The 60,948-nt window shown below is 36.0% G+C and overlaps 2 protein-coding genes across 4 annotated transcripts; both read right to left on the bottom strand.

The window, feature by feature from the left end:
* Window positions 1–429: 429 nt before the first annotated feature.
* On the bottom strand, window positions 430–32,645 carry rasgef1ba (RasGEF domain family, member 1Ba). Of its 3 annotated transcripts, none has more exons than XM_088910388.1 (14): window positions 32,350–32,645; window positions 27,381–27,563; window positions 26,199–26,321; window positions 25,142–25,279; window positions 17,008–17,220; window positions 16,539–16,613; window positions 14,815–14,910; window positions 14,587–14,689; window positions 11,108–11,187; window positions 9,551–9,646; window positions 5,292–5,387; window positions 4,602–4,725; window positions 3,580–3,652; window positions 430–2,729 (listed from the first exon to the last, which is right to left on the bottom strand). In XM_088910388.1, the coding sequence occupies exons 1-14, from the start codon at window positions 32,365–32,367 to the stop codon at window positions 2,705–2,707; spliced, it is 1,443 nt and encodes a 480-aa protein (XP_088766514.1). In that variant the 5' UTR covers window positions 32,368–32,645; the 3' UTR covers window positions 430–2,704. The 3 variants fall into 3 exon arrangements, with proteins under 3 accessions (XP_088766514.1, XP_088766516.1, XP_088766515.1); XM_088910390.1 differs by lacking the exon at window positions 32,350–32,645 and adding an exon at window positions 29,725–29,765; XM_088910389.1 differs by lacking the exon at window positions 32,350–32,645 and adding an exon at window positions 29,729–29,737.
* Window positions 32,646–39,977: 7,332 nt separating this feature from the next.
* Window positions 39,978–43,173, bottom strand: LOC148837771 (uncharacterized). Its single transcript, XM_088910391.1, has 3 exons — window positions 43,084–43,173; window positions 40,852–41,322; window positions 39,978–40,468 (listed from the first exon to the last, which is right to left on the bottom strand). Exons 1-3 carry the CDS (start codon window positions 43,133–43,135, stop codon window positions 40,074–40,076), a joined length of 918 nt encoding a protein of 305 aa, XP_088766517.1. The 5' UTR covers window positions 43,136–43,173; the 3' UTR covers window positions 39,978–40,073.
* Window positions 43,174–60,948: the final 17,775 nt, after the last annotated feature.

Below are 60,948 nucleotides of genomic sequence, written 5' to 3'. Positions count from 1 at the left end.
TCATTTCAAATATATCGACAATTACAGGGCTGGAGCCCTGGGTTCACTTCCTGGGGTGCTAACTGCGCAGGTTATATTCTCCCATATCCCTATGTTCACATGGGTTTGCTCCGGATACTGCTTCATTAAGTTAATTGGCTTTTGACACTTTTTAATTTGTGTTTAATACTTGTATGTCATAAACAAATTATCCACACCTGAAACAAACCTCACACCCAAAGAAGGCTCCATAGCTGAAACATTTTGTTTCCTTTCTTCCCTTTTCAGAAATGGCTGCCGTGTGTCACAAATTTGGTACTGCACTTCAGTTGAGGTCGAAGTGGATTCTAAATGAAAAGTACTTCGTTAATGATTATTGTTGTATTCAGCAGCTAATGTGTGCCAAAGTTAAAGACAAAAAATAAGACAAAAATAGATCAGATTAAATCATCATTAAACTTCATATTCAACATCCTTTATTTTTATTTACAAAGTTTCTGCAGCTACATAAATTATAAACACTTGTTTTATGCCATATACTAGCATGGACAGAAAAAAAGGATAAATTATTTACACATTAAGCCACAATTTATCATTTGACCTGTTGTAAGAAAAAGGTAAGGGCATTGTAAACTTGACAAGAGTAAAAAATTAGCAATTGCAAGTACCCTAAAATGATAATCACTTACTAAGTTTTATTTTTTTAAATAAGTTGAACAAAAAAGTCATTATTATCTAAGAATGTTGTGTACCTCTTACAAATTCAAAAGATTAAAATAAATGTAATAGGTAATACAGGGGACTTCTACATAGGGAATAATAATATAAATAACATTGTCCATAAAAAAGCAACCAAAGAGATCTCATTAAAATCCCAAAACCTTAGCAACGCCATCTCTGAATATAAATACAAACGCTGAAGAGTCATTATGTAAGACCTACAAAGATGCATCATATCATAAATTAATATTTTGTGTATCTCAACAACATAAAAATGGATAGACCTCATACAGGTAACCACTTGTCATGAACTTTTGAAACCAGTGAGCTACACTACCTCATTCTTAAAGGGGAACCACAATGCTATTTTTAGATTTTGGGGTTTGAACGATTTAGCATTGATATGTGCATTTGAAACCACAATAAAAGTCAAATGTAAAACCTCCAGTTTACTTAACAAAAGAGATCACATTTCCAGATATGCGCAGCACCACATTCTGCCATTCAGAATGAGGCAACAAAACTTCTAGTGACATGAAGCAGCCCTATTACATTGTGAATACATGTCTTTTAATACAATAGAAATATTACTCTCGATTTGGAGACGGTTTAGCTTATAAATGGATCTTACTTGTTAACTCTGCATGCAGATCACATTGGAAACTTTCTGCAGTGAAATATCTGCTGCACAACCTGTACTTAATATGCTCGTAGATGGCATTATATTAGTTATTATAGTGACTAGTGAGAAGGAAGGGCCACTTCACGTCACAATTCGTGGGAACAATCGCCTATGGCAAGACCAAGAGTTTTCAACAAAATGTTGACTTGCAGTACTTTTACAAAACTCATGATTTTGTGCTCAATTCAAAATTTGTCATATTTTTCCATACTTTAAATGAATTGTTTTTTTTTACTGAGATTCAATAACTGGTCTGAGAAATTGAGACTGACATTCCCCTTTAAGCAGACTGAAACTGGGATTAAATGAGATTTTTTGTGATTCCTAAAGGTTTTCAATCACACATAGTGGACAATTATAAGTGCCCGAAGCTAAATGAACTTCAATGCCCTTGTAATACATTTAAAATGACGGAACACAAAACTAATCACAAACAGTATCTTCACATGTACAGGTGGGTCATCTTCGTGATCACATGCCAAAGTGATACTTGAAATGCTTTACTGTATCGTAAAGGAATATATTAGTCACAAAAAATGACATCTTTTTTTTTTTAAAAATGCACTTTGTGCAGTTAACAGAGAACATTTAATCCAGAAAACGTGATCAGAATGTGCTTAACCACTATGGGTAAGAATAACATAATAATTAATTATATTTACAAGTACAAAAGTATATATACATTTAAAACAAACTCACAAATAACATTATTAACCTTAATTTAATTAGTTGTATTCCAGTTAAGGTATTCAAACACTTCTTCTTTATCCCATATATTCAACACCAGTCCCAAAACAATAGTTTTCAAATAACTGAGTTAGCCAGCCAGCAGCAAACTCATAAGTAATTCAAAACAAAAATAAAATTTGAAATTGTATCGATGGTATCTGTAAAGAATCCATGTCCCTTAATGCTGTATGGAATGACCTCATCTTAACGTAATGGTTGATTCCTGAAGATGTTTCAGCCAATGCTGTCACCTTGCAGACCATTATTTAAATGAAAAAGGAAGGTAAGCATCTTCTTCAGTATTATCCTTGGTAGTTCATTGTTTAGAAAAAGGTTACAAATTCATAAAAAAAGAAATGTTTCCTGAAATATCACGATCAATAGAGCAAAAAGTTACCTGTCTTTTACAGTTTCTCTGTTATAGCTGCTGGTGAACAATGTGGTCCATGTCAACAAAGCACAGATTGTCATTCCCTTCACATGAGAATACTTTTATCATCATGACCCAATGCCTCATTCAAACATTGGATTCCGTCATTTAATGGCAACCATAAAACCTGTTACTCCATAGTCCACTATCTTGTTCTTCAGTACTTATACTCTATTAAGTAGAGAAGACCTATAAATAAAAAAAATACAATTAGATCTGAACCTATTTGTTTTCTTTATATGGTTCATCATCAAATTTATGCAATTTTGTAAAGCAGCAATTACTATGATTAGAGGTCTAAAGAAATATGCCGGGGAACTGAAACAATAAGTTATGAAAAATTCTCATTTCTCGTTTGGTAAGCAGAACATTTCATTTGATCTCAAACAACTTTGAACTGATATACACATCCAAAAGTGCCCCAGAGTATGTTTACAGACACATTTAGCCAACACAAAGTGAACCCTCAGAAAAGGGACACCTTAAAACCAAATTACTATGGAAGAGTAAAGCTGCCCATTGCCACAATTAATTTTGATGAGGAGGCATGACTTTCTGTAAGACAAATACTTATCTCCTCTGTCACAGAAAATAACAATGCCATATACACATTTGGGATTCTTCAGGCAATGTATACATTGATATATTAAAACTTTACCACATGTGACTTTCCATTCCCAGATAAAACAATCAGCATTATACTGCACCAGTCACAGCTTCTATAAATCTAAAAACATCCCATAGGTCTGATCTTAGAATTTCAAACTAAATACATAGGGTATTTGTCTGTCCTGGCATTTTTCATTTCAAATTTTCATAGTGAGATTGTAAAAGATTGCCACTCTTAATATTACCTTTTGACCAAATTAACACGAGTCCCCATTTACTCCTCGACACATAAATATGAAAATGACACTGTGAATAAGAAACTGATTAACTATTAACTATTGAACTAAATACAATTAAATTTTGGGGATATCTGGTTATGTTATTGAACATGCCTCATAAATGAAGATGACCTCTGAGCTGTTATACACACCTCAGAGACTTCCATCTTTCCTTTTCAATGTGGTTCTCAGGACCCTCACTCTCGTATGAGGCCAAGTAGAGTGCTGTATAAAGAAGAGGTAATGTGCATTAATCTTGCCATGTATAAACCTCTTACAAACTTAAATTGCAGATTATCTTTTCAAAACACCAACTCAGTGGGAGCAGACATTTTCATTAACATAGGCTGGCACTGATAAGAATCTCCAAAATTATTTGGTACTTGTACTGAATTGGAATAGTTTTAAAGGTATGCCATTAACAAAAAAATACTCAGGTAAAAATAATGCTTTATATTGGCAAAATTACTTAACAAGAATGAAAACAAACTGTAGGAAATTTAAAACTATAAATTATGAAAGCAAAGCAAAGGCCTTAAATGTACACATTTTAAAGGAATGTGTTCTGAAATGCGGAAGGTTTGTTTAAAAAAAATCCTTTTGGCACGGTTAAATCATCCTTAAGAAGTTTAATAGATGCAAAGATTCTCATTTCCCATACAACAACCAAAAACATCCCTACTGTGGTCTATAATGTTATCTTTGTTTTATTTTTTTACAGCGTGTAGTGTAGTGGATACACATTTTCTACTTGTGCAATAACACAACAAAATCTATATCTAGTCTCTGCGTATGAGTGCAAATGATAGATTCAGAGCAGATTTTAAAATAAGGGTGGAGATATTCTAAACTCCTGCAGTTTGAAATAAAGGGGTTAAGTACTGTAGGTGTAACTTTATTAGGGTTAAGAATCCTATAAATCCATTTTTTTGTAATAAGAATTCATATACCTACCTGAACTTTATTGAGAACAACTACAGAGTAGTAATACAGAAAATAGTGTCTTCAATTCTAGTTCAATAAAAAGAGAAGCACCCTGCTCTAATTAGGTTGAATTTTGTAACTGAAAATCATCGGGCCTAAATTCTTTAAACTGAAATTTTTAGAATTCTAAATCATAATGATCCTGTGGCTGATTTTAGCAGTTATATTTGCGAGCAGGTCAAATACTTACCATCTTCACTGAACACTGGTGCTGTAAGGAGATACTGAAGGATCTTGCGATCTCTCTCAAAGGGACACTCCACTTGCTTCCATGTCATAAACTCACTCACTTGCTTAGCGAGCTCCCAGAATTTCTAAAATTAATGTGTAATAGAATTATTTTCTGTTGCTCATGTTTATTCTTTCCTGTCTCTAAAGATGAATGTTCTATATGTCTTAAATTAAATTAACTACTTCAAAAGACTAAACAAAACCCATTATGTTCTGATGCACAGATGTACTGTATGTACAGTATTTCAGGATGTGAAGTTTGCAATACTAAAGTCATATACCTTATACATATAAAGATACCCAGTCTGAAAAAAGTGCTTTCAAGCAAGTAAGAAAGAAAAAGTAAGAAAACTAGCTCCTCATGCAGAATTGAGAAAACCTATTTTGGCTTTGGCTAGCCAGTCTGTACTGAGTCATGGATATTTCAATACTTTCCAGTTATATGGACTATGCCTATTCCCAACATGCTAAGTTATATGTTAGTTGTACATTTTACTTTTGAATAATTATTTTTTAAGCTGAATATGTTAGAACATCAAAATAAAAATAATTAGAACATTTTCACTTCCTAGTGAAAGCATAATCGATACATCACTAATTCAAGAATTGAGATTAATCATCTAAAATGGAAAAAAGAAAAAATACTTACTTCAAAATTGATGTGTCCATTGGGGAGTCGGTTAGCACAACCTTCATTTAAAAAGTAGATGTCCTTGATTAATAAGCTGAAGAATGGAATAACAATCTGCACACAAGAAAAAAAACAACTTGAATAAACAACTCCTACTATTAATTTGGCTGATGCACTGATGCTTTTATCCAAAGTGATTTTCATTTGCAGCTATTTATGAAGCTAGGTATTCTACTGGATCAATACAGGTGAAGTACCTTACTCAGGGATACACCTTAAACCTACAACCTTTCATTTACAAGTTCAGAACCCTAACCATTGCTCCACACAGCTGTGTAAGATTTTTTATTTAGAGAACCAGAAGAATCAGATATGTTATCTTACCTAAAGTCCAGTTATGCCACAGATCTTTAGTTAAAAACAGTATGTGGGTTTGAAAACTGTCAGTTAGGTAGACAGTCATATAAGCATTTTAAATAAGCTGCCTTCAAATGGACTTATGTTAGTAAAGAATTTGACTTGAATTAGAATTAGAAACTGCTTTTCAGAATGGAAGAAAGGGATAGTAGCCTCTGATGTACTTAATGACAGTAACTACTTCCTTCTTGAAAATGCATCACCTCAGATAGCATATGGATTGTTAGGCATAGTTTAAATGAGGTATTTTACACCAACAGATGTAAGCACATGTTAATTTCTGTTTTTTCTCACTGGCATCCCATAACCTGCCCAAAGGAGAGGGAATTCATGTTTATTGCAGTAGCACAGTAAAATGAACAGAAGTACTTGCCCATGCAAATGTATACATCTTGGAAAGAAAAGTTCAAATTAAAAAAAAAAACAGTCCCTAATAGCCTTGAAGTAGCAATGCAAAGAAAATTGTATACAGAAAAGGACTGGAACACAACCAAGGCTCACAAGCATGCTGTTAGGTTCTACAACAAATGACAGTATAATAAGTACAGAGTGGACTTCATCCTCACCTTAGATGCTATCTCTTTCATTACATGGGGAACACAATGTATTCTCAGCAAATGTTTTACACAGGTGACGTATACAGCCTGATCCCACAAGTCTTTTCATAGGATTTCATTACGGTTGTGCCTGTATGTCAAGATTCTAAATCTGATTTCTAGTCCAGAATTTCTTTCCTCTTGGCCTTTTTATTCAGGTTTTCCAATTCTAATGGGTTTTAAGTCCACTAAGGCTTTACTCCAAGAACATAATCACATATTTAGCTCAACTGTAAACAAGGGGAATACTGATTAATATTTCAAAAGTTTCTCATACTTTAAAGGTAGAACAGACAGAGCAGGGTCCACAATTTGCAGTATTGAAATCTGTGTCTTAAATTGGGGTGGGAAACCATAAATAACCTCTATCAATTCAATACAAATCATTTATACATCTACTTGTGTTATGTTATTATCAGGAAAACTTCCCTCTTTAAAAATTAAATATTGAAAACACTTTTTTCTTACTTCATCTACAGTAAGCAACGTGAACAAAATGTTCAAAACAAACTCAGCTGACTTTGGGAACACAAGAGCTCTGTACAGTAAAAACAGAGCATTGTTTGGAAAGATATGACCTACATAAAATTCCCTAGAAGTCAAAAGAGGGAACATTCCAAAGGCCTGGGAAAATTCCTTCACGTGACTTCTAATTCTCACGGTCACAGTCTAACCCTTTAAGATCCAAAATACACTGACCAGGTATCAGTCCCCTCACCTTCCTGAATACAATCTGTAGTATTAAAAGTATCAAAATTAAACAAAATAAATGCCTGCAGTAAATATGCAGATTATATCAGAAAAGTGTATATATTGTGACACAGAAGTGTAAAAATGCAGTGTACTGTTAGCTGGTAATTTATAGTCCAGAATACCCAGTTGAACAAAATGTAAGTGGGCTTTCTGCCTCATTTCCAAAAAGGAACACAATATCTTTAGAAAGAAAACATCTATTTTTACATCAGTTTCTGTGAACTAAAATATTGTCTTCCATGCTGCATAACATTACAGTAATAAAAATTACATCTGTTTTATTTTTCATATAATTAGGAGAGTAATGCTAATAGTGATTTTTAACAAAGTTTATACAAAACACTAGGTTTTACTGATATGTTTGTAAGCCACAGATCTTTAATGTCTGTCAGGTTTTCCACCACTTTTTTCATTTGTTTGGAGGTGCAATGGCCTAATATAAATAGACGACTATATCAGATTTTCTGTAATAATTACTCATCGTGATCAGACTTTTTTTTATCATGAAGGCATTTATTTTCACTCTGTACATAATAATGTGATTAACAAATAAATCATTAGTTACATGTATCTTGGCACTTGTTCAATTGTTAATATTACCTAATATTTGGCATATTTGTGTGGGAATTTAAGTAGAGCAGTGTGAATTATCATTGTTTTTAGGTATTAATAAATGAACAAGTATATAAACAGGCTTTAAAAGGCACTCTGTGCATCAGTTTGAAAATTAAATAAAATGATAGTGTCCCATTAGAAATTGGACACATTTCTTAGATCTAGAATCCTCAGACCGATGCACCCTGGCAGAAACAGTGTGTGCAGGAATGAGCACATGTGTTTAGATTTGCCAGACAATGATATGAAATATTTATTAAGCCTGGAGAGCATTATCTCTTGTTGACTACAGGAGGATCTCTTCAAAAAGTGCTAGTGAATAACCCCCACACCTGAATTCTGTATCATTTATAAGGGTCAAAAGTAGCTTTATGGCACTCTCCCATCTCTTTCACTTTTTCTATCTGTCATGTCATGGCTGCATTGACAAAACAGTTTAACCATTCTATCCCACTTTACTGCAGGACACATAACAATCGAGTTACACTACATATGGATTATGAAGAATAACTGGAGACATCACCTGCAAACTTCTATGGCTCCAGTAATGATTCTATTATTTTGTCACATTATGATATAATAATTCGGGGCCTGAATACTCCAAATGGAGTATTAACAGTTGAAATAATACCATAACTATATAATCCAGTGCTTGCAGTTGAAACATGGTGGAAATATATCACTTGTTCTATAGTTCTTGTTGTAGATGTCATTATGTACTAAAAATTTGAAGAGATCTATTTGCTTGTAAAATGTTGAATTATAGAGACATTTATCACATGTCTGATACATGGAACAAGTAATAGGCTTATTCCATGCTGAAAAGAGAAGAAAGAAAACACAATGTTTTGGCCATAGAGCCTTCTTCAGGTGCGAGAAAGACAGGGTGGTAAGCAAAGGTAATGTAGCGGGAGAACAAAAGTTGGGAGAGAGGAGGAGCGAGGGGCGGGAGCAGGGGACAGAAAGAGAGGCCAGTTAGGAGGTGTGAAGTCAGGATAGGTGTAGAAAAGTGTGAAATGAAACCTGCAATGAATAGAGAGAATTTAGAAGAAAAGTAGTCTGTCGTTAAGAGAAGGGAGAAGGTGTGATCCTAGCTGCAGGATAATTTTGGTTTCTGTAGTCTTTCTGATGTATGAGTTCGGAAAACCGTCTTTGAGAACACAGATGGAGAGATTAGAGTGGTCATAGCCGTCAGAGGTGAAATGAGAAACAATGGGCTTGGAGAGATATTTAATCTTCACAGCCCTAACATGTTCTCTGAAGCGGTCTCCGAGTCTCCTTCCTGTGATACAGGAGAACCATGAGTCTCTGTGTTGGCCCACCAGGTAGATACATCTGTTCTGACCAAACTATCCTGTTCTCCTCCCCACATGTCCGGATGGCGCCCGGGCTAGGCACCATCTGAGTTGGATGCTGCATCACTGCCATGGATCCAAGAGGGACATCGAGGATAAAGCTATTGTTTAGGAGGATTTTGCTGGTCTACAGAGATCTGCATGGAGTACTGACATATAGAAAACTTGATGAATGGATTAATACCTTTATTCATTTTTTCCTTTTTTTTAATTGTATGATGTTAGCATGCCCAAAGGGATTAGGCAGCCAGTTGACCTTGGACCCCTAGAGCTTTTTTTCACCTTACTAAGTTTTTGGTTCCTCTCCTCTGTTGTCTTCTGGTCTTTTCTGTTCTGTATTCACAACTTGATAGTCATTTGCTTTGTTAAGCGCCTTGGGGCAACCTTTTTGTGAAAGGCGCTTTATAAAAATATATTAAATTGAACTGAATTGTAACTATATATAAATTCCAGAGCATTTCAAATTTGTTAACAGCCCTACTCATTCCAGTCAAAAGTCCTGGGGAGCAACTGAGTTCCTTGATCTGAGTGCTGTATTTACCTTTTCTCTGCTGCTGTGTGCTGTTAAGGATCTCTGGGTTGCCCCACGCAGTGCAGTTCTGTAATTGTAGAAATTACTCGATGGATCCATTTGATGCTGCAGAATCAAAATCAAAAGGTCAGCTGCCATAAAAGCTAAGACTAGTAATAAAAGCTAGCCATATGATTTACATCCCTTAATATCTATAACATTTATCAATGTTTAATGATATCTAATCTTTTCAGTATTCTTGGTCAGACAGCATGTGACCTGTGATTCAGTTATTTTCCTACACTCAGTGTAGGGCCTAAAACCTTGGGTCTTAGGTTCGCTTATTCTCCATTTGCACAGCTGGGACAGCTGGGCTAAAATAGGTACTTCTCTCGGCTGCCCCCCAATTTTATTTTTTGTTGTTTATATGTTAAAGTAACCATATGTACCAAACTGATTAATAATAAATTGTACATGAAACACTTTGTAATTAATTCTCCAATCAAATACTGTATATAACAAAGATATGTTCTTCATTCAGTAGAAGTTCTAAATAAGTCATCACTTTTTTTCCCTTTAAAAGACATTATCAAAATGCAGTCACTTCTCAAAATGTTGTGGTTACAATGTAGTCATATACCAACAGCTACCAAAATAGCAATAACTCAGCATACAGTATATTGCTAGAGGCACTTTTTCTGAACAGATCGACTATTATTTTCTTAAAAATGTACCATAATGAGGTACTTTGATCTCTACAAAAAGCTCTCTTATACAACTACAAGAGAAAGTCTGACTTCTGGCTGCTCTTGGAAAAAACTAAGGATCATGTTTTTTATTTACCTGGGACTGCCAAGCCAGCATGTCCAGGTTTAGTTGCATTGTCAATGGAAATAAAGCATAAAACCTAACTATGAAACCACGGTCAAACGTTTTAGCTACAATCTAGGGATGTGGTATCCTGATTAACATTTCAAAAGACTCTTTGACTTAAGGACATGATCTGTAGAGGACAGAATTCAAAGGTCTAAAGGGACATTTGAAATGACTGCTGATCGACTATCTGTTGATTTAAGTTCCCAGGAGGAACACTGAATAATCTCACTTGACAAGAATCATTTCAGAAAGAAAACATAGTGTGAAATATCTGAACTACTCAAGAGATCAAGATCACAAAAACAAACTCACATGTCCGTATATTTTAAATTTTCCACTGCATCTGCTCATTATTTAAGCAAAAACCTCCAGCAAGACAAACTTGCAGTTTCATGACAAAAAAGGGGAAAAACAGCCACCATGCTTGTTTTGAAAAAAACATGTTTATGGGCAACATCAGACTGGAACATGAAAGGATATGAGTTTTATTCTTAATCACTTAAACCAGTAAATCTTCCATACCCATGCACTGATTTGACTTTTTTCATAAAAAGCCAAATAGTTGTATTTAAGTGAATCAGATTTCTCAGTGTAAGCTCTCATAAACTCACGCATTCACCCACATTTTTTTCACCTGCCCACAAATGCTGTCATTATCCCATATCCCACACTTGATGAAAAAAAACACAACTCAAACTGGATTGCCCTTACCTCGAGAATATCAAATTTGGCTGTTTTAACTTTGCCCCAGGTCTTCTTGAGTCGAGAGACTGGGCTCATGTTCATGCCAGCTGCAGTCAGAGAGGAGTGGTATACCATGTCATTGCAGAGAAATAATGCCAATTGAAGTAGAAATGATCTAGTCTGTTAAGTTTTCTCATAAGATAGTGAAGCAAATTTAAAAAGAACAATGGAATTTGTGTGTGCATCACTTCATTTCAAATTAAATGTTTAACATATGGTACATTGTTCTGCCAGAGTAGCAATGCAATTTAAGTGCCTCACTATAGACAACATATCACCTCATTGTTTTCATTTAGCACACAGCACAGAGGAGCCATTTCAAAAAGAAACTGGCCATCTGCTGTGTCTAAGAGATAAACTTTGAATAAATGTACAATTAAAACGTCAGTGCTTTATAGTAAAGTATATTAAATTATAATATATGATCAAATTAAAATATTAAATAATATTAAAACTACTATGTAAAATACATTTTACATTCAGCAGTGGGAAAATGAAAAATAATATAAACATTATTATTAGTGTATATAGTATCTCATTTTTTTAATTTTGACAAAATATGCCCCATCTGGGGAAAAAAACAAACTTATGAGACAGCAGAAACTAGCACAAACAGGAGTGATATAATTCAGACAAACTGTACATACAAAATTACACCACCTTGCTTCTTCTAATTTTTAATTTGTGAATTATAAATTATTTCAACTAATTATAGCTACAATCCTCATCCAAAAATGTGAGGGTTATATACATACAGTAAATATACTGTAACTAGGTTTTAGATACATTTTAAAAAGTGATTCTTTCAATACAGAATATGTAATATAATATTACAGTTATACGGTATAGTACTTTCTGGACATTCCACTCAAAGCACTTAACTGGGGACTCCCCTACATCACTATCAATCTGTAGCACCCACCTGGATGATGCAATGGCAGCCAAAGTGCGCCTGTACCACACATCAGTTATCAGTGGGGAGGAGAACAGACTAATGAAGCCAATTCATAGATGGGGATTTTTAGGAGGCCATGACTGGAAAAGGCCAGGGAGAAATTTGGCTAGGATACTGGAGTTAACACTCCTACTCTTTTCGAGAAACACTCGATTTTTAATGACCACAGAAAGTGAGGACCTTGGTTTTACATCTAATCCGAAGGATGGTGCCCTTTTTATAATTTTCTGTCCCCATCGTTATACTGGAGCATTAGAACACAGTATTAGTATTAGCACAAAGATCACAGGATGAGCTGTCCCTACTAGTCCCACTAACACCTCTTCCATCAGCAACCTTAGCTTTCCCAGGAGGTCTACCATCCAGGCACTGGCCAGGCTCCCACCTACTTATGTTCAGTGGGTTGCCAGTTGTGAGTTGCTGGGTGATATAGCTGCTGGCAAATTTTTTGAACAACAACAAGCTGTTCAATTAAATATACAGCCCAGGTGAACTTTGAGAAGCTGGGGTATATACTATAAAATATTGTGAATGATAAAAGTAAATTGAATTCCAGTGAAGGACAGTGAAGGAGCGAAAAGACAAATTGATAGAATTCAGTGTGTGGAAACAGAGAGGATGATGCAAAGATATAGTTAGGAACTAGTGGAATTGTTCTTGTTAGAAACAATGAAAAAGGACATACAATTAGATTTAGAAGTGTTTTTTAGTAAGGTCAAAGGAGATTTTGTAAATAAGACAAGAGGGTTTAAAAAAAGTAATACAGTGGAAGCTGTTGGAATCGATTTCTTCAGAAAATGAGCTCCAAAGATTTAAAGCTTTCCAGCTTTTTTTAGACATATAAATTGTCAGAGGAATATATAGATGTTGTGCGTCAGGAGAGAAGATTACAGATTCACTGGAAAAGAAATATAGCTCCCCTTACTCCATTACAATATAGTAACTTTAGCTTTTTGAAAGACAGTTTTACTCTATAATATGTTTCACTAGAATAAAACAATAAATGTAGCTTTTGTGTGTGCTGCCGTTTTGCATTTTTAAATACAGTTGTATAAAAACATATGACCTTCAGTGTCACAGTTTATTAATACTCAAGTTACTCCCGATCCCTGCATATATTAAATTTGTTAGCGTTTTTAGGTCTAAACTGATGGCTAGGAGATGCAACCTCCTTTTATTGTGCAATGTCCCATAGCTGTGGATTAAAAATAAACACAAAAAGTATGCAAAAAAGGAAACCTTTCCCATGACTGATTTGTTCTTTTTCTTTTCTAATTTTCCTTCATTCTCCCTAGAGAGATGTTGTAAAAGCCATTGCCTTAGGCAAAGTCTCCTGGGAGAGGCCAGCACAGGGACAGCTGGCTTGCCTCTTCACACAGTGAGCCTGCCAATTGCCTGCTCTGTGGTCAGCACTGACCATCTGCTTACAGGACAGTATGCCAGCACATTCCCCTTCATCCTCTTTCACAATGAAGGCGAGATGCTTCACAACCACCTCTGCCTACAACACTTGTCACCACTAAGGACCAGATGGAACCTTGCCTTGCAATATAATTATTTAATTGCTTTGACTTGTATAGCACTTTTAAAAGATCCCACTAGATATATAGGAAAGGATCTTCTCAGATAATAATTTATTACTTAAATTAAGGGAAAACATTTTATAGATAGCACAAAAAGCAAAATAAAAACCTTGCCCATAGTGGAAATTAGGTTTTATTACCTGCTAATACAAATAGTGTTTTTTGTGTCTTTTTTAACAACCAAGTTGTCTGAACTACTTTTTTTCAACGAACCTTTGTTTTACATCTCATCTGAAAGACAGCTCATCCTCCAGCACATTACTCCCTGTCACAGTACTGGAGAAATGGTTTGGAAATTATGGTCAATAAATTATATTACTGCCTGCCATTTGTTCTTTGAGCTCTCCCATCTCAGAGCTGATCAAGTCCAACCATGCTTATTTTGAGACCTTATGAGATGAGACTACTAGGTGGTAATGCTGATGTCATATCAAATTGTAGAAAATGGCAACTCTACAATGTTTCTGAACAGAACTGGAGAATTATATTCCATTTTAAATAATATTTTCTCTAAAGTTTTAGAAAGTAAATAAGCAAATAGTGATGTATTCTTATTATTTCATATTTGATTTATGTAACTTATTAACAAATGGTCGCTATTTACCTATTGTTTTTGAAAATATATATACAGGCACATTTAAGTGCAAAGCCATCATTAAACTGTGAGACAATATTAAGCAAAGGAACCTTTATTATGTGACACAAACAGGTCAACTAAAATCCTTCATCCATATAAGATGAAATATTTATGCTGTTCTATAACTCTGTTGTCTTTGAAAGTAGACAGTAAAATGGATTCAAACCCTGACTAAGAGAACAACAAACTTTCCTGATTTTATTTTCTTCAGTGATAAAACTCCTTTCTGCTTTGACTAAGAAAATCATCCTGGCTTCAAAAGAGTACTTACATATAATGGCCATCAAAGAGTTAAAGTTGCCAATATTAAAACACTCCCGTGCAACATCAATAAAGTATTCAATGACTCTTGCTCTGTGTTTCTTCTTCACAGGCTGTAGTAAAAAAAAAAGGAAAATAAATACTCTGAAGCATATACAATGACACAATGAGACAGAATCAAGATGAATAGAGAAATGTCAACATCTGATACATTGGGAAGTTTTAAGGATAAATATACCATGCAAATTTCTGTAGCTACCAGATAGCTCAGTCTGTTAAACCACTCAACATATGCTTCCAGGTTTCTGGTCTTCTTGTGATCATTGAAGCAGCTCTGGAAAAAAATACATATTTTATTTAAAGAATTCTGCTTTTATTTTGTAGTTTTCATTGGTTCTCTGAAGGCTGAGTCTCTTCAATACTAAAAGCTCTCTTTTAATAAACTACAGAACCTTGCAATATTGAATTAAGTAAGTCTTCACAGAGAGTTAACATTCATATGCGTGAAAACTAAAAATAAAGCATGCATAAACCAGGCAGCAATCATCATCTGATTCGAGTAAAATAACGTGCTACATGCTGTATTGGATATTTTATTGTTAGAAACATTTGAAATCCTTCAATCAGCTGTTCATGTTTTCACTGTCCTTGTATACTTTCTTCTAATTTAAATGTTTAAATTAAAAAAATATATTTTCTAGCTTCATTGTCCATGTGATGGACACACAGATATGTAATTACATTACGTCATGCTTAAAGCAAGTCGAGAAATGCGAAACGTTCTAGAAAATGTGTTAAAAAAATGTTGTGTACCCTTGGAAACAACAGCATAACAAAGAGACTTATATAAAATATCACAAACGTTACTGTTGCCTAGCAGCAAAAAGTAATCAGAAGCTGGTCTGTAAATGCAGCCACATAAAAACATGTGCATGTCTGTCATACTGATTGGTTGCTACGCTTTTAGTAAGAAGTATCCTTTTCTGAAATCTAAAGGTTGCTAGTGATCTAGAAGTAGTATTTTACATTTAGTTTTTTTAATAACTAGACTCCATGATTTAATGCTGGAGACAGAGACCATGTAGATACATTATTTCACTGTTTGTTGAAAGAATTAAACCTTTCACAGGAGTTTTTGGTGTTTTTATATAAATTACATTCCAAAGGTTTTTGTCAGTATTAAGTTTGAATCAGGGTACAATATCTAGCATATATTACAGAATTGTTTATTTTTTCTTTAAACTTCATGTGCTGGAACTGTCACGATCGCTACTCTCCCTCTTAAGGGCGCTCCAGCCCTTCCTCGTTCTGTCCTATTCCCCACACCTGTTCCTTATTTCAGCCCCTCTTCAGTTCCACCTTAAAAGCCAGACGCAGACATCACTCGAGGCTCTTCATTGAATCCCGTTTCGTGAGAGCCCAGGTCCTGCTGCGTCTGGCTCCGTTATGATTTTAACTTTCTGTTCCTGATCCCCTCCCGCCAGTTCTGACCCGGTTCCTGTGTTTTATTCCCCGCATGGATCACCTGGCCATGGACTTTAGCTTCAGTCTTGGATTACCCGTTTGGATTTCTACATGGATTGTTCGCCCCGGACTCACTCCCTCTGGACACCTGCACCCCTTGGACACGCCCCCTGTCTCCATACCCTCTCCTGCATGACTGTTTCCCCAGTGTTTCCTCACTAATCCGGATTGTGTCGTCTGCACAGGGCCCGGAAAAAACTGTTTGTGACTGGAACATTTCCCTTTGGGAAACAATATTTACACTTTTTAATAATTCTGGGAAATGAATTTATAAATATTCCTAAATTAATAATAATTATACTGCCAAGATAAACTAGTGAGTACACTAGGTACCAGTTTTGGGTGAATTGATTAGAAAAATCTACTTCCCCTGTAACTAAAGAATAAATGCAAACAGCATCTATTCTGACAGAGTACAGGCAGTGTTGGGTACTGTACCTTCTCGTTGTCTAGGGGATCTTTATTCACGAATGCCTGCACAAATTCTTCAGGACCTATATAACTCAGTCTCTCCTAAAAAAAATCCACATTAACATTAACATTAACATTAATATTTTACAGTCAATATACATAATGTACTTATATATTTTAGCCACAGCAAAGAAGTAACAATTATTTGTGCAGTATCTAACATAAATCAAACTGATGTACTGATTTAATAGCACTGTAAGAGATATCTAAATGGAAGTTAAAATTAAAAATAATACTTTTTCTCTAATATTAAAGATCTTATAAAGTGTTATTAGCATTTCAAACTTTCCATTGCTATATATAATCTAACAAAGCTTTGTTACATTAAACAAATAAAAGAAAAAAATGACTTGCATGGTATAAACTTAAATTAAGTTGTACTTTCGTTACTTATTCTTCTCACAATACTCCACCAATTGGGAACATATTCACTTACCAGCTCTATGTGGGTAAGTTGCTGTGCTAACGTATAAGGGTCACTACATACTGTCACAATGTCTCTCTGTATAGACTGAGGTTTGGTTTTGAGCACAGTCAGCCTATCTGGAACAGTGGCATTTATTTTCATCAGCACCTCTTCGTATTGGCTTAGTGTAGTCAGTTTCCGAATGAGAGACTGTGTCATCTGCTGGACAGCCTTACGGTAAATCTGGACCAGAAAACAGAAAGAATAAGTAATTAGCCTAATTCCCAACAACAGTAGTATAGTTCTGCCAAAGCAAAAGAATAGCTAACCATTGCACAGGCACAAACCTAGAGGTAAAAAAGACCTACCTTAGTGAAGCTATGGCTATGGAATGTTGTAAGTGGAGAGCAGTAAGTAGATGGTCTAATGAATTCCTTCATTGTGAATGAAGTAGGTAAAGTTAGAATAGGTAAAGTTTTTTCTTGGTGTTTTCTAATTCTTTTTTTTATTTGATTTTTTTTAGTTAAGAATGAGATTAAGCTAATTTATAAAATGGTTTCCTTCCACAGTCCAAAGACTTACTGGTAGGTTGACCCTGGTGAGTGTGTGTGTCACGTAATGGGCAGGCATACAGGTCCAGGGTGTACCCTGCCTTGTGCCCACTGTTTGATGAGGCTCTGTCTCCCATGACCCTGAATTGGATGAAGCAGTTAGAAAATGGATGGATGGATGAGTTGCTGTCATTCTAGTCACACACTACTTATTATTCACTATCAGGAAAATTATTATTGTTATTCCATTTTTAAAGTTTACAATACTGACTGTTATTTCAGAGTATCTAGTATTTGCTGTGCTGGTAAGATGGATGTCTCATGCCACCACTCAAGAACCACTACTACTTTTTGAAACCATCTGTATGATAAGCAGTAGAAAAATATAAATGTCCATCGTCAATCAGCTGCACACTGTAAGGTTATTAGTGTAAAGTGTATCAGTGATGGTAAAGAAAATTAGGTTGTTGCTATAAGTGGTGCTAAAGAACCAGCATGAGTCACTCTTCCCCCAGGCCTCAATTTCCAAACTAATGCCCAAGTATGCCGACTATGACACTATGCCATAACTGGTACTGTTCTTCAGATGAGATATTAAATCCAGTTCTGACTACTGGGTCATAAAGTGGCTAAATTCCACCTTGGACAATCTACCCTATTTATACTTTCCCCTTAATTAAATTGGTCAAATATTTCTCACTTCACCACCTGTGTAGTGGGGCTGATGGTAAAAATTGTCTTCCATATCTCACTTAATAGAATGGTGTACTTCAGTCATGCATTAAATCTCTTCCTATATGTAAAGCATTTTGGTGAAAAGTGTCATGTTAATGCAAGGAATTATTATAGAACTAAAAAGCTTAAGAATCTCTTTGACTGACTGTTTTTCCTTTAAACATCAGTGAAGCAGAGGAGCTCCTGTTGATTCAGAAATTATTAATAGAGTTATGACAAGATATGAGTGGTGGTCAGATTGCATAATTAGTCATTCACTTCTGTATAAAAGTATGGTACCAAAAATACCAATTTGCTATTGCCTTTCACAATTCAATAAAGCCTAATATGTATCTATAAAAATGTCTGTTGGACAACAACAGTTTTCACTTTGCCATTTAAGTTACAAGATTACAATTCCTCCAAAAAAGAAAATGTTTTGATTTATAGTAACCTGGAAATTCCAGAATTCCATAAAATGATTGGTAGCTAAGTATCAGAAAGTGGTCTAGAGGAAATAAGTATTGGAATACAATGGTGGTCCTCATATTTTGTATTACCACAAAACAAGACATAAACATTACAATCTGTTGAAATGTATAAAGAAAAAAAAACAAATGTACAAAAAATGTACATGACAGTTTGACCAGAACTCAAGAAATTTGAGAAAACCTAAATATCATCTGTGAACTCAAAGTATTAACAAATTGAAAATGATCATTTCATTCAAAAACTTTATATAAATAAATTTTCCTTTTTACAGAAGTTGTTTATCTTTGCAAATGTATTTCCAGAAATGCTTTTTTCAAAGAGAAAATTCCTTTTAACATCTGTTCATGGCAGACTTCATTTTAAACAAAAACTAAATTAAAATATATTTAGGACCAAAATTTTAAGCAACTGACATTTTCAAACAGCATATTACTCTAGCACATGCTGTTAAACCTGCAGTTTGCCTTCTGTCCAAAGTTAACCCTGGCATTGAGCTAAAATCATGGGAAATTAAGACAGCCTGGCTCACTGCATGACCTCTGTTAGAGTACACTTTTAACTTTATCTCCTCCTTTCCTGGAGCTCATGGATCACGTAGTACCAAAACCACATGACCTACTCCAGAAGGCCCTCACTGTTATGTAAACAGTGTTGCTGATGGAAACGGTTCTTGACAGTACAGCACATGACAGAGTTCACACAGGAGCATACAATCCATAATTCAGCCCAAACCGGAAGACTTGTTTTTCTTGGCTGTAAAGCAGACCTCAATGTTCTCTATATAGCCTACCACTTTCATAATGATAGCCTCTGAAAATCAATGGGTAGCAATACAAATGTGGCCTGGAATACACTCCACTGCACCACAAACAGATGTTCAAAATTCTATTTTGGGATACTGCCACCCTGCCTGAGTTTGTGGTGCACCAGGTCAAAGGATTATACTGCAATTCATTACCACTAAAATCTGCATTTCATTTCAGCCTTTGCAAGTGCAATTCAGGGTTTGTTTTCTTTTTGAACCCCTAAAATCTGATGGCCTGAAAAGGCAAAAACAACAAAATCTGCTTTCTCAATGAATTGTTTTATTATGTGCTAAAAGTGCTTCATATTGCAAAAAAAATGACAACCTGGTAATGAGATGTCCAACGCAATCAAACAACAACAGAGCAATGGATTGATTTACTGGCAGGTAATCACTGATTTTATGTGATTGATTGACTTGTTTCTTAATACAAACTGGAGGAATTTTATATTGTTTTTTTTTTCAGTTTAAAGCATTTAGTACATAAAAACACATTCTAAATGAATTACTTTATTCTGTGGAATCACAACAGATGCATAAACAAATATAATAAATATCACTCCAACGCTATTAAATGAAAAAAATACATAGTTGACGCACTTCACTTTTAAAAACTCTGCAACTCCAATGAAGTAAGTTAATCCTCAATTTTAAAATAATAGGCCTTAAACAGTTTAAAGCATACAAGAAAGTGGCTGCCATTGTTCTCATAATGGTCTATAATTATATCTAAATGAGGACATTGTGCATTCAGCTGACTGATGCAAGAAGTGCAAGCCACCTACTACTCCGTTAGTACTAGCCTACTGTATCTGCACAACAGGAAAACAAAAATACACACTGTTTGCTATGCAAACAGAATATAAACACGCTTTGAAATCATACAGTGGAGCTTTCTGTATTTTGATGAATGAGGCCTCATTTTCAGAAATGGAAAAATGAAAAAGTTATTTGGTTTTTGAGGCAAAGCAAATTCACTGCCAATTCAATTGTTCCATAACAGATTAAAATGTTTAGGAATCAATTTTCATTTGGATTTATACATACTCTCACACAACAGTGCCCTGTCCTTAAATATTTGTTTGTACCAACTGTGAACTGTCAAGAGTTATTTTTTATTTGTATTTACATTTACACTTGGTATGGTGATTAAAAGGCCTAGTTGCTTCACAGATTTTAGATCCTAGTTTAGATTGTAGACTAGGGTGACTTCTGTGTTTTTCATATTGTTTATGTTGGTTTCCATTGAATGCTGACATTTCCTCCTACATTCCAGAATCATGCAGGCTAGGTTTACTGATGGCTCTAAATCTGCCCTGTGTTTGTGTGCCCTGCAATGACCTGGCATACAGTCCAGGGTGTAGAAACACCTCGTTCCCTGTGCTTTTTCCTTTTTACTGCCTGTGTGTTTATATATTATATTGTTTTTATGTTGTTTTTATATTATACAGAGGATTATAGAAACAATTCACAAAAAAATAATGTAAGCATAACTCCCCATTTACATGGTCATTAGGTTTTTAATGCCATATTTGCCTTTTTGTTTCAAGGAAACAAATATATATAAATAAATATATAGAAATATATTTTTTCATACACATAATAATGCAAAAGTCTACATCTGAACATTTGTCATAGTTATTATCACTTCATTTTCATTTCTGCCAAATAAGCACAAAAACAGATTTCACTATTTGCAGAAATTGATTATTTCTCAAATATACAGAAAAGTATAAGAAATAACAAAAAAGATAAGATGTGCTTTTATCTAAATATATTTTGTTTTTGCAAATAAAATATTTAATTGGTAGAATCAAATTTTAATATAGTACAATGATCTACTTTATGAAAGCAATGTTCATTTCTATGTGCAGATATGGAAGACACTGTTGCCATTTTTCTACCTATTTTTTAAAGGAAAAAAGAAACACCACAGACAAATATGGAGAGGGACATGCAGGTAAAGGTCCATAGCTTCACTTCAGAGAGGATTAAGGAAGATATCCACATGGCATAGAGTCACCAGCAGAATGGATGTGAAACAGTTCAGATTAGGTAGAATCAATAGCTGGTACTTTTACTGCAGAATTAATCATTTATAAAAGGAAAGATTATCTTTTTGCTACCTAAGTCTACTCCCCCTCTGTTCTCTGTTTCTGAAATTTCTCCCTAGATAGTACAGCATCTGCAAAATACACAGTCTCAAGAAATACCATAGTGAAAATATCAGGAAAGAAAATAAAACACAGATCAACACAAAAAACAAATTTCATATAGTTTTGATAATCTCTGTCAGGTATATTCATCACTAACCAAATTTCACAAACCTTCTCATCTGTCATCACTTCAGAAAGACAATTACTTAAAATCTTTTGATGTAATTTTGAATTGTCATAATTATCTTATCTACAAACTACTGTAGCCATATAATTAATCAGTTTGTAGATAAACTGTGTGACATACCAAGTTAGCAATAGTTTAACAATTCAAATACTGGCTAAGGAAGACCACCTCAAATGACAAAGCTGTTGAGTTCCAAACAATGATCCTTTTCTTTTTATGCACTCTGGCTCTTCAGAGTATTTTGTGGTTAAACTAGTGCAGTTTGCAGGCTTTGCAAATTCATGTTTTCATTATAGTGTCAGACAAATATCCTTTTGACTGTAAAACCAGGTAAAATCTGTTTTCACATTAGTACAGTAGCTTAATAGGAATGTATGGTTACAAACATCACATGCCAACATTTTTGCCTGACTACTTTAGCTACCATACACAGAAGAATGGGAGAGATTAGAGTTGTGAAAATGTGCTTTTAGCACCACATTATTTCTGTTAAACAATTGGAATTTAGCTTGTTTGTAGGTCTGTCAGCAATTAAAATAAACATTCATTATACATCCCTAATTCAAATCACTGCATATATGCATGCTGTAAACGTGTCCAATAAAAAGAATGTAAAAATAAAATGTCTCTTACTGGTACTGGAGACCTGTCTTCAAAAATCAAAAAGTCCAAAACATGTACAAAAGTGTATGTAGCACTCTTTGGCAGAGCATGAACAAATGACTAGATATCCTTTTCATATTGGAACAGCTGGGAATCATATAAACACTGTATAAGATTATCATTTTGATGGTTAAGGGCTTTGGACCCTCCCAGGATATTACTTTGTCTATAATATTAAAAAATCTTATATCAAAACATAATGAACTGCTAAAGGTTTATATGAAGTCTAAAAGACACACATAGAGAAAGCCAATCCTTTTATTTTGGCCCTAAAACTAGCCAGTACACCATAAAAGTCCTAACTAAAAAAAAATAGAGTCAGGCAGTTTGCATAGAGATTGTCAATCCTGAAATAAGCAAGGACCATTCTCATTAAGAATATCAGATACAATGTGTTCCCTTTTTTTACTCCTGTGTAAAAAATAAAAATAAAAAATACTTTTAGTTTTATTTTTATACAAAATAGGACAAAGGGAATGTCTGTAGCTGCGAGGATAAACACACCATATGTCAACAACATACCCATAAGAGTCAATTTCAAAGTACCATGGATGTGGTGACTGTATCCAACTGCTTCAACTTTGATATCTTCAGTATATGATTCATGACATCAAAACATTTGTTTTTAATTGTCAATCTCTCTGACTCATCACCTCCTGACCCTCATACAAAAAAATGAAAAATAATTTTGAATACAATTCAAAAAGCTGTTTGTTTAATTTTGTTCAAATACCTCAAAACAGAGATTTCCCATAGTAAAAACAGTATCAGATAAAATGTAAGGGGTTTCAGGTGTGTTATATATCTCTGGGGTGTAAATACTGTATATGTATATTTTGTGTAACACAGCAATGGATGTTTATTGTATAAAAGGTATTGGAAGAAAATAAGTGTGGACCATTTTAAATTAAGATTTTTGAAAAAAAAGAAGGATAGGATGTTGATCAAAATACAAAGGATAACGTTTTGGGAAGTTTGTGTTCCTAAAGGTCGTCTTGGCAGAACAATGTTATATGCTGCCCACCCTCATCGTTTTCTTGTGTATTCTTAGATTTGGGACATTGATCTTTTGTTTTAAGTGTTTCTTTTTTCCCTTGGTTATATTATATTTCCACTGTAAAACTTGCAGCCTTTTAGATTGGACAAAAGTAGGAAATATGAACAGGGCTGCTGCATGAAACAGGATTTACAACATTTTTCTCTTTCCCTTCATCATTCTCTCTAGTCTTTCTTGTATTATGAACTATACCTCATAATATTGTTATTCACATCATAACAATTGTCTCTGGGTTAACTCTTACTTGTCCTTAGCATTAGACTGCACCAAAATGTCACAATAATGTCTTGCAAAAGGCTTTGCGTTCATAGTTTGGGTTCTAACAGGTGTCACTTTGGATGAAAGAAGAAACATAGAAAGTTTAACACAGAAAGTTTATTATCCCAGTGATAATACAAAAAAATCGTCTGACAACACCCCATGCAATTAGTCAACGACAAAAAGGAGTGGACACCAACCTCTCTCAACAATTTCCTCGCCCCAGAAAGGGTATGTCTCATCTGGGAAATCACTGGGCTTTAATCCCATAGAATCTACTGCACAGATCTAGAGCAAATGAGGATGAATCCCCTGTTTTTATGCAGATGTCATCTTGTATCACATAAGTTTAAAAAATACACGAAACTGCCCTCCAGAAAAGTGGTCATCATAGATTCTTTGCAATGTCTTCACCTTCACCTTTCATCTGCTGTGCCAGGTTTGGGAACTATGCATTATTTTCTTAAAAACCTTACATGAACATCTTGTTCACTCTATAAGATCCACTGTGTGGATGTTATGATGGGAATGGTCTTCCAGCTTGGTAATTTTGTGTTATACATTATACAGTTTTGTTGACCTAAAACCAAGTTATGTTTTAAGATCACGTGCTGAGAGTCCTATTTTAGTAATCTGTATACTTATATCCACCTCAGTTGTAACAAGCAGTACCTGCTGCTCTGTTCACTGTGTGGGCAAAGCTACCATTTTAGCTAGTTCAGGAAGTTGAATTGCTTCAACTTCTTTTTATCTGGTAAAGAAGCAGGTGCAGAGTCTGCATTCTTCTGAGTTCCCAACATTTCAGATAGCATAACAACATAAAAATAAAAAAAGATGGCAAACAAGAGCAACAAGGCATGTTTAACTGCTTTGTAATGTTATAAACTTCTGGTCACATAATCTTCCATGTATTTTTATATAAATAAAAACAATCAAGTAAAATCTCCCACAAATCTGCTCATCTCAACATAAAAGAGTATTATGTGCCACAGGGTATGTCAATCAAAATAAATATTACTCCATAAGAATGCAATAAAGCTTACAAAAGAGATATATTATTACTAGTAGCTTTTCAATAAGATCTTGCCTAATCTAATCTAATATCTTCAATCTTAATCTTGCCTAATCTAAGCAATCGATTTTAAGCTTTCAGTACAGCCGTCAGTGGCAAGATTGAACTGGTGCATTCATGAACTTAAAAGAGAGTTACAATGTTCCATTAATAAGAAAATAAGCAGTAGAACCTATTAATTTAAGATTACAAGTATTCCAGCAACTGACCTCATCTCCAGTTAACAGTCTGTGGGTCAGTTCCTTCAGACTCCTCATTATCCTTTCATCTCTAAAGTCATAGGGAAATGTATCTGTCCATTCTGTCAGCAACTGGAGAATTTTAGGAGCAATTTTTCTTAATCTGATCTGTAGAGTTAAAAAAGAAAGAAAAACAATACATCAGAGAACTTCAGGGGATGCCACATTACTTAAGTCATTATGAAAGTAATAAATAAACACTGGATAATTTGATTTTGTGTGCTATTGTGAACACAGGAAGAAGTAGATACCATATATATACAATCACAAATTATTACTATAAAGGTAGAATCCCAGTATAAGGCATTTTAAGGTCTAAAGGGATAAAAGCTGAAACTTGAAACTGTGATGATGTAATTATAGTAGTTCCCCAGGAATCATTATGACTATTAGAACTAATGCTCTTCCTAATTTATATAAATGATTTAGATTCTATTTCTCAAATGATACCAAATAGGAGGATTAGCAAATACTTTACAAGTTTCAAAAGAAATTGAACAAGATGAAGAAAGAATTCAAGATTGGACAAGCACCTGGCAGATGACCCTTAGCACAGATAGGCACAGAGTATAATTTAAAGAGAACTAAATATATTGATATAAAATGGCAAACACTAAGATCTAAACAGCAGTGTATTCACCTAGGTGTTTATGTTGATTCATAATTTACATATTCCTGATAATGTGGCAAAGCAATGCAAATAGCAACCAAAATGCTTGTATATATACTGTATATTGTAGAATTTAAATGGATTCTAAATGATTTTATGTTAAAATTGTATAAAACGTTAGTAAGATCTCATGTAGATTATTCAGTACAGTTTTGGTCGGCAAGTTACAAAAATATTGGTGCTCTGACATATGTACAGAAAATTTGACATTTTCTGAATATTTTTAAACATAAACTATTAGTGGATTTGATTCAAGTATTTAGATTTAGAATTTGATTTTAAAAAGTGTAGCTTTTTTACCACTTTCTCCCAACACTGGGACTGACTATCAGAATGTTCTCTAACTGAACTCATTACCTTGTCAGCACCAGGATCACTCAGTCTCTGCTGCTCAATGCACAAGTGGCACACCTTGGCCATAAGCTCATAGGGATGAATGAAAAGCCGGGAGCTGAGCAGGAAAGTAAATATGTATGTTCTCTGTGAAAAAAAGAGTAAACATTAAAAGCTTCAAAGGCTCACTTTCTTTGTAAGAATTTTACACCCCCTCTCTCTCTCATCCTAGCGTTAATCCCACATCAGCGGGGTCTGCTTGTCGGCACGCCCGTCTCCATTTGGTGGTTTGTACCAAATCTTTGAGCTGACGTTGCCATTAAATGCGGCCGAGAATACTCCAACCGGCGCGTCGCTCCGCCTGCCGTCGGAGTGGGGGGGGGGAGGAGAACAAAGTAATGTAGCCAATTCATAATGGGGGATTATTAGGAGGCATGGGAAATTTGGCCAGGACTCTGGGGTTACACCCCTACTCTTTTCAAGAAACACCCTGAGAGTTCAGAGAGTTCATTTTAATGACCACCTCAGTTTTACATCTCATCCGAAAGACGGCGCTTGTTTACAGTATAGTGTCCCCGTCACTATACTGGGGCATTAGGACCCACATGGACCGCAGGGTGAGCACCACCACCTGCTGGCCTCACTAACACCTCTTCCAGCAGCAACCTTAGATTTTCCCAGGAGGTCTCCCATCCAGGTACTGACCAGGTACTGACCAGGCTCACACCTGCTTAGCTTCAGTGGGTTGCCAATTGTAAGTTGCAGGGTGACATGGCTGCTGGCAAGAATTTTACACCCCCCTAACTGTAAACAAAAGATCCGATACGTAAGACTCTGTGTTGGGCACTTCTTAATGTTCTGTAGTGTACACTGCCTGAAGCAGCAAGGATGCAAGTAAACATTATATTATATAAAATAAAATAATCACAGTAACTACCAAAACCAACAATTGTAATATGCATTTTATTCTTATTGCTTTGATGTGTCTTTTTCCACAAGTTCACCACTAAAGACTACTCATCATCAGCTCAAACATCTGATTTCCATTAAAGACTGTGGTAAACATTCATTCCTGATCTTTAAACAACTTGTTGTGAATAAGGACGTTTTGTTATTTATGTTATTTTTTAATTGTTTTCCAATAAGCATTGTTTATTCTTCTAAAACTTTTTTGGGCTTGATTGTAAATGAAACACAGGCACTTACATCAGGGTAGTAATCCACGTTAGGAACTAAAAGTTGAATTAGGGCCTCTACAGATCCTGACACAAGGTTGTTGTCATGGTAATATAGACCCCCATAGCTGTCCTCTTTTGTGTGGTATAGATTCCGGTTATAACCACTGGTGGAGAACATAGCCACAAATGGTGGCGTTTGTGGCATATTTTCCTACAAAACAAAAGGAAAAAGTAATCCCAGATGCACAACAAATATGTTGAAAAATGTTTATTCAGACGATTAAAAGTTATATTTCATTCGTGGGCTATCGAGGTGCTATATATATACTATACTACAGTCTAAGCATTCAGTTGGTCTATTATATTTTAATGTCTTTCTTAAGAGAATGTGTTCCTGGGATAGAAAATGTTTGAACACGGTTTATGGTCTTTAATCACACCCCGAGCTTCCAGGAACTTTCAGCAAATGTTTTGTAGTATAGCTCACACACAATATTATTTTAAAAACTTCTGATTCACATGGATACTTTATATAGAAAACCCATTTATAAAAAACTGATAACTGTGACCATTCTGACCTTGGAAAAAAGAAAAATAAACGGCAATTCGGGAGTGTGTTGTGAAAGGGGTATCCAGCTTGCCCTTCAGCATGTAAACAACTTGTGGTATCAATCAGATCCTCAGCACAGATTCCCACACCATTCTTATCCACCACCTCCTCCTAATGCTTACAGAACTCTGCTTTCAAAGGCAGGGTTCCAGAGTGTCCTGCTAATGAGCCACCTGATTCCATGAACAGCCCGTAGCAATGAGCCAGCACGAGCCACGGTACCATCTTGCCGGCTAGCTCTTTTTGACATCTTTACAAAAGACTTGAAAGATGCATTTGGGGGTGCTCAGCCATTGAGCAATTAGTCAGATTCCTTGAGTAAGTGCACGTAGCAGAGCGCCACTCCTTTTACCAACACCTCTGCACAATGGGGGCTTTCAGAGTCAAAACACAGGACACTAGGACTCCAAACAATAGAGAGTTCCATGACTGCTGCTGGCTATTGAAGGGGCCATTTGGGCACACACAAGGATTGAGGCCGGAAGGTGGGTTGCCTGCTGGAGCCAAAGAGACCCCATTAATCCTTCTTTTCAATAAGCCAAAAGAGATTTGCATCAAAATGAAGTATAGCTGGGTGTCTGGGAAGTCAGTTGAGTACCCTCAGCATCTGTTCCACCATGTGTTTGTGTCCCATTCCATTGTGGAAAATCAGCTCTTACTGGAATAATATCAAAATAACAACATGCCTCTGATGCAACTTGTATCACTAATGTATAATGTCTTATAATGTACCAGAGAACAAAACAAAATAAAAAAAGCAAATAACTAATCAGCAAGAATTCATATGAAATCTAAGAGCCCTCCCAAACAGACTTAAAGGAAACTAAGGAATAGTACTGTGCTCTGCATAAACATCCTAAATACCGACTGTAGACAGCCATATTTAAGACAACACACTGTCACAAAAAATCTTTTAAGTATGAAATGTGGACTACATTTTTACTATATATAGCATAATTCAGTCGTACACAATGTAACAAGCACCCTGTAAGTTATTACATCCCTGTAAGTAATGCAGGCTTAACCACAGAAAATGTTACTGACTGCTTTCTGATTGAAAACAAGTTACCCAGGGGACAGAATGAAAAAGTACTTTTAAAAGACACGCCCTTAATGCCTTTTTGTAGATTGAATGCCAGCTGCAACAGAACATAATCCTGTAAAACAAAGCTGCAGCAGATCATAAATAGCACATCTGAAACTATAAAGATTTTGTCTGCAGGTGTCTGGTCTGCAGGTCACATGTCAGTCCCAAGATGCAAACAAGTGAGCAATGAGAAAAAAATTAAACTGCTATTGACATCAGCTCATCAACATTTTCTGTACTGCTTGTGTGGAAACAACTCATTTTTAAGTTACTAAATTAGTACCACAAACATTCAGTCAAATAAAAGAAAACTATACCCTTATCAGCTGAGAAAAATCATATTTAACAATATATAATACAATCAAAAGAAAAAAAGTGAAAATATACATACAGACTTACAAAGCAAACCTTTTAGCATTATTTTAACACCTTAAGTGTTTAAAAAAATGATTTCATATGTAGAAGCAGAATTAGAAAAAAAGACATTTCACAGATTCAACTGTAACTTTATTAACAATATCATTTCAAAGATGAAAATACTTGTAAGCAGAAAAGTAGGAAAGAAGAAAACAAAAATACTTTTTCACACACCCGAAGAAGGTTCCATGGCTAAAACGTGGAAAGTAAAAATATGGTTTTTGTTTTGTACTTTTCAGTGTTCAATTAAATACTCACACACCATTGCAGCTACCCACTCTGACAATATCACATGAAGATGACAACTGTATTTATAATGGCATCTTGAGTCAAAGGCTGTTTATCAGTCAAGAGACTTTTTTCCCAGATTGGAAAGTTGATTCATGGCCATCATAGTCCTACAGGTCTTGTTTACACTGTTGAGATACTGGTGACAGATATTAAGGAATATGGACATTTCACCAAAAAAGGTAAAAGCATATTATTTCATCTTTCTTCTAAACAAGCTAAAATAGTTTTTTTTAGAATAAGTGGTTATTTTGACTTATGATTCCTTATCATATGCATGTATGAGACTTTTTGAAAAATAAGTCTAGTATCAGACAATAAAATAATAAAAACAGTAAAATTTCAGACTTAATCATGGTTGTATTTAATTTTGTGCTAAAATGTTGCTGTTTCATTTAATTTTGCCCAAAACTAACTTGACTGTTCTGTGAAGAGTCAAGAGCTTTAGGTAAATGTATAAATGTGACATTTATTAACACTAACAGGTACTATGTATGTGCTTTAGTTCATAGAGAAAGCAAAATAAGTAGAATAGCCAACTTTTCTATCAATGAGGTGAAAATTATAACAAAAAACTGACAGAACAAACTGTAAAATCAAAGACAGGAAAAGGGAAATTATTCTCACAAGTTACAAACATAATGAACCCTTGATTAGATGTACCTCATCGAATAAAATGGTAACTTGGTAACTAAAAATCTTGGTAACTATTATATATTACTGCTCACAGTTATATCACCAACACACAGGAGAAAAAACAAGATATTCTAGAAACAATTTATTCTCTGTATATGGTTGTTATATCTTCAGTGCAAAACAGATTTCAAAGCAATAGTTCACTGGCTAGCTTGTTCCTGACATTCTGTGAGGAAGGACCTCTTTTATTTCAGCACACCTAGAAACCTCACAAAGTAAACAGTTCAAAGTCCATTGAAAACTGCATACTTGGAAAGCAAAAAAACAATTCACTGATAAGATATTTTCTCGCCATAAAAGCATTAAAATGTAAAATACATTTCAAACATGTTAGGAATACGAGTGAGCTGTCATGAATGTATTAGATAAAACATAAACGATTGATGTACATAACCCTAATTAATTCAGTAACTGAATATCTCACACAGATGTTAATAAAGTAATATACTGAACAATGGTGCTGTCTCTGATCTCTGATACTAAAACATTCTATCATAACAGATAAACATATTTATATAAATTAATTCACACTCTTTTTGGTTACAAAAATCAGACAGAGTAAACATTATACCTTATTATACCCTTCTAAATATGTGTCAAAACTAATATAAATCTGTTATCATCAGTATGAATATGAGCAACCCAATTTATCTGACGGGAAACTTTTGTGACTCAAACAGCTGCTTTTCCCAAATATAGAAGCATGACATTTTGCACAACATCGGAGAAAACGATTTCACACTTACAATTCAGTTGACTACTGTAGTCACATGATTTGTGTATATGTGCTGTATCACAAAATGCAGCACATTTCATTTTTTACATTACCGCAAACTTTAACTAGGGAAATATCCAGCACCAAAAGCCCTTATTAGTCTATTAATCTAATATGACAAATGGTGGTATCCCTGATGCTTGCACAAGCAAAACAAAGAAAACAATAAATTTATGTTTTAATGACTGTCGTTTTATGCACCGCAATGTTCATATGTATTGTGTTAAACACTTTATTACTATATAGTACATTTTATAAACGCTTAATTTTGGATCAACACCGTAGCATGAAATAAACCTAAAAAAAGAAACGTACGAGAAAGCAACCAATCCACCACCAAAAACATCGTAGACTTTCCAATCACGCCGAATGCGGACGGATCATTTCCAGGGCTTAGTTCTTGTACTCGAGAGTGAGATGGCTTCTTGCATGGTCATCATAACTTCAGCTAACAGACCTCAGGTAACCTGTTAAGTGGTAGTATTTTTAAACACGACAGTCGGGTATTATAACTATCTGATAAACGTCAATACAGTTAAACAATACATATGCTATTATTAAGGGTAATGTAGCTATTATTCCTTGAAAATCTTTGATCTTTACGCAACACTATTTCATCCAAAGCACAGAATGGACGGCTTCCATGAAGTGTATCTGCTCTAGCCGCTTCTCATCATGTAAAGCACATTATACAGCAAACAAAACATTAAACACACCAAGAGAAATCTTACGTCTCTGTTGTCCACAACTGTTTCAAAGGGAGAAGCTTTCAACAGATTTAGCTTTAAATTGTATGACATACCATTTGAATCAGTTATCAAAATACAGGATTTTATGCCTGTGCTACTCATTTCAAGGTGCAGAATTCATATCTATAACCATGTAAAATAAAAAATATCCTGTGTGTAGCTGAAGTCGATGACCTGCAGTAGCTTTTGATGCAACGATCTTACAAAGACATCAGGTTGAAAGTACTGCATTTTATTAGCATTTTATACCCAGAAAGAAAATTCAAATTTTCATAAACATATTTTAAAATGTGTTGATGCCCATAATAAAAATAAAACACAAAACATAACTGCAATCAGTTAGTGAGAATAGATATAATTCCTCAACAAACTTACCTCAGACGATAACGGCATCAGAGATCACAGTACACTGACTCCTTTTTACTTAGCAGATAATGTAACAGAATTACTCAAAATGCATTTCCAGAACAGGCTTTTTAAAATCCAAAAGCCGACAGGGTCCAAAATATGTTTACAGTAATCGAAGTATCCTTTTGGTCCTTGGATGAGAAACAGTGTCTTTCACTGCACCCTGAACATTAACATTGGAGTTTCTGAGCTAAATCGCAACATTCACACTCGTCTACACAATGCATCCGCCCACTGAATGAAACCAAGACACAAACATCACTGGCTTATTCAAATCAGTCGGCCAGATAGCCACGAAACCCACCCCCGAACTCGTTCTGGCATTAAAACTACATCGCACCGGGGAGGGGCACATTTACCATACAATGCTTGTAATTCTTACTAATGAACTTCTTTTACTCAACTACAAAACGATCGTCTTCGCCTGAGGAAATTCAGTTTGAACAATTTTGTGCTTGTGACTGGATATATAAATACAAACAAGTTTTTATCTTGGCCAAATGCGAAATAAAAATAAAAAATTGCACATTTTTCAAACACCACGCGAGTAGAGGAAAAATATATTTTTAGACTACGATGAAAATTAGCTCTCTTAATATATTCAAGCATCATCGTAATGCTCCTTTGCACCTGCAATAAAATTTCGAAGTGGTTTTAGCTCGCTTCTGATATATGGCCGATTATCCTGCTACCCTCCCCTGAAATACTCAAGCAGTTCTGCGATACCAGTAGGATACAGCAAACAATTCAGTTTTTATAAGTTATTAAATTAAATTTTGCTGGCCATACTGTATATCATATGAAACAAAAAAAAACATTTCAAACACCATTGAAGATAGATTTCAATATTGTTACAGTTTGGTTTCTAAACTCTTGAATTGTTTTCGTCTTTAGCAGATGAGACACAGCTAAATTATTAAAATCTAAAATCATAACATTCGCATTCTGCTGAAAAAGAATATTAAAACAGTTATAGGCTAGGCTATAACTATAAAGAAAAAAAGCTCAAATTAAACCTCTTGTTACTGGAAAAACAAAACCAGTGCAACTCTCTAGCTCTAACAAGTGTTTGCAAGCTCTAGCAAGGAAAATTCAAGCACTTAAGGAATTTTCGAATCTGTAGTTAATCTAACTGACCTAAAAGTCAGAAGCGGAAAAGAAACTGTAACATACAGATGCCGCATCAAATTCGATACCTACAGTACCTGGGAATCTGGAGCACTGTTTTAAAATGTTCCTTGCTATTAACCGTTCTCACTTTGTTTTTATGTGCACATTAATTTAAATACTCATTCTCCTGAAGGCTGCATCTAAGACACATTGGATCAGAATCAGATTACTACTGCTTGTTAAAAATATTTTAACATAAACTTCGAACTATGTCGCGTCTGATTACTCTCTATCCACAATATGTGTAAAGTTTTGCCACAACAACGACTAAAAACACAATAGTAAATTAATTAACGTGTCACCCTTTAAGATGTTGAATTAAATCCTACAATGTATATTCTTTCCATCACGTATATGCTTTATGCTTAAAAAATGTATATTTATGAGATGTCAGTCTGATAACACAATTTCATTTCAATTGTAGTGTTTTTTAACATTTTCAACATGATTTAGCGGTACCCGGTGAGACTTGAAAAATCTCAAATTAGCTGATGATTCAGTAATGACTCGATGATAAATTGTGAATTACAAGCAGATTTCTGTATTATATAGCTGGTGAGTAGTTATTGCAATGCCTGTAAATGTATTAATACGTAACAGATATTCTTATATACTTCTAACGGTTAAATTAAATATATATATAGAACTTCATTTATATTAACGTGCGCCTTTTAAAGATCTTAAAATCTTGAAAGTGATTTGGAACATGAAGTATTCCACACTCAGAGGTTTTATGGTTTCGTTTTTTGCGTGTATGTTGATTGAAAGTTTGTATAAATAGAAACTTATAGCCTCTATAATGACAACAAATATTTGCAACAACTCAATTAGATGGATTAGATCAGCATTTTCCTGTGGTTGTCTCATCCGCTGCTTTTGTAAAACCAACTAAATGTAACCAATCATGCGGACATCTGGATAAAGAAAAACAACTATCCCCTGTTCTCCTAATTCTATTGAAAACAGCACAGCTGAATTAGCACATTATTTCGACTTTACTTTCATAAACGTCTAAAATGCACACACACAAACATAAGGATCTTTCCCTGCAAACTGCTACTTGTGTGAAGATAGAGATTAAGTATTTGAATGTTCCTGAAAAACATCGCAAGGTAAACTCTCATAAAATATATAGTAAGAACAGCTCATCACAGGTCAGGTGTCTCCAACTCAGGTTGTCCAGGAGTGACCCAGTCCAGTACAGCAGATTTTTTAGGTAGCCTTTAAGTCATCAATTCCTAAAGGCCTGGAACAATTAAACTATGATGAAGTAAACAGGTTGTGTATTCAACTGGTAATTTAGAGACTATTTTGAAATGATCAGATCATTTAAAAAATATATATCAAAATATCCTTCAACCCTCAAAGTACAGTGATTTTAATTCCATTCATTACTTGCTTAATTTCTCAATTGCTTAAGCATGTGTGCCTGATATTCAAATATCAGGTGATTTAGGGTAACTGTAAGACTAACTGGATTGAGGCTCTCCAGGACCACATTTGAGACCCTAACATAGGTCTGCTAATTTTAATTAATTACATTTTTAAATCAAATTTAAACATCATACTTTCTAAACTCTAAGAACTTATGAGCTTTTATGAGGTATGACAACACCCAACATGAAAGCGTCATGCAGTGAAATTGTGGCTTAACTTGCTTGGCTGAGGGCTGGCCTCCCGGCCATGGTGCAAGGAGACCAGGACCCCCATGCAGGATGATCAAGGGGTAGCTGATGGGGTGGAGATGGGGTGCAAGAGACATGCAAGAGAGAGAGAGATAGGGATCTTGTAGGTATTTATAGCGTTTGGGAGATTGATTGTCAGGAGCGATTGCTAATTACTGACAGCTGAGTCTGATGAGCTTGGTTGTTGTCATCCCTCCCGAACTTTTGTTATAAACTCCATGAATCAGTGGATAGTTTCAACATTGGATTATGATGTTAGACATTTAGATCATCAGAATCAGGTTAATCATTTTGGTAAAGCTTTATTTGAATGTTGCTGCATAATGACTTCGTAATCCCTTCATAACTGCTACCTAAGACATTTTAATCACATGTATAATGCTTTATACAGACATGCTCAAATTACATGTGAGCATAAGATGTCATCGCATTTGTTTTAGCATCATTTATAGTGATTGGTACTAACATCATGTGTAGCAGATATGAAGGGATTATGAAGCTGTTATGCAGCAACATTCAAATTAAGCAGTACTGTTGAATGTTGTATTTCAGGTGATCTCGTGTGCCACATTTATTGTAAATCCTTTCCACTTACTCAGTGAGGTTTTTAGTTTATTTTGTTACCTATGCTGTTTGACAATTCCAGAAAGGCTGCATGCAACCAACTAAGCACACCAGATTCCTCAATTTTCAGGGATGAAAGTCACTATAGAAATCAACATCAACATTCAAAAAGCAAATAGCAATTCTTTAATGACAGCTTCCTCCTTTTTTCAGCTGGGTAACAATTATGTTCACACCTACTTCTTCAGCCCACCAAGCAAGCATAATTATGGCTCAATTTACATAATCACACCTGTACTGCGAGAGTCTCAAGCTATGGGTCAAAGCAGGGTCAATAACAAGTATGCAACATGCTGGAGGAGAAAAAAGGTTTCACTTAATTTGATTAGATATATTCTAGATAGTGATAATACCCAATTATACATTTAAAAGACTCTCATCATAAAATGTAACTGTAATCATAGATGAAAGTGCTAGATAACTGCTACAGAGAACTACTGAAAATAAACAAGTCAGGAACAGTGAAAAAAGAAAACATACACAATTATATACAAAAAGCTCAAAGGCAACAGTTACAACAAGCAAATCCAGAGTGATAGAGAATATAGAATATATATATATAGACAACACAACTGTCCACAAATTTTCATCATTACATATGATGTAAGTTGCATAATGATTCAGAATTCACTTTTCCAATGAATATGTAAATTAAGAAAGCCAACCAATGCCAGGCAGACCTATAGATGGTTAGAAAATGTGTGTGCTATTGTAAAAAGAGTATTAGAGGAGGCATTTCAAATTGCACATCTTTATTAAGTAGCATAACACAGATCTCCTCATGGACATTAGTGTATAATAGAAGCAGAGATTCTTAAGTCAGCCACTCTTTGACAAGAAACCTATCAATTAAGCATACTTATCGTTTTCTGTACAATTTCGATAATGCTGATAATGTGGTTACAATCACAACCCAAAGCAGAGAAAATAAGATTAACCTGATGAATTGTAAGTTTACGATATTATAGTAAATTATACTTATATTACTATATTATACTATATGATAAAAAATGTATCATTTAACTTATTCCAGGCTCATAAGAACAAAACTAATGACAGACCATTCTGGGCCATCAACACCTGATCCATCGTGTTATCCTGGGTTAACTTTTTAAATACCTTTTAAGATCTGAATACATTAATTGAATCATCTAAGATTTCCCTTCTAAAATGATTTAGTTCCTTTACATGTCATTGTATGACATTCCTTTGAGACCCAGTTTTATTATATTTCCTCTTAGATTTCCAGTGTAGCAGTATCCTTTAAAGTGGTGAACTGTACAAAACTTTCTAAATATGATCTTATTAGTGTGTATATTTTAGTATTATTTATTTTAAAGGTTAGTTTTTGTATACTTATTAAATTCAACTGTTCAATTTGCTTTTCAATGTTGTGTCTATGAGGACACAATGGTGTGACAAATTGTTAGTAGCAATCATTTACCATTTAATTTTCCACAAAAATATTCTTACTATTTCTATTACAGGGCTGCACAGTGGCAGAGTGAGCATTGCTGCCTCACAATATTTGGGGACTTGATACAATTCCTGGGGTGCTATCTATGTAGAGTTTGTATGTTCTCCCAATGTTTGAATTTTTTTCCCAGGGCTCTTGTGTCTTGCCACAGTCCAAAGACATGCTTGTAGGTTAATTGACTTCAGTAAATTTGACACTGGTGTAAGTATGGGTTTCTGTGTCTTCCCTACAAGGGACTGGTGTCCTGTCCAGGGTGTATCCCGCCTTGTGCCAACTGCTTGCCATATTAGGCTCTGGCTCCCCTGTGATCCTATACTCGATGAAATGCTTTAGAAAATTGATGGATGGGATATACCCACTCAATTAATAATTGCCAATTATGTCAAAGCAATAACTGCTGTATCCACACAGGGAGAAAAATGATGTGATAGGCTCCTCTAATGTATCCACCCATCAAACTGTTCATCTCTTGACATTACAAGCTCCACGGAATAATACAGGAGCTCCTGCTACACTGACTGTATGATGCCTTTTGGGGAATCCCAATCACAGTTAGCTGATGGCAGTACTGAAGCTAAACTTTATTACATCTGGATCAGAACTCAGCTTGCACTTTGCTCATTTAGCCACAAAGGACCCACCACATAAGTGTAACATTTCTAGCATTGCATTACAAGTACTTTAGATCATGTTTTCCCTTTAATCTATTCCATTTTAAATGGGAAAAATCTAGGGTTTTATCTAGGGCTTCCCACCTTCCTTTGTAGTTGAACATTTAAATGCAAATCATTTACCCTGTAGAGATAGTAGTTGCAGTAGAAAGTATTTCAGTGATGTAGGAAAAAATATTCCTTGGCACATAAAATCCTCAGCCAAACATCATGGACATGGTTAGCATCTTTACCCGTAGGCCTTCACCTGCAGTGATGTCATCTACTTAGATATGATGCTGGAATACTACCTAGCAAGTCATTAATTCTGGGTCTTTACTGTATACCCGTAGATTCAGTTCCCACCAAGCATCACTTTTATCTAGTTGTATTCTAACTAGCTTTTGCATCCACAACAAACAGAGTGCTCCAGTTTTGGGTGTTGCTTCCACCACTGCCCACCTCCCAACATTTTCCCCTTCAATTCCTCCTTCTCAAGTGTTCGGTCAGCTTCAAATGTAGACCTCCATGAACTGGTCTCTTATTAATGCATGAGTTTCTTGTTTTTCTGGTACACTCAACCTGGTATCAACCTTTGAACTGTAGTATATATTAGCTATGACACTTGATTCACCTATTTTGTAAGAAAATTATGGAAAAGTATTCTAAAACTGCAGCTATTATATGAAAAGCAACCAATTATAATCACCATGTTACACCAAACGTCAAAAATAAACATCTAAGATTAAAAAATACATTCAATGTGTTTCCATGTTGTAGTAGACCAAAAAGTATTTAATAATGGTACAAAAATGTACAAAACCACCAATTTTAAAAACTTGCAGATACATTTTTATTGTATGCTTATGTAGTATATACATAATGACACTTTAGAAACACAACATTTTCAGTTATTGAAATGAAATCAAGTTATCAAGTTAATAAGTTATTAACAATGCAACATTAATAAGAAAGTGACTGATAAACCAATAGGAAATGTTAAAGAGTTTACTTCACTCTACTGCATTCCTTGTTCATTCCTGAGTATAAAACGACAAAAACCACAGCAACACATCATTGTATAAAATGTGTGACAAAGGTCCTGTATGTGCACAAAATGATCAGAAGCAGTTTGATTTCTAAATTTAGAACTGACATTTCCCATTGCCAATTTGAAATATTTTACACTTTGGCTATGTGTGACAACAAGGGAGAATGAAAAAGGACACTTTTTCATTGAATAAATACAATGAAAAAGGACCCGCCAAGCCCATTCATTGAGCAATTCACTGACACAGCCCACGGTGGTTATAAAAGAGAATTAGTCTTAAGGGAAATTATGAGAATTAGAATTAGTCATTGATTCACTGGGAATCAAAAGAACTCTGACCAACAAATGTCAACCACATTCCTAATTAGACATTTAAATATTGCTGTGGTTGGTGTATATCTACTGTATGCTATTGTACTTGCACTCTTTATGTCTTTACACTCTAGGCATGGATCACTTGCATAAGGGCACCTAGCTTGATCACACCATGGGGACCATATTATATGACTTTCAAACAATTTTGTCAGTGATATTTTTAATCTCAAATTTAAAATATATATTTATTTGGACTTTTAGGATAAGATAAGATCACTTTATTGGCCATATACAATTTCTTGCATTAGAAATTTGTCTTTTTTCCATGAGACACACAGATAGGGAGAGAAGCTTGGGGTCAGCATGCAGGGTAAGCCATTTATACGGCGCCCCTGGAGCAGTTGGGGTTAAGGGCCTTGCTCAGGGGCCCAACGGAGTAGGATTCCTCTGCCGGCCGCAGGATATGAACCAGCCACAGGCGCAGATCCTTAGCCACAGAGCCATTACGCCACCCTTTTTTTATAGTTTGACTCTAAATCTTTACCTTGTTGGATGGTTAACCTTTATCTGTAGTTGTGTTTCTAAAGAGTTTTAGTATATTTATATATTCAACTTAAGTTTGCATAAAATAGCACGTAGTTCTAGAATAGCTTTCTAGAACAAGCCTTTCTAATGTTGTTTATCATGGGAAAAGAACTACAAAAATACTACTGTTAATGTCAAGGTCGTGGTGGAGGTGTGGTGGAGCGCTGGCTGCACTGACATGCAGTGGTCTTGTGAAAACTTGTTAAGAGCTGCAAGACTCTGAACTCGTGCTCCATACGCGCTCTCTCCAGACGGGCCTCACGCTCCGCTGCTTCTCGCTGACGCTGCTCCTCATACTCCAGCCATCGCCTTTGCAACTCCTGCTGCCAGCGAGCCTGTTCCTGTCGCTGATTCTCCAAATGCAGCATGAACTGCCGAGATTCAGTAACAAAACTCTGAAAACAGTCTGCCATGTATTTTATTACTGGCTCCAGAGAGTGCCTTGTGTTACTCTGATGGTGTTGTACTGGAGTAGAAACCTTTGGAGGATTTTCATCTTCAGCAGGATCTGCTGCAACAAAATGATAATCTATTCACTATATTAGAAAATACACAAACCATTATACTCATTAAACAATTTTTCATTTTGTTAATCATCTGTATATCAAAGAGAAATGTGCATGAGTGCATACCAGGTGGAGAACTTACATCCCTTACATATACTGCATAGCTATTTCCCAACACACTTTTAATAGTGAATATTTGTCTCAAGTAACAGATCTCTGGTATCTGCTTTGCTCAGATATAAAATAGCTAAAGCACTCTTTATATTTTAACAATCAGATCACCGATTCAAAATCAACACAATTCTTGAACATTCAGTTCAGTAAATGTAAAACAACACTTCCTCCACATACACTGAGCCTCCACGAGAAAAAAAAAACATTTAGAAAAATAAGTAGAAATTCTTACTTGATGGCATTGTAAAATTTGGTGGCTCCACAGAAGCTGATGGACTCTCTCTAGATTCATTCTGAGAAAAGCTGTTGTTACTTAATTCAAATTCATCACTGGATTCACCATTTTCCTCTTCCCTTTTGATGTCATATTTCAGTTGAAATAGTGGACTATTTGCAGCACATCGTCCTAAAACTGCATCCATTTCTGCATAGTACCTGAAACTGCTTGGATGTTTCCCATCTACACCACTCTGAAGCTTTGCTTTCACATAGTTAGCTTTCAATGTCTTCACTCTCAATCTGCACTGATGGGCAGTTCTAGCAAAGCCCATTTGTGTCATGCGGGCTGCAAGATGCTTGAAAACATGCGTGTTCCGTAAGCTCTCGGAAAGACTCCTCTGCACACTATCCTCACTCCAGGCACGTATTAAGACCCGGGTCTCTTCCTCTGACCAGTTGACCGCACGCTCAGTCACTTTCTTTCCTACATAATGACATTCAAAAAAATAAATAAGGAATAGTTCACTTCCTAGAAAATATTTTACATAAACTATACATTAAACAAAATACCACAATTCAATGTCAGCTCTTGGTGAGCCCCTGGTATTTAATTACAGACTGAGTATAAACACATTATTCTGAATATTTGGTTCCTTCAGGTCAAAGATATAATACAGTTTAGTGTAATTTTAATAAAAATCATGCTTTACGTACACTTAATGCTTCTTTGTGTGCCTTACAGGTGTTTACAGAACAATGTTTCTATACAATAAGCAATAAATACTACAAAATGTTATGATATACAACGTACAGTATTTTAGAAACAGTTTCACTCGCTCTTTTAAGTCGTCAGTGCTGAAGACAAAAGCTTTGTATCCGAATTTATTATATGTTCAGAAACCTGTTAAAAACACTTTTCTGCATTTTTTACACCAATTTTGATTTAGACTGGCTTAAGTACTTAAGTATTAACTATCGATAAAACACTGGCAGATTTTATTTTTTGTACTTTAATGCTGAACTAACCTCTGAATTATTTCCATTTAATTTACTTCTACAATTTGCACTTAGTCTTTAATACCATATTCTGCATCATATCACTTTTCAACATACTTATTTAAGTACATATGGCTTAAAAGGTATGCTAAAAAGCTTTATTTGAAATATAGTGCACATCACCAAAAAAACATGAAAATAAGAAATGCACTAATTTCTTGACATTTAATCAAAGTACCTTTACTATATGTGAAATTGTATCACCTGTGGAAACCAATGCAAGCTAAGCTCTGACAAACTATCGGGTGTGCAACCAGGACCAGGAATATTTGGTTAACAAGAGGAAGAATCAAATCTGGGATGACAATTTAGTGCAGCCAATCAAACCAAGACAGAATTTCTCTGGACTGTGGAAAGAAACTGGAGCACCTGGAAAAAACCCCATGCTTCCACTTTGACAACATGCAAACTCCACATAAAAATAGCAGCCCTAACCACGACGCCACCGTCGTAAATTACAGTACAAATATATTTTCAATGTAGAACTGTAAACTAAGTGCTTTATAATTCATAGGCATCTTCTCTCCATTAATACCAAACTCTTTTTGAACTTTGCCATAATTATATCCTTTCACATGGCATAGAACTAAAAGTGAACTAACACACTGAAGTGTTTAATGAACACATTTAATGCAGTAATACTTCAGATTAAGTGTTCATACAAAGCGAAACGGTTTAATTATACATCATTAGAGATCTTTAATGCTTCATCCAGTTTAAACTCGCTTAAATAATTCATATTCAAAGATATTTTTATTCAGCAACGCACAAACTGCACAATAAACAGTAAATAAATTAACACCGATTCAAAGGTTATGTGTTAAGAATAATGTGTTAAAATACACATGGCGTGACGTCTTTTCTTAAACATGCATTTGCTGTTATCTGAATTACTACACCGATTCACAGCGAACAGTCTGTTGTAACAGATTAAGTCAGAATTCTTTTCGTTTACTAGATGCTGTTAAACTATAAAATAAAACTAAACTGAATGCACTACTTGTTTACAAATCGATAATATTAATAAATACACTCTATAAACACAATAAAACTACGCTTATCTATATTTTTTGCAGAGCTCCTTTTCTCACACCATTCTGTTCAATTCTTTAATCTTTATCTGAAGCTTTATGCAGAATAAAATCAAATCACGATTGCCCACTACATAGCCCTTCTTCTGAAAACTTACTTTTAGATGAAGTTGAAACGGAGTTTAAAGAATTCATCGTTGCAATATTCATTCTGCATTAAAAAGCGTGTAACCAACCCCTCTGTGTTTGGATCCTTCGTTTCCGGTTTGAGCGCTGCGTGCAACGTCATCGGGAGCAAGTCAGCAATAATTCCACAGGCTGCATGTGTGAACCCTACAGCAGCAGATGTTGAATAGCCAACTTTTTATCTTAATAATCTCTCTGTTTATATTAATTTCTTCGTCATGTTACCTTTATAATCGGTTTCGTATCAAATCACTCCAGTTTAGTCCATCATTGCCAAGCATTTGAAAATGTGTTTTGTTAAAGATGTTCATAATTAGGCCTATTTTAAGAATAGCTACAGAGACGTCTAGTCTGTAGAAGTCTGGAGAGTAAAGCACCCAACCTAAAAATAAAAATTAGCAGGAAGTCTTCTGTTGCTTTAAACAAAAACTCTTAGTTATAAACAAATGTAGAATAGTGCACTAGAGCGGCTGTCAGAGTAGTTAATTTAATGCACTAGTGCTATTGTGGCTACTGTGCCTACAAAGAATAGTTGATCATTTTTTCCCAAAGATAACTATAGTAGTATCTAGAAACTATTCAGACCATCCACTATACTTCGAATAGTGTGCTGGATAGTCTGAGGAGTCCGAGAAGTTGAAAAGTGATGTTCAATCTAAATTATTGTCTTTGAAAAGACAGTGTTAAAATGTAATGTGATACTGTATTTTGTGTTGTGTTTTATACACTATTCACACATTATTCCCATAAAATTGTGTAAAAAATGTTTGTACAGTTTTATGATAAATGAAAAACTAAAAACATAGAAACAAGTTACATCTCATCATACTTTCCATAACCAATTTGGCCTGGAGCTTATCCCCAAGGCTGAATACACCCTGGATGGGATTCCAGTCCACCAGTCCACACCAGAACCAATTTTTGTATAGAGGCCAACTAATCTACCAGCGTATTTTGGGATTATGGGAGGAAACCAAAGCACCCAGAGGAGACCCTTGTGGACTCAAGGAAAACACACTGACTGCAAATAGCATCCAAGGAATTGAACCCAGGACTCCAGCACTGCAAGGGAGGAATACTTACCACTCTGCCACTGTCCACCCTAATTACATGATATAAGGATAATTCCCTAAACATTTTCATGACTATTAAACTTGAAAAAGTATTTGTATCCATTTAAGCAGTCAGCTTGTTCTACTTACCAAATGATACACACATCAGAGTAAAAAATGTATATAACCTTTGCAGGACAGTCAAATACTTGGGGTTAATATTATAGTGCTCTCAGGTTCACGTGGGTATGCACCCTCGCCGCTGCTGCCTCAGGTCGGCCCCCCACTGCTGGGGACTCGAACCCGGGCCTCTGGCATCACTCAACAGGGATCCAGCCAGTTGAGCTAAAGGGAAATCTCCTGTCAGCCTGGCGGCTGCGGTCCCTGCTATTCACAGGGAAGGGTGGTGACATCACCGCACTGGTAAGCCAACTTGCACAACCTGTAATGTCGGCCATATGCGTAACACTCCCCCCCGCGTAATTCACTGTCCTCGGCGAAGGGCTATCCCATCCCGCTTCTTACATCAATGTATCGCTCTCAGGTTCACGTGGGTATGCACCCTCGCCGCTGCTGCCTCAGGCTGGCTCCCCACTGATGGGGACTCAGACCCGGGCCTCCAGCGTCACTCAACAGGGATCCAGCTAGCTGACCTAAAAGGAATTCTCCCCTCAGCCCGACGGCTGCGGTCCCTGCAATTCACAGGGAAGGGTGGTGACGTCACCATGCTGGTAAGCCAGCTCGCACAACCTCTAATGTTGACCGTATGTGTTATAATGTCATTTAGCATATTACCTTTAAAATGAAGGTCTAAGAATCTGAACCCATTTAATTTAAAAGCCTGGGTATCTAGAGCCTTAATTTAAATAAGTGTAGTAGCTTTTTGGCCTTGTGGATAACCCTTGTATCTTCTGATAAACTAAAAGTAACAAAACAAGGCTAATAGCAGCAAAGGTATTCATTCATGAGATTTTAGAGTCCCGTTTCAGTACTTTTGTATAATTTAAGGGTTATGGAGACATTTTCCTCTAATGTTTCCCATCAGTCCAATACATTCCAGCAGAATTAACCTTATTAGGCAAATTAGGTCAATACAACTGCAAATATATATCCACCCTCAGAGATACAATACTCAACTCTGAATGCATTGTGAAATGACAAAATGACAATAGTTATTATATATCAGTCTGAAAGTCAAATGATTCCCTGCTTTAGTAGCTATATTTTATCTTGATATTTACATGTTCCCAACCCAAAAAAACTAAACCAAGTAATTACAAAACAGCAATACTTACTTATTTGAGCTAGAAGTTCATCTAGCTGGCAGTACAAAACTATTCCTTGATAAGGTCAAATCTTCATATGTGGAAATGACTTTAAGACAGACAATACAACCGAGGTGCACCTCAAAATGAGCCATTAGAATTAGTAAGACTCACAAACCCCAGCAGTGGTGTTGTCACAGGGTCACAGGACTGGGCATAACTTTTTAGATTTACCAGATGACTATTTGAAACCTCAATTGCCCATTGGTAATGTAATAATTATCTACCTCTCAAGCTCTGTGTGTGGATATTGACTATTATGTGAAAAGGAGTATCCCCATCCCTATATGAATGTATTGGCAGTATTGTGTATAATTTCACAAGACCATGAAATCATATTGTCAGCATGTTGCACCAAAAATGTCTACAGACCATGCAGTAAATTTGTAAATAAAGAATTCAACTCTCTAAAACATACAAATTCACAAGCTCCTCATAATTCTGATATTTTGACACAATCTGTTGGGTTCAGTCACTTTCAGGAATCAATTAATCCATGGCATGATAGTAAACAAGTGTTGAAGTAATAGCTAGATCTTTTTAGACAATGTAAAATATTAAAAAGCAGAAACAGAATCTCTTGTTATTTAGTTACAAATGAAGTCTTCCATTATTTTAATTATTCTAACAGAACTAACCCAAACCCAATACAGAGACATTTACTGGTACTTATAAACCCAATACTATATACTTATAAACCCAATAAAGTCAGACTGGTTTACACACTTTATAAACTAAGTTATTTACCCATAATGAAAAAGGCAGCACAGTTTTTAGCATTACTATTTGGCAGTGCTGTAGCCCTGGGTTCAGTTCCTGGGATGTTATCTGTGTGGTGTTTGTACATTCTTGCAGTGTAGTAACTATATGTCAGGTTACCTCAATGAAGGGTTTTAAAATGACCCCCAAATGGTGCCTTAGATTTTCTTTGCATGTTGCAACAACACGTCTGTTGGTTAAAGATTGTAGTTGGAATGCTCAGTGGAAGTGAGAAAATGTCCCAATGCGGACGACGCGATCCGGAATAGTGAAGATACACAAGGGAGAAAGTCATGCAGGAAAGGGTCAGGATACAGGGGGGCGTGTCCAAGGTGAGCTGGTCTCCTGAGGAAGTGAGTCCGGGCGAACAAACAAAGCCAAAGTCCAAACGGTAAATCCAAAGGGGAGAGTAGAGTCCAAAGCTAGGAGATCCATCCAGGGGTAAAAACCATGACCAGCAGGACCAGCGGGGCAGGGGATCAGGAACAGAAAGTTAAAACCATAACGGAGCCAGACGCAGCAGGACCCCGGGCCCTCACGATGCGGAAATCAATGAAGAACCAGGAGTGAGGTCCGCGTCTGGCTTTTAAGTGGGAGCGGGAATAGGGAACAGGTGCAGACAATGGGAGGGAACAAGGAAGGGCTGGAGCGCCCTTAAGAGGAGGGGTTAGCGATCATGACAGAAAAGTCCTACTGCTGGAGAGCTGCAATCAAGCCAGTCCCATAGGTAAATTATCAAGTTGTAAAGGCTTTAAATTAATTCATTAACTTAACTTAAGTGACTAAAGTGGTTCACTTCACTTAAGTCAAGGATGGTTAATTGTATTCCTTAAGAGCTAGAGGTCATTGGTATTTCCCAATTCAGATAGTCCCCGAAAGTCTTAAGAGAACCTGTTAAGTAGTAAAAACATCATTATAACAAATGGGCCAAGAATGGGCAACATACAAATGGTTTCATAGGCGGAAGAAGTGGATTGCTTCAAATGTATTATTACATCATTATAAAGCTAAACCTTAGCTTCCAACATCACCAGTTTAAGGCCATAAAAGCCCAGAAACAGGTATAGATTTAATCTTTTATAGTCATTATAATAATACCATATTTGTATTTAAGATTAACATACAAACACACAAAATGAATACATAGTACAAGAGGAGCAGCAGCAACTGAGAAACTAAATTTCAAAGGTAGTCACAGCATCCCTTCAAATTTTCACAGCAGCTTAATTGTCTTGATTAATCTTTACAAAATTCTCAAAGAATCCAAAATAAAAGAGCTCATTTCCATAGGTATCTTTGCCACATCTTCTGTGGTCTTCTCTTTTCATATGTATTCACAGTAGGTCTGCTTTCCTAAAAGGGGAAGTTCACATTCAACACCTAGATTTCTTTGTCATGTAGCTGCACTGCAAACTCATTTACATGGGAGAAGAAGTTTTCACAAAGCTTCAGGCAATTCAATGAAGCATAACTGTAATATTATTTAAAAAAATAAACGTTTGTAAAAATGTTCTATAAAAAGTATACAATAACCACTTAATAGTCTAATACAGGTTAACTGGTTATTTGAACTGGCCACACACATAAGGGGCATAATTTAAAGACAACAATTAACATGTACTGTATAACATTTCTTTGGACTGTGGGAAGAAAAGGAGTACTCTTAGAATGGCCACATTCTGACCACAGGGAGAGCATGAACTGTGGACCAGATGTCTGTCTACTGCAGGACACATACACAAACACAAAGGAGAATTTAGAGATATCTAACATGTCTATGGAAAGTCAGACAAAACCCACATGAACATCAGGGAAATACAAACTGAACATGCACATTCTACAAAGAAGGCAGCTCAGTCCCAAGATTTAAGACCAACCCCGCCCAACCCTGTGTTGCCCTTAACAAATAAAAACAAAAGTAAAACTGATCATTTAACAAGCACCACAATAATGACATTATATCCTATGTCATCTACCCCAAGCATCTTATTCCTGTAATAAGAATACAGCATTTGCAACTGGACCTGTGTTGTTTTTAGCATTACATATTCCACTTCCAAAAGATGCTGGGTTAATCTAAAACAAATGAGAATTTTATTAACAAGTTATGAGTATAGATATAAGTTAAAAAATATAAAGGAAATGTATGTGTAAGTGGGAACACCTTAATCCTGGAAACGTTACAAACGATAAAGGATCAGTTGTCACCGAAGTAAAATTTTAAGTTACACCGTGATCATCTTTCTACAACATCTTTCTCATTGGGCTTATGCTGGAGCGTCAAAGAAGACTTCTGTGTCTTATGTTATTGATTCAAAACCATTCAGTTATGCAATAATGACTGAGAAATTTTTACATACATGGTACAATTTTTAATTGAACCATTAATTTTCTACCTTTTTGATGTTGCTCTTCTTAAGGAACAAATGTATAAACCTGTGTTCCAAAACATTTAATAAAAAGTTGTTAATACATGTATAAACCTAAGATCATAATAGAAAAGCATTGAACAAAATGACAATCTTTGTCTTCCGCTAGCAGAATTTGACAACTGCCATGCTGAACAGCAATTTTGCAACATAATCAGGTCATGGTTTTTGTGTAGTTTCCCACAATTAATATGTACTGTGTTGATACACCTGGTTTAAATACAGTTAACAGTTGCATTAAAAATGTTATGATACACATCAAAACATGATGTTAAAAACCAGTGGTAAAACACATGAATAGAAGGAATTATCTTGTGGACATGCTGTATATCAAGAAGCAGCCAAGTGAAGCCACCAAGCAAGCTGGTAGGCAAATGAAACCATAAGGCTACCAATTGCACTGAAGGTATGGCTGTACTGTCCATCTGTAAAGACAAGATGACAGAGATATGTAATGATTAATGTGGAAAAAGTGGAGCAGGCACTAATTTTATTATGATGCTGGATTAAGTTTTTTTTTTCATTTAAGTGGTGAATAATACCACTTTAAAATTAAAAATTAGGTTTGAGATGTTGTTTTCTTTTAAAAAATTGTCCACCCATTGAAGGATAATATAATAAATACCTGTCACGATTGTAATCCCTCCTCTTAAGGGCGCTCCGGCTCTTTCACATTTTTGATGATTTCATGCACCTGCCTTCAATCCTGCCCCTCCTTATTTAAACTGGGCGCTCTCGGTACTCTGTGCTCTGCATTGGAAGACGAACACCTGGAGGCCAGCCTACCATCAAGTCGCCCTACGTCCACAGCTTGAGGGCATAGGCCTCCTATCAGCGCCCTGACCCAGCTGAGTCCAGGGTTCACAGCGCCTGGCCTCATCATCCCATTTTTATTCCCCGTCCCTGTACCGGATCCCGTTCCGGCTTTTAAATCTGTTTTGTCCTGTCTTATTTGGATTACCCGGTTTTGGACTTTTGGACTTCACCCCGGATTTCCTCCCCGGACTCCTTGGACTTGTTTGCCCTGGCTACGCCTCCTGAGCACCAGTTCACCATCGTCACGACCCCCTGTCTGTCAACCCCTCCTAATCCTTGTTGTCTCCACCCCGTTGTCCTTTTCCACTTACTCCCGGATTATACCGTCTGCATAGGGTCCAGAACTACTCTTCATTACAATACCCTTTAGTACAGTATATGTTTTTTAACTCTTGTTTCATGATACTTATTCTGCCTAGATTGAAATATTTTTTTCTAAGGGAAAGGTCTGTTTGAGATACAGCTTTCTTAACTGAAAAAGCAGTAATATTTCCTCAAACTAAAGTCACTAGACTGATGAGAGTTACATAATTCTCAGTGTTGTTGGTGAACAAAATCAGGCCAGTGAACACAGTGGCAAATATTGTAGCATGCATAGGAAGATTATGTTGGTGTACTTATAGGCTGGGAAAATATCAGGTCCAGTTCTTTGGGTTTTTTCCATTTCCTTTTTGTGTTGCACAACAGCTGGGAACTCAACCATTTTTATCTCTGAATTTATGTGTAGTTGCTGCTTTGTGCATTCTCCCTCAGGACATCTCAGTAATGTAACCGTATCCCAAATATGTTTTATAGCCTCCAGAAAGCCTCAGTTTTTGCTATATTTCAAGTAAACCACAAAAACATAGCATGACAAATCTGAAACACTATATCTTCACTTTAAGTACATTCATTATAATACAAAATTTATAGGTCTTATTTAACTTTTTAATCACAATAAACAATCCACACTTTACATCGCTGGATAATTGAACAGGAAAAACTGCCATGTTACATTTTAAAAACATAAAAGGTTCCTGCCCGAAGACACATCCTCTAATATTGAAGAGCTTCTCTACAACCGCAACTCTGCTCAGTGTTGGATATGCCCTTATGTGTGCCTCCCAGTATTGTCAGCGTTTGGTGGCATCGATTGAGTGATTGAGTGAGGTACTCTTCAAGCTCCTTGTTTTGTGAAAGCTGACTGTGAAATTCTGAAAGATTTAAACTTGGTTGGTCCATTAGATTAAATAAAATGTACAGTGGACTTTTCTTTTCTAATGAATCACTGGGTGGATTATCCTCTCTTATGATATGTGGCAAGAGCATTGATGTCTGCAGTAAAAGTGGTCTTCTCAATTATATTGCACCACGATAGTTTGAAGCATGGATCAAAACTAATTGGTACAGGTTCTTCTGCTCCTTTTATTCTTTTGACAATTTGCTATTGTATTTGTGGAGTATTAACTGGGATGGATGAAAAGACCTCAAACTTGAACAATGTAACTGGCTGTGAAATGTCAGTTCTGTTCCATGTAATCTGTGGCAACCTCAAAGTGGGTTACAACATCAACAAGGATGCAAACATTTACTTCTCATGAGTGAACAAAATGGTTACAGGTATATATTCAAATTTGCTTCATCAGTATTGAGAACTGAGCCATTGTCTTGTGACAGTGACAGGTTGCAGACACTTTTTCTGTGCAAAAATTGACAGCTTTGGAAATAGCTTTGATGAGGTAGTCTGCAAATGTAAGGCCATCTTCGGTTCCCTCCGGTTCCGGTCGAGAGGGAACGCTGGCGCATTTGGCTGCCGCTCCTCTCACCAGTTTTTCATTTTTATCTACTTATTTATGTTTTTTTCCTTTTTCTCCTCGATTACACTCATTTCTAATTTATCTATTTTCATCCGCTTCACGTTATCCGCTCCACGTTACAAATTCACAAATGCGACTTCCACTTGCATCGTGAATTTACTCAACTGAAGACCTTCACCACTTGCTACTGCCTTCTCTGGATTTCCTTCCCGTCTCGATTCATTGATCATGTCTCTGAGGTACACTGCACTGCAACTTCTTCAACTAAAACAAAGCTACTTCCTGGTCAAAGACACATTCGATTACTGCCGTTTTACTGGGATTTTACGACTGAGTCGCTACATCCATCGCAGCACAGGACGCTGTTTTTTTTGTTCGTCTGCCAGCGGAGTCTCTATCCCTGCCCTTCGGCGCACGTCTGTAAGTCCATCACGTACCGGCGCCGATCTCAAAAATCTCCTCTCACTACCGCACCTGGAACGCACTCCGCTACCCCCTGAATCCCCGAGACTGGCCAGATCAGTGCTACTCAACACCCGCTCCATTAACAACAAGGCTCTTCTTTTATGTGACATTATCAAAGAAAAAAAAATGGACCTTCTGTGTTTAACCGAAACATGGCACAAACAAAACGATGGACTCCTGTTCAACCAACTAGTTCCTCCTGGATATGGTTTGTTTGACCTTCCGCTTCTTTCAGGCAGAGGCGGGGGCATCATTGTTATTTACAACCTTTTTTACAGTCTAAGTCCTATTACTATACCTCCTCCCTCTTCTTTTGAGTGTCTTGTTTTAAATGTTTCTATCTCCCAATCTACTATTATTGCCACAGTTTATAGACCACCCAAACCCAGTGGAGCCTTCTTAGGTGAGTTTGCTGATTTTCTCTCATTCTTATGCCTTAAGTTTAAAAGGATCCTTATTCTAGGGGACTTTAATATACACATTGATTCAACCTCTTCCAGTCTGGCTAACGACTTCCTTTCTCTTTTGGGATGCTTTGACCTTACTCAGTTTGTTTGTACCCCTACACATAACAAAGGACACACCTTAGATTTAATTATTGCAAATGACTCCTTTGTCTCCCACTGCTCTCCCCTTGATCTAGGCCTCTCTGACCACTTAGCCATTCTCTTCAATCTGGAATTACCTGTTTCTAACACCTCCCCCACACGCTCATCACAACTTTGCAACACATTCTTAGATTTCTTTAGTTCTAAGATTGACAACATCCGGCATTACATTCTCTCCACTACGCATATCTCTTCCATTCCTCCTCCCTCCTCATCCAACTTCTCTGGTTCCCGTCTCTCCAGCTTCTCTCTTCTTGACTCAGCATCCCTCAACAAACTAGTTACATGCATGAAACCCACCACATCTATATTAGATCCCATTCCCACCACTTTATTCCAGTCCTGTTTCTCTTCTCTCTGTCCCATTGTCCTCAATATTATACATGAATCCATGAGCACTGGCATTGTACCAACGGTCCTCAAAACTGCTGCCATTACCCCCGTGCCATAAAAACCTAACATGGCTCTCGACAATCTAAACAACTTTTGTCCCATCTCCAACTTACCCTTTCTCTCTAAAATTCTAGAACGTGCTGTCACACTTCAGTTACATAACCACCTCATGACAAACAACCTTTTCGAACCCCTCCAATCTGGCTTCCGTCAACTTCACAGCACAGAAACTGCCCTGGTCAAAGTCACCAACGATCTCCTAATAGCTTCTGATTCTGGTTCTCTTTCCATACTCATCCTTCTTGATCTCAGTGCTGCCTTTGACACTGTTGACCATAACATCTTACTTTCTCCTCTCGAGACTGTGTTTGGAGTTTCTGACACTGCCCTCAAATGCTTTAAATCTTACCTCACTGATCGCTGTCACTTTGTCTCTCTCAATGGGTACAGGTCTGAAATTGGTCTTGTCAAGTCTGGTGTCCCCCAGGGCTCAATACTGGGCCCCTTGCTCTTCAGCATTTACATATTCCCACTTGGTCAGCTTTTAAGATCACATGGCCTCAGCTTTCATTTTTACGCTGACGATACTCAAATATACATCCATACCAAACCTCACACTGGCGTGGCTGTCTCTATTCTATCTAATTGCATCTCTGACATAAAAATTTGGATGACTCAAAACTTCCTTCACCTTAACTGTGACAAGACTGAAGTCATGCTTATTGGTACCCCCCATCAACTTCGTAAAGCCAGTCCTGTAACTAAATCTACTCTGAACAAACTGCAGTATGTCCAAAATTCAGCAGGCAGAATCCTGACCAGGTCTAGTGCAAGTGTTCACATTACTCCTATCCTGGAGTCCTTGCACTGGCTTCTGGTCACATTCCGCGTAGACTTTAAAATCCTCATGCTCACCTATAAGGCTCTGCATGGCTTGGCACCTCAATACCTGTCTGAACTATTATCGCCCTACTCCCCACCTCGCAACCTCCGCTCTTCAAATTCTGCCCTCCTTACTGTCCCCCAAGCCCGTCTACATTGTATGGGTGACAGGGCCTTCTCCTGTTATGCCCCCAAGCTCTGGAACTCTTTGCCCAAGGATATCAGAGAGTCACCTTCTCTAAACTCCTTCAAATCCAGACTCAAAACCCTCTGCTTCAGAAAAGCCTTTACTTAACTGGTTCCATTCTTCACCCCTCTGCTCTTCTTAGTACCACCTTCCACGGTCTCCTCTATTGTTATTGTTGTATTGTTGTAATTGTAATTGTAATTGTGTCTTATCTTGTGTATTCTTCTTATTTATTGTTGTATTCTTCTTATTTATTGTTATTGTCATCCTGTAAAGCGCTTTGAGAAGCCACCTTTAAAGGCGCTATATAAAATAAAGTTTGTTTATTATTATTATTATTATTATTATCTTTAAATGGTGAGTTGTAGAGTGTGAGCACCACTTTCTAGTTGAAGAAAGTAAACTTCATCCAGATCAGTGCGATTTATAGGATCCAGACCTTCCTCCTCACTATTCTTTTCTTTAGAGGAGCATGAATCATGAATCAAGGTAGCAGCCTTTGTTGACCTTGGTTAAAATCTAAGAGAGGTCCAGGATTTCTTCACATGTGCTTGCAATGTAATCACCAATGTGTTTACCTTTGAAGTAATTACATGCCAACATAACACTACGAAGAGACTAGGAGTAAGTGCCCTGTTGTTCCAAGGAAGGATTTCATTTGGCTACTGGCCCAAGGATCAAGAGTAGCACAGACAGACGTTACTGACCAAAGAAGATACACAAGGTTCTCTACCATCCCGAATCTATGGCTATTAAAAATGTTACCAGATATGGTCCTATGAGATAGCACTGATTTCACTGTTTTCAAAGAACATCTTGAACAATGCACTTTCCAAAAGACACACAGTAATAGGCTGGTCAAGTAATTGCCGTTTATATGATGACAATGTGTAGATTTGTGTTTCTTAGCCTAAACCACAGCAGATAAAGGCTCATGAGGTAAAGATGCAGAGTAGTGTTGGATGTAGTCTCTAAAAACAGAAGAAATAACAAAACTCAGGTAGATGCCAAAAATGTTGTATTTTCTAATGAAAGCAAATAAACCTTCTACAGTCTCCTTTGTTTGGCACCATATAAATCAATCACAGCTCATTATAAATGTAGAGTTTTATATTGTATGTAGAGTACAAATATTGTACTGTAGAGTAACTTGTAGCGTTTTTGCTAACTTAAGACACCTTTGATTTATCACTGTTTATACAGTATGTGGCCAAAAAATGGTTGCAAATGTTTGGGCAAACATGGAAAAATAATTCTGTGTAACCACAAAATTACACTGTCACCAAATGTTTATTGCCTACTGTAGCTAAGATGGTTTGAACTATACTCAGGTGACTACTTTTTCTTGAGACCTAAACATTTGTGTTAGCTTCAAGAGTTTATCCAAGGACTTTTTTCAGTAGCCACACATGATCCTAATTTACACAGAAGACCTGGTTTCAATGCCTGGATAGCTATATTAGCAAAGGGAACATGTATACTTTTAGGGTGGCATGGTGGCACACAGTGGTAAGCATTGCTGTCTCACTGCAGTGGGGCTCCAGGTTCAGATCTAAATCAATTCATATCAGTTTGAAGAATTGGAAAATCTTACAGTCCATTTACATGTATACTAATGAAAGACAAATAGGAGCATACTATATTAATACTTTATCCTATTAAAAATAATTGTCTTACTATGTATCAATTTGTATATATGACTTACCTTCATATCTGCATGCAGGTCTGAAAGTCTTCATTGAACAGGACAGCCTACTATTGTAGTTTGCAGAGAGCTTCTCTCAGTATCTTCTGATATGATATGGTGATGTACAATCTTTGATCACTGAAGTGCCATGATTTTCGTTTGCTGAAGTCACAAGACTGAAGGTAAGATTTTACTAGATGCTTCTTTTCTGTCTCTTACTCAGGGGTAAGTCAGCAGGGGTAAACAGCCAGGACAGATTCTCAGACAAGCAAGGGTGAAAACACAAAGCAGCTCAGTATACACCAACGATTTTTTCCAATAACATCTCCAAACACCACACATTAATAAGAAAACCCAGGCAGGTAGTATAAACTGGGTTGTAGTAGTTCAGGTGGGTAGCTGTGTCAGCATACGTAGGCTGCAAAGGAACAAGTAATAGGTTTATTCCATGCTGAAAAAAAGAAGAGAGAAAACACAACGTTTCGGCCGTGGTGCCTTCTTCACACACCTGAAGAAGGCTCCACGGCCGAAACGTTGTGTTTTCTCTCTTCTTTTTTTCAGCACTGAATAAACCTATTACTTGTTCCATAAACTGGGTTGCTTGATTCAGGCGTTTTATCACCTCTTTAGGAAATGACTAGTGGAATGTAATTAGAGCTATCACTAAAACACATATCAACCAGCTTCTTAACATGGGAAGAGCCACTGTCCAGCCAAAATCAATTATATACTAATTTCAATACAGACAAACATTCATATATGTAAATGTCTATAAAATCTACCATTAAAATTTAGGTCATTAGTTAACTTCGAGTTATTAAATTAATTAAAAATGGTTACTTTAAAATGAATTTACAGAATTGTAAATAAAACATTTTTAATTGTTTCTGCCCAAATCACAGGGCAGGGTGTTTAAGGCCACTTAAAATGTATTAAAAAAAAAGAAAATAGTTTGAAATAGTGTTTTAGGGAAAATTTGAAATTAGCTTCAAATAATACTTTTACAAGTTGACATTCAGATACTTCAAGCAGAAGTATTTATTTTTATGCTGCTCATTTAAAACTATTCAAATACGTAGAAAAATGCATCCTGAAAAACAAATAATTAAATATTAATGTTTTTGGCCTAAATCTGGGCTTTGCGAGATATAACAGACTCCAAATTGCTGAAGTGCACTAACAACATTTTGCCCACTTAGTTTAGATATCAAAAGGAATCATAGTTCTTGTGAATAACAAGGCCATTGGAGTCAGCTGATAATGTTCTCATCTCACTTTAATAAGCTGCCTTGCTTATCATATTACATCATATACATGTGATTTAACATTCTGCCTAGAAAACAAAGTTAAAGTAGCAGTAAGATTTACTCATTCAGCTACACTGAGTGCAAGAGTGATTGGATTTCATGCACTACACGAAAACATGAAATGTATCAGGACTGACAACAATGAATCTGTACCATTCACTAATACAATAATTTGGTTTAAGTTTATGATAGGCACTTGATGCTTTGTCATTCCTATCCCTTGAGTAATAACAAGGAATGAGAAAAAGGGGACAAGAATAACAAGGGATGAGGTGGAAAAAGAATCCTGTTGTTACTGTCTATTTCTGAAGGCAAATATCATTTTCATGCACTTTAGAAGACACGTTTGATATTTTCCAGGCAGACATCTCATCTTAGTTCACATGACCAGTTATTCAGTTTTAATCTTTCATTGAGTATTATTTAACTTCAGTAAGACATAGAAAGTTTCTTTGTACTTTTACTTTTCTTTGTGTCTTTTCATCCACAAAACAATCACTGTTTTATCAATCTTTTTTCTATTTTCTCTGTTAAAACATTAAAGCTAAAGATTGCTCACAAATCTTGTCTTGGATTTCTCAGAAGATTGATCTTTTTGAAGTACAAACGATTACAATTCTTCATGGAAACCCCATTAGCAAATGAAGTGTAACTCCTCCTTCCAGTCAATTTGCCACACTGTCTGGTCAAACAGAAGACTTTGTAAGTTGATACTGACCACACAAGAGGATTCACATGCTTTTGAAACTTTAGTTTTATATATAAAATGTAACGCCAAATGCAGAGCAATACACTGGCAAAGCCCCCCCATCTAAAACCTCAATATACTACATTAACCAATTCCAGCTTTCTACAGAGTCTTGCATTTGGAGTCTTACTGAGTGGGTCACAAAGTAATTCTCCAGTCCTCCTCTCCATCAATATCCTCTTCCAAATATAAAAATTCCAAAATGCAAAAAAATCTACTTTACCTCCCTTTCTCAAACAATGCAAAACATTGATGCAACTTGTGTCATGCATTCATGCATTTTCTCCTCAAAGTGAACTTCTCAGATCTTTGTTCCTTTGTGAGCACCCTCATCAGCGAGTCTCTGTTTCTGAAGGTTTTGTGTCAGCTGCTATCACACCTATGTTAAAAGATTCTGTCCAGGACTTCCAATTACTTAACAAATACAGTTCTATTTCCAAATTTCTTTTCTTGCAAAAAGCATAGACTAGGTGGTAGTAATTAAATTACAATCTCATCTTGCATCAAAAGAGCTATTGGATTTTTTTGGAATATGTGATTTAGACATAGACACAACACTGAAACACCCTTGATAAGGTAGTTAATGATTTGTAGATGGCTTTTGACTCCAGGTCACTCAATATTCTTCTTCTTTTGAATTTACGTGCAGGTTTTAATGCTGTTAGTTATGGTGTCCTACTGAATAGCATGGAAAATGATAGAGATCACTGTTATTTCCTTTCATTGTGTTGGCTTATATTTAGCTATCTTGGGACATTTTGTAAATATTGGCTGTTTTAAATCTGTTGTTGCCCCATATACTCAAGGTGTCCCATTTTGGGATTTGAGCAGGGACATTTATTTTTCAATAGCTATTCAATTTGGGAAGCTTGTTTAGTTCAGTGTAAATATTCAAGTTAACATAATAGAAAACTTTTCTGCCTGATGACTTTTAAAAAATTCTGTATCAAAGGTAAAAAAAGAACTAATTGTACAAACAGTGACAAGGCAGCTCAAATAATTCAGTGCAAAAAACACTAACTTTAATTAATTTTGGATGTACAGTAATTGAACTGTAGTTGCCTTACTGTATCAATATCTTTTTTAATATTTCCTTTTATTTCCATTTTATGACACTAAACAAAAGTATTACTATATTTTTAGGGCCCCCGAGCAAGGCCCTTAACCCCAGCTGCTCCAGGGGCTCCATATAAATGGCTGACCCTGCTCTCTGACCCCAAGCTTGTCTCCCTCTCTGTGTGCCTGTGTGTCTCACGGACAGCAAGTTGCGGTATGCGAAAAGGCAAATTCCTAATACAAGAAATTGTATATGGCCAAGAAAGTGATCTTAATATATTGCACATATACTGAAAGGCATTAAAACTGCCATTAATGAAAATAGGAATAAATGAATTTGTTTATTTTTAATGCGCCTCTTTATAGAAATACAGTTGTTAGGTAAGAGACATAGGTTAGAGAATTTAAGCTTCCTGGTAGAGGCCTGCTGAAGGCAGCCTTTCCTAGCTCAGTTGGATACGTTTAGTACCCCTCCAAAGCATAGTGATATTCTTACTCAGTAATATTGAGTAATGGGATGTCTTGCTATTGACCTGTAAAATTAAATAAAAATTCTGTCACACATATCAAGATTTTTATTATTTTCCAGTAATACTTACCAGCAGCCATGTCACCTTGCAACTCACAACTGAACCACTGAAGCTAAGCAGGCGTGAGCCTGGTCAGTATCTGGATGGGATGGGAGACCTCCTGGGAAAAACTAAGGTTGCTGCTGGAAGAGGTGCTAGTGGGGTCAGCAGGGGGTACTCACCATGCAGTCTGTGTGTATCCTAATTTCCCAGTATAGTGACGGGGACACTATACTGTGAAAAGGCGCCGTCCTTCGGATGAGACATAAAACTGAGGTCCTGACTCTCTGTGGTCATTAAAAATCCCAGGGCATTTCTCTAAAAGAGTAGGGGTGTAACCCTGATGTCCTGGCCAAATTTCCCATTGGCCTCCTAATAATCCCCATTTTTGAATTGGCTTCATCACGCTGTTTCTCCTCCCCCTGATAGCTGATGTATAGTATCGTAAGTGTACTGGTGCACTATGGCTGCCGTCACATCATCCAGGTGGATGCTGCACATGCTGCTTTGAGTGGAGTGTCCAGAAAAGCACTATATAAGTGTAAGGAATTATTATTATTATTATTATTATTAGCTTTCCAAAAAGGGCTTATCATTATAGAAGGCAGTGTCCTAGTTACTGCTGCCAATGAAACACAAAGATGTAAAGCCTGCCGAGATGTCTCTGCCTTGTCCTGTGTCCTGTGTGGCCATTGAAGATATGCTTTCCTTATCTGATGTGTGTGAAAGCATCATAATAGAATACATAATTGCTGCCCTTGTAGGAATGGTCTATAATAGTACAACACATATACGTATTCATTAAACAGACTACTGATCCAAATTAACAATAACATGAAAAACAAAGCTTTTGCTGTTTTAGTTTTCTTATAATTGAGATGTTTTCTCATGCAATATCTTAAACATCCACAGAAATAAGAAAGTAAAATAAACAATAGTAGTAATAAAATAAAAAATCATCAACACGCATCCTGCCCCATGACTAGAAATGAATAAGATAATAGTAGCATCCCCATTAATATTACCAAAATACATAATAAATCTGAATTTCTATAAATTAAGCTGATGCAGCAGTAATAACAGTTCAATATTCAACAAAAAAAAACTGCCACCTCTGGCTTTGTGAGGGCTGTGCCTCTTTTGGTTGCATATGTTCTGAGCTAAATTTGTTGAGTGTGGCTATAAAAGGCTATAAAAGTTTCCAGTTCATACATTGAACTATATTTTGAAAGCTTTGTATCTGATACAAAGTAAATGAGATTCAGTTTAATTCTGAAACTAACAAAAATATTTATTAAAGCATTTTAAAATGTATTTTACAGAAATTTACCAATAATGCTAGCAGATTTTTGTTAACTGATTAACACATCAGTATTCTCCTATAAATACTGTTTGTTACAATGTAGCTTGTGACAGCTTTACATAATTATTTGTACTCTGATATATGCAAGTAACAATGTACAGTATTAGCAAGAAATAGGACATTACTATTCATAAACCAAGAAGGGTAAAATAAGATTCTGTTACTTTTATCAGATTCTCTGTTTGAGACAGATGAGACTTACTTGTTAAAATACAATGATCACAGACTGAATCTGAATAATTAGTCTTTCCTTGATGAAGTAATTTGGACCATCAAAACAAAGGAAGGGATGTCACAGTTCTTCTGTTTTTCGACACTCCCCTACACAGAAAGTGTTTGAACAATCTCCAAGAAGCTAAACTCATTGAAATACAACTCAAAATCTCTTTGAGGTA

Source organism: Atractosteus spatula, chromosome 3, assembly GCF_055471065.1.
Source record: "Atractosteus spatula isolate fAtrSpa1 chromosome 3, fAtrSpa1.hap1, whole genome shotgun sequence".
Taxonomy (NCBI): domain Eukaryota; kingdom Metazoa; phylum Chordata; class Actinopteri; order Semionotiformes; family Lepisosteidae; genus Atractosteus; species Atractosteus spatula.
This window is presented reverse-complemented; position numbering and strand designations above follow the sequence as displayed.

Bases quoted from the DNA above. Each gene is read 5' to 3' on its own strand.
- LOC148837771 (XM_088910391.1), bottom strand. From the start codon at position 43,135: ATGAATATTGCAACGATGAATTCTTTAAACTCCGTTTCAACTTCATCT. The intron at 41,323-43,083 runs GTAAGTTTTCAG...GTCATTATGTAG, and splicing joins CGTTTCAACTTCATCTAAAA to GAAAGAAAGTGACTGAGCGT. The intron at 40,469-40,851 runs GTAAGAATTTCT...TATAGTGAATAG, and splicing joins AAATTTTACAATGCCATCAA to ATTATCATTTTGTTGCAGCA.
- rasgef1ba (XM_088910388.1), bottom strand. The intron at 25,280-26,198 runs GTAATGAGTTCA...TTAACTCTACAG, and splicing joins GTGATCCTGGTGCTGACAAG to ATCAGATTAAGAAAAATTGC. The intron at 17,221-25,141 runs GTCAGTTGCTGG...TTTCTGGTCCAG, and splicing joins GACTGTTAACTGGAGATGAG to ATTTACCGTAAGGCTGTCCA.